A 72,089-nucleotide genomic window follows, 5' to 3' on the forward strand; every position below is an offset into this window, starting at 1 on the left:
CGGCCGCAATATAAATACCATAGGAAATAATGGGATTTATATTTCGCCCGACAGGATATCTGTCACAGTTGTGACAGAGTAACCCATCTGCCGAAATCTAAATCAGGCCCTAAATTTGTACATCATGAATACCTCGTAAGGATGCTTGCTCTGGGTAATACTAAAGCTTCTTTCCAACATAAACTCTTCAGGGAGCAGTTGGATGTTTATGCTATCGTTTATCTTGATGTCATGTCAATGTTGTCTAGAAGAACACAAAGAACATGTTAAAATAATTTCTTGGTTGGTTGTGTTTGACCAGTTACATGTTAAATTGAATCTGTGTAGTTTTAAGCTGCTACTATTCTCTTTCTAAGGGTTCACCATCACTGTTAATGGAACTATTGTGATACTGATAAAGGTAAAACAGTGTTACAGTTATAATTTCTAAATCAGATAAGAAAGTCCAGAGATACCTCTGCTTTGCCGATTCATTTTTTATCACCAGTTTACTGAATCATTTCCTTCCATTGTGTCTTCTATCATAACATTATTGAAAAAAGGCATATTCGTTTCATTAGGGACCAAATCAAACTCAGGCGTTTGCTACACTAAAGAGAAAGTTCACTTCAGTTCCCAGCCCTAAAGCTTTCTATTGTTGAGCTCCTTTTCATAGTTGAGATAGAAGTTTATTCTACAGCAATTGGTGTCGTCATGTCACAAAGGAATCCAGATGCCCAAGCTCTACACCAGTTGGCCTCCTAATCATATAGTCTGACAGAACTATGGAACACCATTACACTATCTTTATAGCTATTGACAATCAAAGACGCTTTTTCACAATGGAGACATAAGTCCACTAAATGTTCCAATCATTTAAATGCTTGTTTGATATTTTTTTTCTCTATTTAGTTTTTAGATTCCATACAGACCAGCTAACAGACACATTAAGGCCAATGCTTTATCACACTTGCTGAACTGGAATATCATACTTCACTCACTCCATATATTTTACCTAGCAAGAAAAGAGATGCTCCTTTTTTGTGACACTGCAGAATAAACTACAGCAAGTAGACCTAGCTGCTTGGATATCTCAAGAATATAAAAGTCATTGATATTCAGATGGATTCTTGATTAGAAATAACAATCCTTTTCTTACTACAGAGTTACTATGAACAACGGTGTTACAAAGGTGCCCTAATGTACCCATACCTGGTCGTCCTGGGTATAAACATACTTTTGATCTTGCTATTGCTATTTTTAGACACCACAACTATGTGCTAATGTGTAAAGGCATGTACAATTGTGTATCACTTGCTTATCACTTATTAATATTGTGCCCCTAAACGTGTACAAACATATTGCCCCACTGAAGTTCATAGTAGTAAATATGCATCCAAAGGATGGTATTTTTGCAAACAATACTGAGGATACAATGTTTATGACAGACAATATTACAATTATCATTGTCTGACATTCAACCATTTAAAAGAGTGGGTGAGTTTGTGAATAAGGTTGCAGGAAACTGAAGCTCCATTTGAGTCTTAAGAGTTACTAGAGTTGTAATAGTGTAGTGAACCTTTAAAGCAGTGAGGCAGAGGGGTCTAGAATTGTGAGACAAGTTTAAAAATCTGTATCAGTCAGGACAGCCACATAAAATGTGTCTACAATTGCGAGTAGTTTTGTTGATCTCTGAATATCTAGTTGAGTCTAGGTAGCCAGGCCGAATAAGGAAATGCTTAACAGCTTTTGAAAAGGGGAGTAGATAGATGGGATAGGAGGCTTGAATCACCACCTTTCCATTATAGATGGCATAGTGATTTCTTCTTGGGGTAAAAGGGATGCAGAAATAGTAAGCTAGATAACAATATAGAATTGTTATTACATGAGAAACATGCAAGGACTTGGAGAAGTATCCGTTCCATAGCAATGTGCTGTTAGTGTATAACAGTAGAAATGATTTCTATTTTCCAACCACTAAAATGATCTGTTCATACTGCAGTGTGTGTATTGAGTGATGAAAGTCTCTATATAAAAGCGGTGGGGAGTACAGGTCATATCCCGCACTTACCTATAACTATTAGTAAAAGCACCATAACTAGCCCACTACTTCAAATATGAGAGTGGAGTATAGCAGTATAGCTCTTGAGTGCTAATAAAGTTTGGTGAGAAACTGAAAACTCGAGCCAGGCTCGATCCTGAAGCCTGGCTCTGACTCAGCTTGAAGTTCTACTAGAACCTCAAGCCCATAACAAGCAGAGCTCTATGCGGTTTCTGCCTGCCTGCATCCTGATGTGATGTTATGGCCAGAGCTGCAGACTGAGTAATTGGGGAACCAGGTTCAAGTTTCAGCATTGGATCAACATCCCATGATTCTGGGTAAATTGCTTAATCTCCCCATGTCTATAAACAAAGCATGTGAGTTTGTGTAATGTAATTGCTGCTCATGTGAAGCGGTTCAACACCTTCATTAAGAAATGAACTAGCAGGTAAAAAAAACACAAAGCCTTACTATAAGGGAAGACACTTATATACAAATTTATTGGCTGATTTGTATAAAATGAAATCAGATAATCCGGATATATCACAGCCTACCCGTTTAAATTGTGCGCTCTTAGGCAAACATTGTATTTCACCAAAGCTCTTTTTTATTTATTACCGCCTATGAAAGTGCTTTCAAATAACTGAGTTCAGACCATGAGTTCTACAAATTATCACTTTTAATAAGTACTTCCCACTGCAGTGCTACAATGTGCCCTATTAATGTCAAAGCTTCCACATGTTAAAGAAATACACTTTTTAAATTTTGAAGAGACTTTATCCCTTTTTAGGTCGAGCCGCGACCTCGCTTGTGCTGTCGCTTAGTGACCTGTTGTATATGCTTTGTGGGGTTCAACTCTACCTATTGCTTTTTATTTGTCTATGTCAGTGTCCTTTAAAAATACTTGCTTGCTAATAGGCAATCCTTCATCTTTGCCCTCCTTTTTGACTTTTGTCTCCTCCCATTGAGCAGGGACCAAGTACTGTATCTTTACGCTTTGGTTCTTTATCTGTTTCTTGGAGGGACTATTTTATTATTTCTTTCCTGCCCGTGTTACATTGTGGGTGTGTGTTCCAGAGCAGCCACGCTCCCTCTGGGACTGGTTGAGCAAGTCCTACAACACATCTCCCTTTCCCCACTGCTCCCTCTCCTGCACCTCCCACTCTGTTGCTCGTTTTTTTATTCATTGTTTACTGCTTGTGTCTTTGGTGCATGTTTAGCATCGCTACTTGCCACGCTAAATGCCCCTGCCCTCTGTGGTGCATTCATGACGATGTGATGAGGAAGCTGGAAACTTTTTTTTAGAACTCCATTCCCAGTCTACGGTGCACAGTCACACAGCAAGATGGCACCCACAATACGTACTGCAGACAGAAAGAGATCTCGCACTTTGTTTATTATAAAAGCAGAAGCCGTGGAAAGATGGCCTTCAGATTCACAATGATGTCTCATCTCTTATTTCTTACTGCAGTGACCCCGACCAAGCATATCCGTCTCACCGGAAGTGAATACTAGTGGGATAGGCCCAGACTTAGATGCAGTGCACATGCACTGGTTCTCTCTTCTTCTCTGATCTGGCCCGGCCTCTTCAAGGTCCCATCTACTACCCCACCACCTATGCTTCTTCAAGAACCTTCACACACTCTGCTAACCGTTCTCCCTCTTACTCCAAAGGTGACCACCAGCAGCAGCCACCATGGGTCGTCACCTCACGTGATGGTGACAAGTCTTGGGATTTACCATGTGATGCTGAGGGGGAGGCTATATGAATGCCTGAGTATTGCATGTGCCTTTCTGAGCGTCGTCCAAAACGACCTCTTACGAAGGAGCTGAAAGTGTCCTCCATAGGAAGCCTGGCAGGTCTGAAGCACCTTCCATCAACAATATGAAGGATTGTTCCCACTATAACTACTAGGCTGCATTTCTTAGGGCACATCATTGTCCCACATTCTGTGTTTAAGTATCTTTACAGGCTACTGCATGGCCAGTATAGGATAGTATACTTTACTGTGAGTGCTATTGTTTGGGTTTGTAGCTCTTTGTCCTCTGACTTTGTAACATTACATGGATATTGTCCTCTGTGGTTTGCCTTTCATACAGAATGCTTAATATATGCACATTTCCCCCCTTTAAATGTGAACCGCTAACACAAATGGGTTGAAATTATATTTCTTGCCATTCCCTGTGATTCTTTGTTGCGGCATGAGAATAAGGCATGATTTTTGCAGGCACTGCACAGTTTATGACACATAACTTGACGCCAGACTGGGCAAGTGAATCAGTGTCCCTTATTGAACAAATCAGACGTCGGGTTTTGGAGACATTACCAAGTCAACAAAACATAGCAATGTCACCTAAATAGCCAGTGTACGAAAGTGTCATGGTTATCCCCCACCCACTTTTGCCTGATATCTGATGCTAACCTGACTGTGTGTGTGGTGGGATCCTGCTAACCAGGCCTCAACACCTGTGTTCTTTCCCTAAACTGTACCATTGGTTCCACAATTGGCAACCCCTGGCACACCGCTAAGTCCCTTGTAAAAGGTACCAGTGATACCAAGGGTCCTGTGATCAGGGAGGGTCCCTAAGAGCTGCAGCTTGTATTATGCCACCCAAAGTGACCCCTCACCAAACACCTGCACACTGCAATTGCAGCTTGTGTGTGCTGGTGGGGAGAAAAAAGGAAAGTCAACATGGCATCCCTCTCTGGGTGCCAGGCCCACAAACCACTGTCTGTGGCATAGATAAGTCACTACCCTAGCAGGCCTTGCAGCCCTAAAGTAGAGTGCAGTATACTACATGTGAGGGGGTAGCTGCGTGAGCAATATACCCCTACGCTGTCTAAGTCCATTCTTAGACATTGTAAGTGCAGTGAGTACATGGGCTGGGAGTTTGTCATTATGAACTCAACATCATGGTTTCACTGAAAACTGGTAGGTCAGCTATCAAACTTCTCAGCTCAATAAACCCACACTGATGCCAGTATTAGATTTATTAGAAAATGCACACAGAGTGCATCTTAGGGATGCCCCTTGTATTATACCCAACCCTGTACTGTAAGGCAGGCGGTCTGTGACAGCTAGCCACTAACAGATACGTTTCTGACCCCATGGGGTCAGAGACTTTGTCCTCTCTGGGGTCAGGAACAAAGCCTGCTCTGGGTGGAGGTGCTTCACACCTCCCCACTGCAGGAACTTCAACACTTGATGGTGAGTCTCAAAGGCTCCTTCCTCGTGTTACACTGTGCCAGGGAACTCCAGCTAGTGGAAGATGCCCATCCCCTGGACCAAGCCCCACTTTTAGCAGCAGGTCCGTCTGGAAAATTAGTAAACACCAAGATATGTGCCCACCCCAGCTATGACCACCCCCAGGGTGTCCAGAGCTGAGGTGAACCCCTCCTGGCAGAATCCCCCATCTTGCTTTGGAGGATATTAGCCAAGAGGGTTAGGAATGTGTCCCCCTCCTCAAAGTGAGTGGGCACAGGAAAGGTGTAGCCACCCTCAGGGACAGTAGCCACTGGCTAATGCCCTCTGACCCCTGAAATTACCCTAAATCTAGTATTTAGGCGCACCCCTGAACCTTGCTCTTCAGGTTCCTGGTGACCTGAAAATAAGAAGAAGGACTGAAGAGCCACACCAGCAGAGAAGACTCCAGATGACAACTGACTTTGGCCCCAGCTCTACTGTCTTGTCTGCAGCTCCGAGACTCCAGCTACAAGAAGACAACTCGTGCTGCAGGACCAGTGACCTCTACAAACACCCAGAGGATTGCCTGCCTACCCAAGGACCAAGATCTCCTGAGGACAGCGGCCCTGTCCACAAAGAATCCTCTAAGAAGGACTCCAGAACTGCACCAGATATGTGAGTCCTGCCCTCTCTCCACCTGATACCAACAGACTGTGTCCAGGTGGTCCACCGGTCCAGAGAAGGTTCCCCAGATGATCCTGACCAAAAGTCTACCCTGGGTTGACCCCTCCTCACCAACGCGATGCCACCTGTAGCACAAATCCAGAGGACCACCCTTACCGCGACTGGCTCCCGTGAATATTTCCCGATGCCTTAAGGTACCCCTGCACCCGCAGCTCTCTGTCCTTGGGGAACCCAAACGACAGCCAACAATGTCCAGTGGGCTCTCTGCTTAACTGTATAGCAGTTGTTTTTCTTCAGTCGACTCCCTGGACCACAGCTGCAGCATCTTTGTGACCCCTTGGGTTCCCCCATTGAAAAGCATTGGGCACCCAAGGCTGTGTTTGCACCCTGCAACCGGCCACCCCTGTGCTGCTGAGGGTATGTGCTTGCTGCTGACCTGTCCCCCCCGTGCCGATATAAACCCCCAGGTCTGTGCCCTGAAGTTGCAGGTACTTACCTGCAAGCTGTTTCTTTCTAAGTGCCCCCAGTCTCCAAAGGATTCCATTGGGTGCCCAACACCACTTTTGACCTCTGCACCCGGCTGGCCCCGTGTTGCTGGTAGTACATGCTTGATGTCTTCCTAAACTTTGCCCTGTGGACACCTTAACCCCCAAAGACTGGGATGGTAAGTCGAGTACTTACCTGCAAATTGTGTTGTTACTTTTCCTCTTCTAGGACCGCATTGCTTTCTAAGAGAAATTGCGCTGTGCCTACTTTTGAAACTGAAAAGTATTACTTACCTGTAAACTGTTTTGCCTGTGAATTCTAAACAAAGTGCATTTGATAATTGAAGGTAATACATTCTTGAAGCAGTACTTAGCTGCAACAAAGATCCTTTTGGTTCTAGAAAAAAAGTAACAAAGTATATTTTTGATACATAAAACATTAGCCTGAAGTTAGTCATTGAGTGTGAGCCTCATTTCTTGACTGTGTGTACAACAAATGCTTAGCGCTACCCTCGAATAAGCCTAACTGCTAGACCACACTACAGCAAAAGAGAGCATTAGTATTATCTACTTTAGCCTCGGTTAAGCCCCTGGGGATCCACTGGACTCCGTGCACACTATACCTTACTTTTGAATAGTATATACAGAGCCAGCTTCCTACAGTGGTGGATCAGCTGTGGGGTCTACAACTGTGCATTTGCAGGACTACTCAGCCAACATCTAATCACACAACTAAGTTCCAAAATTGCCTTTAGATCCAATTGATTTTTTAAATTACAATTTTTACAATTTGTTTTAAAAGTCCTGCTAGAGCCTTGGTTAAGTCCCCCTTAGCATTTCTTTGTAAGTTTAAAAAGTTATTATAGTTAGGGGTAAAGTAACTAGAAGTAGTCTTAGCTCTTAAAAGAAATCCCCAACCTTAGACACATATTGAGCAGCTCAGAGGACATGGTTGTGGAACTCAACCTGACCCCTTACCTCCATCTCAAGAGGAGAGATTTAAGGTCTCTCTGCAGTCTCAAAAAGATTAAAATAGGTTCCAACCTTACCAAGATCCAGCTCCAGGAACTATTGGCAGAGTATACAAAGGAACACCCTGCTGAGGAGGATGACATCCTCTCGGATTAGGAAGAAGTTAGGGATCTGGAGGATGTCTTCCCCCATCCTAAGCTACCTAGGGAACACAGGGCCCCATGCCCCTGATCCCAAGGATAGTACTCACAAGATCGGGGTCTCCCACAGGGGAGTCTGGTTCCTCCTGGAACACTGAGGACAGCCTCAGGGAAGAGGACCTCCTTTTAGCAAGGATGGCCAAAACACTAGCTTTGGAGAGACAGCTCGTGGCAATAGAGAGGGACAGAACAGAAGTAGGCTTAGTACCCAATAATGGTGGCAGCTACATAATACCTAGGGACAGAGAGTAATCTTATCACCTTAAAATTCCCAAAGGCATTGTCCCCAAGTATGGGGATGGTGATGACATCACCAAATGAGTCACAGCCTTTTTAGAGGGTCTGTGGAATGAGGAAAGTGAAAAAGTCTCACTAGGGAGCTCTCCTTTGGGAACTGTTCACTGGTTAAGTGTAGGGATAGGCTACTCATACTCACTGGAGCAGATGCTGAGTCCTTTGACCTTATGAAGGCTACCCTGATTGAGGGCTTTGGACTCACCACTGAGATCTATAGAATTAGGTTCAGGGGGCTCTCACAACCTTGAGGTACTCCTGGGTTCATTTCATATACTACTCAGTGAAGGCTGTATTCTGTAACCACACATGCCTTAACAATGCAGTTTGAACAACAACTGCGTTATTTCCACGCATGCCTCTACCACGCATGTATTCACAACAAATTTTCATTGTAAAATCATGCCTAGAAAAGGCATGTGTGGAAATGGCATGCAAAATGGCATGCATGGTTCTGTCATACCACCCTCCTACCTGCCCTGAGGCATAAACTAACTGACCCCCCCACCCACCCTAAAAAAACATATCTCAACACCCCCACCCTCACCCCTATAAAAAAAAGTACCCCGACCCCCACTCCTCCCCAAACCTAGAAAAAAATTATCCTGACCACCCACCCCTAAAAATAAACTACCCTGATCCCCCCACCCAGAGCCACAAAAAAAAAACTATCCCAACTAGCCCACCCTGAAAAATTAACAACCCGACTCCTCATTCGCCCTGGGCCCTAAAACAAAACTACCCCAACTCCCCCACCCCTAAAAACTAAACTACCACAACATCCACCACCCGCCCTGAGCCGTAAAATCTTCCCCCTAATAAGTAAATTACCCCGAGCCCCCACCAACCCTAAGCCATACAAAAATGAACTAATAAACTATCCTGACCCTCCACCTAGCCCCTAAAAACGAAATTACCCAAATCTCCCACTACCCTGATCCTTAAAAAAAAAATACCCTGACCCCCACCCCTGCCCCTAAAAACTAAAGTACCCAGACACCCCCCACTCTAAACCCTAAATCCACCCCTACCACTAAAATACACCCGCCAACGCTCCCCCAACCACACTTACCTCACTACGTCCTCTCCCGATAATTCATCCTCTTCTCTCCTCCATCCCTTCCTTAAACCTTCCCCACCCCTTTAAAAATAAACTACCCGCCCCCCACTGTAAATAAAAAATATACCCAAACCCCCCTACTCCTGCCCTTAAAAAAAAAACAACTCCCGCCCTAAACCCTTTAAAAATATATCCAAACCCCCACCCCGTCCCTTAAAAAAAACACCCTAGCCCCCCACCCACACCAATCCCTTGATCCACCCCCACCTCTGCCCCAGTCCTACTTACCTCACTACGTCACTCCCATCCCTAAAAATCGCCCAACCCCCACCCTAATTACTTAAAAAAATACCAAACCCCTCACCCCCACCCCTTAAAAAAAATAACCCCAATCCCTTAATCCACCACCCACCGCTTCCCCAGCCTCACTTACCTCACTGCATCCTCTCCCGAACAAAGCATGGCTGTTTCTGTGCCTTACCCACGTATATGCGTTGTTCAGCACATGCACAGTTAAGGCACAGAAACAACTATGCCTTGTTTAGGAAAGCGTGGTTACGCTTGCATGGGAAACGTCCGTGTTGTTTACAACGTGTGGTTGAGGACATTTTCCCTCAGTGAAAACACTAGATGGTTGGTTAACTGCAAGTGAAGTTCTATACTATGATGGGCTCTATAATTTGTTTATGAAGGAACACATCTTAAGTAACTGCTTCAATGAAATGTTGCATCAATATCTGCTAGACCTAGGTCCAATTTCTCCCCAAGAACTGGGAAAGAAGGCAGACCATTGGGTCAAGACTAGGGTGACCACGACTGGTGTTTCAACTGTAGAGAGAATGGACACCACACTGGAGACTTGCCTGTCCCAAATAGTATCTCCCTAGTACTGCACCACCTAGCACTGGTATAGCTAGTCTCCAGGTGGGATCTGCAGTCTGCCCAGAGCAAATCAGGGTTCACACTCAAGCTATTTTAGTCTTTGAGGGTGAGTTAGATGTTGCCATTCTTGCTGTCGGACCCCCTAATATGGATGAATACAGATAGCATCACTTGATTAATGGGACCAGAGTGGGAGCCCTGAGGGCTACAGGTGCCAGTGTCACCTTGGTGACAGAAAAACTGTTTTCCCCAGGACATTACTTGGCTGGACAAACATATCCAGTTATCAATGCTGATAATGTAACTACCACCTCGGCTGTCTCTCCCTCTCAGTTGTTTTCAATCACAATTACCCTCAGGCGAGCGCGAAGACCACGCTAGTCCATTGGAGCTTATTTATTTGGGAAAATCAAGGGTGACATCCCCTTTCACTCGGTCCAGCGCTCCTTACTGTGGGAAGTGCTGCCACTCCGCTCTGGCTTACATCAAGGTATTTTTGATTCTCATTTCGGTATTTTTATTTTTACTTCTTTTGAGCTACTAATACTCAGCTTACAATTGCTCCTTAATTGTTTTTTTAGGTGACTTTTGCACTGTGCTGGGCTGGAATTGGCTGTGTTTTACCCATATGGAAGTATGGCCCCTTTCTAGAAGTCTGACTTATACTTATTATTTACTGACTTTAGCCATTTTTTCCAGATACCCTTAACCTTCTTCAAATTGAGGTCCTGTAATCATCTACTTTGTAACAACTACCAGTATGTATATAAAAAACTTTGTTTAAATATATCCTTTTTTATTTTTCTATCATAGTATACCTTTAGTAATCCCCCCCTTCCTTTTTCAGTTCCCCGGGTCATTTTTGTCCTGATGAGACCCTGGTATACTATGCAAGGGTTGAATCATCGTCAACAGGCCAGATTGACAGACCTCCTTTATTGTGCTGTATCATGATTAATAAATCATTCTATTGCAAGATGGATTTAAAAAAAATTTAAGAGGCTGTCCATTTTGAGACACATTTAGAATCACAGAACTATTAGCAATTCTTTTATTGCCCTTTGTTGGGGTGTCACTTTTTCACTTGGGAAGCATATATTTTCACTATTTCCTTTTACATTTTATGTTTTTCCTGCATTAATAAATTTCTGTTGTTATATATATTCTAGTATTGGATTTAGTAGACCAACTTCAGATATCTGTAACAGATGATTTTCATCTATACCGAAGAACTGTGCGATTAAGCCAGTAGTAAGATATTTCTGCTACAATATAACAAATTGATAAAAATGAGTTTCATGTGAATGGGTGTCCCTTGTGATAATATTGTATTGTATTGTAATAGTATTTATATAGCACTTACTAACCCTGAAGAGGCGTTGAAGCGCTTTTAGGCGAGTAGCACGCTACTCCGGAACCCAACAAGAATTAGTGGTAGATTAGTAAAGGGAAATATGACTACAGTTTTAGTATTATTATGAGTTAATTTGAGCCGTGGATATGTGAGTTTGTTAGTTAGATTGACTGGAGTAATGGAGGGGTGGAGGAGGAAAGTATCCAGAAGTGTTAATTGGGAGTTTATGGTAATAGGATTTAGGCTTGGGATGAGTAAAGGGAGGAAGGGGGAGAGAAGAGTCTGTGGAAGGGGTTAGGGAGATTATAGTAGCAGGGTGAGATAAATGAGGGAGAATACAGTAGGGTTGTTTGGGAGATCATGGTAGTAAAGTGAGGTTTGGGTGAGTTAGATGTGGAAGCGGAGGGAAGAGCTTAGGCAGAGTTATTTAGGAGATTAAAGTAGTAGAATGGATTTGGGATGAGTCAGAGTGGGAACGGAGGATAGATTGATAGAGACATGACATATGGTGATGGGTAGATAAGTGTGATATAAAATGAGAGCAGGGATTCATAAGTATCTAGTATAACAACTTATCTAGGAGTTATGCAATGACCTATGAACATGTTAAGCATAGAATAACATACACACACATATATATATATATATATATATATATATATATATATATATATATATATATATATATATGTTGAAAAGGAGACCCAGCACATCGAGTGTCCATTGATATCCACAAATTTATCACATTTCTTCAAAAATCACATAATTCAATAGAGTTCTTATGAAAACTTTTTGTTCTTTATTTATCCACAATGACAATATCTAATCCATCATAGCCAACGAGTTTCGTCCAAACGAATTGAGAGACAATTATCTGTAATAAATTGCTATGAAAGATTGGATAATAATCCAACTGCTGGGATACAGCAGCAGATTAATGCTCAACTTGTGGAATGGCATGAATCCGGTTTACTTACAGATGACGAGTTTAAATATTTAAAGGTATATCGTCCAAAATATCCATGCATTTACATCTTACCTAAAATCCATAAACAAGGTAATTTTCTACCTGGAAGACCTATTATTTCCAGTATAGGATCTCCTACTGAACATATGTCAGAATATGTAGATGGTTTTTTACAGCCTTTTGTGAAAAATGTACCCTCCTACCTAAGGGATAGTAAGGACTTGCTGAATAAATTGGAAGATTTTATTTGGGATAACACGGATCTACCTTTTGTGACTATGGATGTAGAGAGTCTGTATACTTGTATACAAACTGACTGTGGTTTGGAAGCATTAAAGCATTTTCTCTTTAAACGTAATGCTAGTTTTCTAGAACACACATTCATGTTATTGGACATGGCCAAGATAATCCTAACCAACAATGCATTTCTTTACAATGGAACCTGGTTCTTACAGAAACAGGGGACGGCAATGGGCTCCAGATTTGCTCCATCTTACGCAAACCTATTCATGGGCTTGTTTGAGGTGGAGCATGCCTGGGGCCGTCAAGCGCTTCAATGGATTAATAACATCATTTTTTATGGGCGCTATATAGATGACATCCTGGTTATATGGAATGGGAATTTGACTGATCTTGAGGAAAATCATACATTCTTGAACAAAAATAGATTTAATGTTAAATTGACCCTTAAATATGATAAAAATAGAATTGATTTTTTAGATCTGCAATTGTATGTACATAACAATGCCATACATAGTGACATTTTTAAAAAGCCCACTTCTTGTAATAGCTTACTCCATGCCACCAGTGCTCACCCGAAAAAAAACATTGAATCAATTCCATATGGTGAGATGGTGAGAGTTAGACGCAATTGCAGCCAACAAAAAGACTTTGAGAAAAGGTTGTTGGCAATAGAACGTGACTTTCGTAAAAGAGGATACAATGAGGATGTCCTGAGAAAGGCAAAAATTAAAATCAAAAAAGTAAATAGGAAGGATACATTACAGGAAAATCGTAAAGAAAAAGAAAACACTGAAGTGAAGGATAAAAAATGGGAAGTCAGTTTTGTTACCAAATATGATCTGTACAGTAGTCATGTCTATAATGCACTAAGAAAAAATTGGCATATATTGGATTCTGTCACACTGCCAGAAGGTACCATATCTAAGAGACCGAAAATGGTCTAATACTCTAAAAAATATACTATGTCCCAGTTACGTAAAGGATAATCACAATAATTCTGAGGTAGGAACATGGTTGGATGTGAAACCAGAAGGTTTTTATGTGTGTGGGGGCTGCTCCGTATGTAAAATAGGAGTTAACAAAATAAAAAAGTTCAAATACAATACCCCAAAGGAATACACCATCAATTTGTTTATTAATTGTAACACAACATTTGTGGTTTACGTCTTGGGATGTTCGTGTGGCAAATTGTATATCGGCAGTAGTATACGGAGTCTAAAGACAAGAGTGATGGAACATATAAGAGCTATAAAAAACAGAGATATCAAATATCCTGTGGCTACACACGTACAGTCTTGCCATCCCACCAACACTCAGATTTGGTTTAATGGTTTAGACCATGTACCTCATGATGAAAGGGGAGGTGACAGGGAATTGACATTAAGAAAAGCTGAGGCAAAATGGATAAATAGATTACGAACAGTGCAAGAAGGATTAAATATTAATAGCGAATTTCATTATTTTTTGGGAACTTAATGAAATGTGTGGTTAAAAGTGCCACTTTTCAATGGCTATCACTGTTACATGATTTAAATTGTGGTTTTCTATAACTGCGTTAGGTAGAAGTGTCTAGTATGAGTATTAAAATGATGTATAAAAATACAATCGACGTCTTAGTGATATGTGGCCTGATGGCTTTTGGCAGTGGAGCACGTTATAGGTATTAACCGTGACGTATGGACTGGTGTTTCTACTTTAATAATTTGCATTATTGTTATATGTTGTAGCAGGTATATTTTATCCCGTTTTAGTAGTAGAAGACAAAACAATAATATATCTTTTAGAACTCTTTGTACATGATCAATATAAATGTGGGGAAAATAAAAAGTTTGATTCTAAAACGTCCGCCACTGTTACATATTTTAAAACGAGGTTTAAAACGTTGTTATTGTTATATGTCTTAAAATGAGGTCATTTTTCTTGTTTAAGGTAGAAGCGATCACACAAGTATTAAAACGTCTATTTTGACTTAGTAGACGATGAAAATAACAACTTACATCAAATTCGTTTATGTAGATTCTGTACCAATATAAGGTAAAAGGTGCCTTTCTAAAATGGCCGCCACCAGTATATGTTTTCAAATGAGATTTTACTGCCATACCGAGTGTATTATACATAAAAGGTGCCATTTCAAAATGGCCGCCACTTTCACATGGTTTAAAAAATGAGGTTTTCTAAGGTTTTTTAGTTTGCCCCAGATGTTAGTGATTGCACAAGTATAAAAACGCACACTTTGTTGTAATAAGATGATAAAATAACAACATATATTTAACCCGTTTATGTAGAGTTCATATAAATATATGGCAAAAGGTGCCTCTTCAAAATGACTGCCATCATCACATGCTAAAAAATTAGATTTCATTAGCATGTTGAGTGTATTATATGCTGCAAGTGCGAGGTATGGACCAGTGTTTCTGGTGTAATAATTGACATTTTTGCCATATGTTGTTGTAGGCACAGTCTATTTTGTTTTAGTGGGCGACCAAATAATAATATATATGAAATCGTCAGTGCAAAGCTTATATAAAAGTGTGGTCCAAGTGCCATTTCAAAATGGCCGCCACCGTTACATATCTCAAAAGGAATTGTTTCAGTTTGCTTCAGGTGGAAATGGTTAGTGCAAGTATAAAAACGATGTGTGAGAACACAATCGGTTTCATTGCCAGGAGATCGGATGGCGTTCTGCCGTGGAGCGAGTTACATACTTCAATTATGAGGTATGGGTTGATGTTTCTTCTGTAATAGTGTGTACCATCTTTATTTTGTCCTAGTAGATGATCAATTGACAATAAAAAATTGATATGTAGCCTTAATTCTAATGGAAATGGAATAGTGTTGGAAAGATTGAAAGATGAGAATCAGAAGAATACAAAATAAATCTTTGAAATTTGGAGTTGTTTGTAATTAAAACTAATTGATAACCAAAATTAAGTTCAATGTGGAGGATAAAGTTTGTCACTTGGTAGGAAATAACATATATGCAATTACTATATTAAGAAACAATTTTTTTTACAACATTTGATATTTTTTTTTTTAAATAAAATAAAAAAATATATATAAAAAATATAAAAATGAAGAGTTTAAAAGAAAGTAAAATACATAATAAGATGACAGGTAGTTTTGGAGGAAGTGAAGGAAATGAAGAAATAAATAAAAAAACTGACACTGTTGGAAATTATTGCAATTAGTTAAAAAATTTAAATTAAAAAAAATATTTTAGCCTTTTTCCCTCTATTTATATTTTTCTATAAGTTAAGTCATTAGTTTAATTTCTTTAATAAAATTAAAAATTACCATGATGGTGATTATTGATGATTTAAATTTTTTCACAGCATTTTATATTTAATATGGGTGGAGGATGTATATAGAATATTATATTGATTGATATTTAATGTATTTGTATATTTTTCATAGCCCTGAAGAAGTCCGTTTGGACGAAACGCGTTGGCTATGATGGATTAGATATTGTTATTGTGGATAAATAAAGAACAAAAAGTTTTCATAAGAACTCTATTGAATTATGTGATTTTTGAAGAAATGTGATAATTTTGTGGATATCAATGGACACTTCGATGTGCTGGGTCTCCTTTTCAGTGTTATGAGCCCATGGCTATTTGAGGTCTAGGGGGTTGGCCCTCATGACCCGTGCACCGAAAAGTGCCATAAATTGCATATATATAATAAAGGAAGAAGGTGCGGTTTCAATTCACCTTGATCCCCATTTTTTTAAAGAAATATATATATATATATATATATATTTACACATACACACACACATACATACACACATGAATACACAGACATATGCACAGATATATGTACATACATATACATATTTAAACCATGAGTAAATATACTTAGTTAAACAGGTTTAAAGAGTGTGTGTGTAGTTTATTGTTATGACATAGTAGCGATACATATTTTCTAAAGAACTATATATAACTAGAATATACACAATCAGAAAAAAATATTTATCAACATAGGCATATGCAGTCCATATAACTAAGGCCCATCCCATGGCTATGGTGACCTTAGAATACGGAGGGGTGACTGGCCTGACACAGGTAGTGAGTTTGTCTGCAATCCCAGTTGAATGTCTGCTAGGGAATTACCTGGAGTCCTCAACACGGATTGAGGTAGAACTCAAAACCCATGCAGCCATGCTAGGAATCCCTGAGATGGTGTATGTAAAGACTATAGCACAAAGCTGAGCACAGGGTGAAAAAGAAGTGTTGAGAGCCCAGAATAATGGCCCAACCTTCCAAGAGGAAAGGCAAGAAGACTAGGGGACCAGCTTCTGTACAGCAAAAAGCCCAATACTCCCTCTTCTCAGGAAGAAGTCTTACCAACCCCAGATAGAACGTGAACCTTGCCAGGTTGAGCTCTTGGGACCAGGGGACCCTCTAGGGGCCAGCTGTGCCAGGAACAGAGAACCTGTCCCACTCTTAAAGCCTGCAACAGGAAGCTGCGGCACAGGAAAAGGGAGATGTCAGTGGCTCCCACCGGGTCTACTGGGGGGAGGGACTCTTGTACACTGAGGCCAGAGACCCCAAACCTGGTGCCATCAGGCGAGTGGTAGTGCATCAGCAGTTCAGGGAATTCATCCTCACACTAGCCCATAAAATCCCCCTAGCTGGGCATCTGGGCCAAACTAAAACTTGGAATATGCTTGTCAGCCATTTCTACTGCCCCAACATGTCACAGGGTTTTGCAGCTCATGTGTCACCTGCCAAGCCAGTGGTAGGGGAAGTAGCCATCCAAAGCCCCCTAATTCCACTACCAGTGGTTGGGGTTCCCTTTGAAAGGGTTGGTGTGGATTTAGTGGGTCCACTTAAATCACCCAAGCCTCAGTAAACTAATATATGCTAGTAGTGGCTCATGCTACCAGGTATCCTGAAGCAATTCCCCTTAGATCTATACCAGCCCCCTGCAGTAGGGAAAGCCCTCATTGGTATCTTTACCAGGGTAGGCTTTCCAAGGGAAGTGGTTTCTGACAGAGGTGTCAACTTCATGTCAGCTTACCTGAAACACATATGGAATGAGTGTGGGGTGACCTACAAGCTCACCACACCATACCATACCATCCACAAACCAATGGACTTGTTGAAAGGTTCAACAAAACATTGAAGGGCATGATCATGGGACTCCCTGAAAAACTCAAAAGGAGATGAGATGTCCTTTTCCCATGCTTGCTTTTTGTCTATAGAGAGGTGCCTTGGAAGAGAGTAGGGTTGATCCACTTCCACAAAAGAGAGCATAATATCTTCCTTAGCCTCTGTTAAGCCTCTGGGGATCCCCTGGACTCTGTGCACACTATACCTTACTTTGGTATAGCACATACAGAGACGGTTCCTACATCCAGTATGTGCTGTTTTTCAAAAACATGTCCTCGCTCTTTTTGACTGTGTTTAAACACTAGAGATATTTAAGTATCTGTTTTGTGCTTCCCCGCTCTATATTTAATGCAAAGGCAGTATTAGTGTGCTTCTGCCCTGCTACTGCTCACTTGCCTTTAATGTATTTATACTCTTGGTGTATTAATATTACCTGCCTTGGCTTTCCAAACATCCTTTGCTGTAATTCAAATCTTTGTGGTACTTAAATGTCTATCCCTCTTTTGTTTCTTCTTGAGGTATACAAATCAGTCTTGCTTGCCTCCTCTCTCCATCCTTAACCTGAGTCATACAACTGTGGTATTTAAATGTATTTTTCATGCTCCTCTCTCCTCTTCATTGTATTTATACATGAGGTATTTAAGTCAGGCTTGCATGCCTCCTCTCTCCTTCCTTAACTGTAGTCATAACCTGTGTTATTTAAATGCCCCACATGCATTCGTAGGTGTTTTTCCTGCTAAACAATAACACAAAAAAAGGCAAAAATAGTAAACCTGCATTCACATTCAAAAGGCATGACCTATTGGCTATGCCAATGCTTGTTTGTTTAGGTGATATTTGTTGCATGATCTACATAGCAAATATTTTCAGGGCTCTAGTCGAGCACGGGACCTTAAAATCTGACCCAGATCCTTGGCTCGACTCTGGCACGGCTCTCAATGTGAATTTGTTGGCTCGCCCACCTCTGCTAATTGTTAAGTGGAAAAATTTCAAAGAGATAGCAATTAGCAATGCATATAGAAAAAGTATGCACCATTGATATTTTTATGTAGTGGAGCACACTGCATAGTTTAAAGCTAAGCAGGTATGCAGCATGTACACAAGCATGTGCAATGCAATGGGTCTAATATTTGTGAGAGTTAGAGCTATTGGTGTTGTAATTGACAATGTCTTTTACCCATGTGTTTTGGTTTGGAGTGGAGTGGATGTATGTGGTGTGGGGTGGAATTATGTAGGTTGGATTGGAATTGTTAGTTGTGGAATTGTGTATGGTAGAATTGCGTGGTGTGGAATGGATTTGTGTAATGGAATTATGCGGCATGGTATGCAGTGGAATTATGTGGATAGTAATCATGTGGTATTGACTTTACTGGAATTATGTGGAGGGGGATTTTGTGTCATGAAGTGTCATTATGTGGAATGGTATTTTGTGGTGTGGAGTGGTATGTAGTGGATTTTAATTAGGTGGTGTGCTGGTGAATTTTGTGGCATGATGTGGAATTATGTGGTGTGGTTTGGATGTATGTGGCGTGCTGTGTACTTTGTTCCGGAGTTGTATTATGTGGTTTGTATTTGAATTATGTGGTGTGCAATGGAAATGTGTAGAGTTGAATTGTGTGGTGTGGAATTGTGTGGTATTGATTGCAATTATGCTGATTATGTGCCATGGTGCGGAATGTAATTGTGTGGATTCTGTTACCAAGCCTAAAAACAAGGAAAACAGATCAGAAAAATGTGCTTTCACAGACATAGCTCTTGCATTCTGGCAAAACAGAGAAAAACGTATCCTAATTATTTACATTCACAATGCAGCAGCACAAAGAATATCTGTAAATACTCTTAAAAGGCACTAACTCAACATATGCTAGATGATCTATATATTAAAACAGTATGAGTGGCACGTGTTCTGCCTTGCCATCTTTATCAAGGCAAGAATAGTGTAACCAGTAATTATAGAACAGAACTAGCAGACTTTAACATGTTCCAAGTTTGGCACAGTAAATCGTGGGGTGGGGGGCAGATTAATTGTACTCCGCTTTGATATTTTACTTTAAAAATGGACTTATAACACCTGTAAAAGTTTAAAGGCCATGCTTATGTGGGGCTCGAGGGGCTAAATGAAGATGGTGAACACCTAACTTAAACAAACGGAGCCCGGGTACCTTCAGGAGCGATTAGTGCGCTACACAGAAGGAAACAACATAACAAACGTGCAGGCTTTGACAAGGCATTCACCAAAGGAACACGGGTAATAGACATAGCGCTGCTACCCCTAGCTCTTTAAGGTAAGTACAATTAGTGTTTATCACAATACCATGCATGCACGTAATAATGCCAGGACAAAGTTTGTGGGTATAATATGTCGCAATTTATTGATTTCACAGGTAGGGTTAGCTTACGGGCGATCCCGGTGTCGGAGATGAGTTTATTAATATTGGCCGACACCCATCCTGAGAAAGCTAGAGCTGTTACGTCTGGTGTTCTCTGCACCAACATGTTTAGCATCTTGCACCCCGAATATTCTTTAATACTAAGATGTAACATGTAGCTCAGCGTGTCGGCGCCTGTTGCCTAGGTTTTATGGTGAAACGACACGCCTGTTAATCATCAGGACCGTATAAAACATAAGAGTCTGTGAGAGGCATTTGCATCCCTGTCGGTGAGTCTCAACAGAACAGTTTAGTGTAAAGTGCACACAGCAATCACCAGCATATCCCTGGCATTCTCTGGTGGCGCTCGTCTGACACGAAGTCCGCTCTTATCACAGACAAGATCAGTAACTGCTCTCGGGCTGGGTCATAGCAGTGCATGTCGGCGCCCCTACGGTGTCAATGGGCTGTCTGGACGTGTCTCTGCGGGCGAGGAAAGCCACAGATGTTTCTGGACTACCCAGTAACAAAAAGTGACCACCAGAGGATCTGCAAAGACTTGGAAGCACTAAAGGGAGATTTCTCTGATAAGAAATCTGGGGTTAGGCTGAAGACCTTATCCCTGGGGGTTGATGTGCCAGGTATCTGTACCTAAGTACTGTTGAGTCAGTTATACTAAAATGATGTGGATCCGCTTAATTAACTCTTCACAGATTAACCAAAGCACTGTGGCCCACAAAGCACACAAAAACTGCCCTGACCATTTTACAGCCCCACACATAGCAGCCACAGAATTACAGAATGTATATAGGCAACCCCAAATCCTCCAAGTTACTAAGAATGGAATGCGAAAATAATGTTCACATCCTGTGTCTGCTCTGAACACCGGACACCTAATTCTCTACAACACCGACAGTTTTAGGGTACGCAGTATTCATCTTCTCTCCTATTTGCTTACACAAGCCCAGACCGCTGAAGTGCAAAGCTCACAAACGCATGCAAAATGCCGTCTAGACCAGTGGGCTTCAAACTTTTTGAGCACTGAGCAAACATGGAAAGGAATCTCTTTCTTGGCATATTTTAAGGACACAATGGAACAGGAATGTTGATAGACGTCAGTGCGAGCTGATTCAAAGCACCATGTCTGCCATGAGCATGAGCGCGAAGGAGAGACACAAAAGAAAAACAAAATAGTTCGCTCTCAGTAAAATATATCTGCACTTGTGCAATTATCCATGTAACTGGGTCATTCTGGAAGGCGGTATCAAACCAGCCTCAAGGCGGGACAGACTACGCATTTAACAATAACATTAAGGGATGTTTGAAAGGCAAACCCAGGAATGAATGAAAGAGATCTGCCTGAGGTGGGTGTGGTTAAAGCCCACAGATAGATAACAACACGTTGAAAAGCAGCGTTGCTAAGCTCGACCTAAAAAGAGACAACCTTTAAGAGAAGTAGTAATAGGCGATGCAGCTTCTGGTGAGTGTAAAAGGTCGAGGGCATTCCTGGTTTTACTAAGGCAAACGTTTGTCGAATGCCTGAATGTTTGACCAAATCTGTCAAGCAGTGGAAAGTAAGGGTTAAATGAATGTTTGGTTCAGTCAAAGGAAATCAATAGTGGGAGGTAGAATGACAGCATTGGAAACATTCATTAAGGCGTTGAGATGGTACCAAAGAAAGTAAAGGCTGATATTAACTGTCAATAATTCAATATGTAGATAGAGGTTCATAAACCACTAACCGAAACTTCAGCGAGTGGGGAAAAGAGCATCAAAGACAAGAAAGTCACAGAGTACATGAAATAAGTAGGGGACAGCGCATGCAAGATCTGATTTTTTACACGGACAAGTGCTGACTTGCGATAGCTTTCCCAGAACTCATGTTTTAGTGAATGCAGAGAGGTAGAATCCGGCAGGCAAGGAGCAGTGAAAGGACAGAAAATAGGGAGGCAAAAGGAGTAAATTAAGTCATATGAGTAGGAGAAATTAGGACGGACAGAAGTGACAGAGATGAAGAAAATTAATGCAGAAAAATGGAGAAAAGGACAAAAACAAGCCAGACAAACTTTTATGGGGAAATGATGGTGTGGGGAACAAAATGCAACCCGACAAAAAATGGAGATGAAACAGAAACTTGCATTGGGTAAAATGTGAGACAACACAAAATGGAGAAAATAATAGAAAATTGCAAACAACAAGGAAGTTTGAAAAATAAATAATATACAGAGGACAAGGAAGTTAGGTCAAATAAATGTTGTAGGAGGCTGGTCCTCTATGTAGTGTGCAAAATCAGGCACACTATGCAGGGGGTCCAGGAAACAACACATTGGTTTTCAGAGGTAAAAATTAGACCACCTAATGCTCTAATTTTTTAGGTAGCTGGTCGAGAGGTTATGCTAATCCAGGAGATGTGCGCAGTATTTGCTATACTCACAAATCCAATGATATACCACACACACTCAATGAATAACTTGAGACCAGAATTTATAAAACCACTTCAGACTTTTATATAAATTTTAAGACCAAGATCTTTAAGATACGTTAAGTACTTTTTGAGATATGACTTTTTCAAAGTTTTAATAAAGTTAATCTTTCTGTGCATTTTTACGCACCATCGTAATCAATAGGCAGTTGCTTTAAAAAAATGCATTAAAAAATGTACAGTTGCGTTACCAGTCTCTTCTTCTGCAGGGTGGTCAGAGTAGCCGGTGGGCACACTGTGCCAGCTGGAGAGCCTAGTGCGGCTCTCGGTTCCAGCGGGAGCAGCATTGGAAAGTCTCTTGACACAGGCATAGTGCCACCGGGAGGGGCCACTTGGAAAAGGAGCTGGTTTGCAGATTTAAATGAGGTACCTGGGGGTCCCCTTGGGCTGTTGAGGTCGCAAGGGATTGGGGAACCGGGGCACACAGCAGTTCCCGCGATGCAGGGCTCTGGGCGGCCGGATGCAGGGTGTTTTGGAGGACTTGGCTGGTGTGCGCAAAGGGACCCTTTGGAGCTGGAGGTAAGTTTTCTTCTGTGGGCTTTGGGGGATGTTGGGGGCGCTCTGGTGGGAGGTCCGGGGGTACCACTGAAGTCCCTTGACTGGGACTTCCTCCTGGTTCAGTTGCAGCTCTGGGGGAGCTGTTTTTGGTGGTGTCCGACATGCACTGACAAGTACCTGGGTTATTGGCACATCTCGGCCATGGGAGGGTGCTGTGCCACCAAACTTGGCACACTTGCAGGCCTCATCTGGGCTGTCGATGTGTCATTGAGTCTGGCTGCGACTTCTTGTTGTGGAGATATCATCCAGTCAGAGAAGTGTCCCTCACCGGTTTGTAGATTCCTTTCCTTCCTTGAGGGGAACCTCCATTCAGAAGGGAGATCTTGCACTATTTATGAAGCCTGGAGGTCCTCAGGGTCTTTTGAGGATGGTCCAGTGGTCAGCTCCTCCACAGCGGCGATTGTTGGGACTCTGATGCATCAAGCAGGGGTCTTGGAGCCTCTTCTGGTGCAGCAGGTCCTCTGTTCTCATCCTTTTGAGTTCTTTGGTGCTGTCTTCTTTCTTCCAGGTGAATTTAATTTCTTTGTCTAGGGGAGCCCACTAAATACTGAATTTAGTGGGAGTTTTAGGGGGAACCTGGTAGTGTCCAATGGGAAACTTACCCTTGGGTGGCTGCACCCACTACAGTGTGGGAAGGATCACTTTTCTAAACCCCATTGGCTATTGTCCTGTCATCCAACATGGAGGAAAATGAAATGGAGAGTCCACTTCGCCTGCAAGCCCCTAGCGGTGGTGCATGCTCAGTGAGGCCACTCCTCCTACCCTTTGTCTGGTTTTCCATCTTTGCTCCTGCCAAATGTGGAGATTTCCAAATGGGGAAGCCATCTGCTGCTTGCAGCAGGCCTAGAGGCTTAAGTTTCAGGGGCAATAGCCCTTTGAAGCTCACCGCCAGGGTGTTGCACATTCCTAAGGGAGGGGGTATTAGCTCCTCCACCCAGGAAGGGCATTGTTTTACAAACAAGAGAGTCATGGCTCTCCCCCAGGTTTGTACTTTAGCTGTCTGGAAGTGGCAGGCTGGTTGGAACCAGTCAGCAACTATGCCGGGTAGGTTAGCTTTTGCAGGGGGCACCTCTAAGGTGACCCCTGGCACTTTTGGGGTTAAATACAATACTGGTACCAGTTTGGATTTATCATCCGAGATGTTTGATACCAAACAACCCAGGGTGCAGAGTGGCCGTCATGTAGCTGGGGAACTTGTGTTTGACCAGTGTCCAGTATATGCACTTATAATGTCTGCTTTGCTCATTCACTAGGCCCTAGGTTTGGCAAGGACACAGTGGGGGCATATTGCCTATGGAATTATGCTCTCAGGTATAGTATGGTGCACCCTGCCTTGGGGCTGTAAGGCCTACCAGAGGGGTGACTTACACATATCATATGCAGTGTAGGAAAGACAGGGCACACAGGGGGTGTGCCATGTGGAGTATGCCGTTTTAGGTGTGTCCCAGTACACACAGCCTGCACTGGCAGTGCTGGGTGTATCTGGGTGCAGGGCCCTTGAGGGTGGCACAATCAGTGCTGCTGCCCTCAGGGGCCTTCTCATACTATCCCATGCACTGGGGTACCCATTTACTAGTGTCTTACAGTGATATGTAAGAGTGTATCCAATTGTGCCAAGCATCACAACAGATTTAGGGAAAGAGTTCTGGCCCAGGGAACCTGGATAGCATGGCCCTAGGCCCTACGACTTCTAGGACACATCAACATCAGGCAAAAGGTGGGGGCTAACCATGCAAAAAGAGGCCTCCTGTCACAAACGTGTAAAGAGAACAAAAGCAGGCCAAAGGTGGGTTTAAATGTATCACCAAGAGGTTTGGTAAAGGTGACAATGAAGAAAGGCCATTATTCAATTTGTTGTTCGATCAGGCCATCAGTTCTGTGATGTCAGCTGGAAGACCTCAGTGAAAATGCTAAGCTGGTGGGGCTCATTACAGGGAAATGTAGGAGTAATGCCAATATGCTTATCAGAACTTTGTAGAAGGCTTGAGTCAAAAACTTTCTGTGAGGCCCTCTAGCAGCAGCTTCCGTTTTTGAGAAGCACCATAAGCAGTGAAATCCATCGCCGAGTGGATGAGCAACAGCCGCTTGAAACTCAATTCCGACAAGACGGAAGTCCTCATCCTCGGACGCACCCCCTCGGCCTGGAACGACTCCTGGTGGCCCACCGCCCTCGGCCCGCCACCCACCCCTGCCAGCCACGCACAAAACCTGGGCTTCATCCTCGACTCCGCTCTCACCATGTCCAAACAGGTCAACGCTGTCTCCTCTTCCTGTTTCAACACCCTCTGCATGCTCCGCAGGATTTTCAAGTGGATTCCAACAGGAACCAGAAAGACGGTGACCCAAGCCCTCGTCAGTAGCAGACTCGACTACGGCAATGCACTCTACACAGGCATCCCAACGAAAGACATCAAACGCATCCAGAACGCAGCCGCCCGCCTGATCCCCGACGTACCCCACCGAGGTCACATCTCCCCCCACCTGAAGAACCTCCACTGGCTCCCCGTGGAAAAGAGGATCACCTTTAAACTCCTCACCCACGCACACAAGGCACTCCACAACACCGGACCCACCTACCTGAACTCCAGACTCAACTTCTACGTTCCATCACGTCAACTACGCTCTGCCAACCTCGCCCTCGCCATCGTCCCCCGAATCCAGCGCAAGACCTCTGGCGGCAGATCCTTCTTCTACCTCGCCGCCAAGACCTGGAACTCTCTCCCCACCTCTCTTCGCCAGACCCAGGACCTCCTCACCTTCAGGAGACTCCTCAAGACTTAGCTCTTCGAACGTTAGCAGCACCCCCCCCCCCAGCGCCTCGAAACCCTAATGGGTACATAGCGCGCTTTATAAATCTTTGATTGATTGATTGATTAAGCACCAGCATAACAGAATACCCTTCTGGGAAAGAGAAAGCACAGTCGCAGTACAGCTGGTGCCATCTCGTGATCTAAACACCTAAACTGACTTTTTATTTACACAACAGACTTGTTATCTAATAAGAATCCATAAATATTTTCACAAGTGGGTGGGCTTTAGCGCTTGTGGTGCCTGGTGCAACAGTCTCTAGATGAACTTTATAACCCTTTCTCCAAGAGCTGACTAATGGCCCAAGCTGTGGGCTACTTGGATTTCCCAAACCAGCAGAGCTTTTTGCAGAGGCCTGTGTCAACAAAAAAAACACTTAGTTAAATAAAATGAAATGTTGTACAGCCTTGAATTCACTAAAAACAAACACACAGTTGCACTTCCTCTCCCCAGTCTTCATTCAGCTCCTGCAATGAGAAGACTGCTTTTCAGTAAAATAGAATGCAGCTCTCTCTCTAACTCTGATTGGCTGTTGCCAACCAATCAGTGTGAAGGTGTGTTTCACAAAACTGAAAATGTTTGGTATGAATGTGGGATGAGGGATGAGGAGTAAGGATGATGGATGAGGTATTAGAAGTAGAATCATGTCATATCAAAGTAGGAATCATGGAAGGTGGTTGAGAAGTAGGAATGTGAAACAGGGATGAGGGATAAGAAGTAGGAATGATGGAAGAGAAGTATGGATCATGGATGAAATGTAGGGATGATGGATGAGAAGTAGAAATGATGGTTGAGAAGTAGGGATAATGGATGAGAAATAGGGATGATGGATGAGAAGCAGGGATGAGGAGTGAGGAATGAGGATATCCTAAAATGGATGCTGTACACCCATCTTACTGCTTCCATGTTTTATGTCTTTAGGTGCCCAGATGTCAACTCACACTCTGAAAAATGCTGGCAGACAAATAAATAAGACACGGGACAACCATGGGTTGTTCCGACATCACACCATTTGGACAAGCTAAGAAGCAGTGATTCGAACTAAGGGTTATATTGTTTCACGAGCAAGATAGGATGCTGCGCAGGCATGCATCCACCTACACACACCCAACCCCGAACACAACGCCTCTTCTCTCTTTACACACTCTTTTGTTCTCTTAGGCTACAGTGCATTGTTCGAGCCCTGAGTCGAAACAGGAAACTCGTAGGCACCTCCTCACTTGATCGCTACATACAGTGGCGCTGTGAAATAATGGGCCAACCCCAAAACCGCCTGTGCCTTTAAGAAGCGGCCGCCCCGCGCACAGCTGCGCCTGTTTTTCAATAAATTTCACCGAGGGAAGTCGCCTAGGGCAGGGCTGTGCAGCGGGCGGAGCCTCGTTTTCCTTTTCCTTCTCTCTGGCGTGGACCGGTTAGCTTGCAGTCATGGTAAGCGGGCTGCGACTTTCAGAAGTTATATTTTAGGTGTTTTGAGCGTCTTCTACCCACCATGTCTTTCTACGGTTGTCTGATAACGCTGCGAAAAGGTCCATTCTTTGGGCTATGAGTGAATAAATTGCTTATGAACATTTTGTTATGTCGCCGTACGGTGCAGAGTCTGCTGTTCTGGCGCGTGGCAAATCTCTCATGTGGACTCTGATTCGACGGGGCTCTCTTTGTCTTTCTGCGCATCAGCACGAACTTTGTTCTGTAGCACAAAATGGATGAAGTTTCGCTCCATTTTCCTTCCAGGAGGAGAGACCTAAAATGGAGGGAAAGTAGACCATGCGCGGCATAGCTTGCTTTTTTTTAAGTGTTATTTTACATGGTTTTCAACAAGTGCGAACTGTGTTGCTCTGGCCTCATATTCACTGTTTTATTGTAAACTCAGCTTTTTTTTTAGGGGCTCGATGCGACGTGAGAGGCATTTTGGCGGAATTAGGGAATGCATACTGTCGTGTGTGTGTGTGGGTTGTTGGGGTTTTTTTTTTTTTTCATTTTTTTTTTCATTTTGATGTAATGGTTGGTAGAATTAGTTTAAAGTAGTTATGTTTTGTTGTAGTCGTTTTATGGTGTTCTCAACATTAGTTCGGAGGACAAACTTATATCAAGGTTTAGTAACGGTCGGATTTTTTTTTTCTTCATTTTGTTGCTAATCACGCGAATGTAGTGGTGTTAAGGGGGTGGGGGGTGTACACGTCTCGAGGTCACTACGGATTATATACGAAGCGATTCTTTTAAGGGTGCTGGGATAAGTGAAGACTAATAATTAAACTTTAGTTCTGGGCGAGCTGGACCGTTTCCTGCGCCCATAAAGCGCGACGGAGCTGATCGCGAGAGGAGGGGCGCTAGATGCTTCAAACAGCTAATAGGCTGTGAACGTGGCGTTGACAGTGTGACTGCTACCATAATCCTCATCCATACTTGCAGTGTGGGGAGCCTCCCGTGGCCCCCGCGTCTCCTTGGGTGAAGCGGTGCACTTCGCAGCGCTAGTGATGGTAGGAGCTCCCGTTTACAGATCTCCTCGGGGGGTGATGGGTGGTGGGTTTTGATTGAGGTAGGCGTGGTATGCGCAACTGTTTGTGAGGGGGTAAATAAGTATTTTTGGCTTGCTACGAATTCACTTCTGGCGCTTAAATTACAGCGGCGGCATCGCCTCTACGTCTGTCTCGATCAGTAATAGATCGAACTTAATCAGCTTGAAGTCCGGAGGCAAGAGGTTGATAACTATTAAATTGCTGAGCAAATTTAAATCTGTCAATCACTGACGACTTCAGCCAGCCTTGACAATATTAGGCAGCGGTGCTGTGCATTCTGGGACTTGAAGTTCCACTCTAAACTTTCATGTTTGTGCTTAAGCATCCCAACTTAGAAAATAATGTTGGGTAAAGATCAGGGGTGGCCAAAGAAGTAGAGCCTCGTGAAGGGTCTAAAATGTGGCTGGTCGCCTCATCCTGGCTCCGCGCTGAGGAAAGAAGTTGGGCGTTGTGCATGACTTTACGAGTTTCTGTGCTCCAAAGGCACAAAGATAAAACCGAATTTATAAACCAGCCCACTGAGCGCCACAGGTGACAAACCGTGCATCCATGCTCAGAAATCAAAATCAAGCGATGGTGCAGTCGCCTCTAACCCTCCTTGGAAATCTGTATGCTCCGTTTAATTCCTGAGTCACTAAAAAAGACCTATTCAAGCACGAGGTTGCCACCCCCGCAGGTCAGGGGTGCATGGGCCAACCCCGTAGTCTTTCATAGCCTTCAAAGCAACTGCTGCATTCCCTGCTATGGCCATGTGTGTAACCCCGGTGTATTCTGCATCCAGCGTCTCCAGCTGTGGACGTAAATGTTGCATTTTTTACTTATGTAACCGTTAATCCATTAGCACAAAACATCAAACAAGCCACTGCTGGTTCAGCGACCAGTTGGTTCACTGATTAAATACAGGTGTCTCTTCTTTCGTCCCTCTACCTGACACAAGCTGTAAGATTAGGATATATTGGGGTAAGATTACTATAGGGGCTACTCCTGAAAAATGCCCCTGACCTTTTGAGAAGATTAATAGTGAGCAAAATGTTGACACTAGGGGAGGTTGCACTGCATGACTTTTGAAGTACAGTGCTTAAGTCCTGGTTGCAACAGACCCATTGTGGGCTCACTAAGAGCGTAAAGCCACCCATCCCTTACCATTAGTTGGATTTGTCACTCCATTTTCTTGCTTATTAATAAGTGGCTTTTGTCCCAGTTTCTCTATCTTTTATGTGTCTGCCCTTGAGAATAGCAAATTTACCATCTCTCTAATTGGTGGGCTGCTAACTTTCCACTGAATACTCTCAGAACTCTTCCCTTTTTGGTTAAACACTCAAAGTGCATATTTTTTCATCTTTCTCTCTGCTGTGTTTTTATTTCTCTTGTACTCCCCGTCCCTTGTGCTTCGTGGTGTTCTCCTTGTGCACTTCTATGCTCTGTTGCTCTCACTTCAGTGTGCTTGTTCTCACCAGCGCTGTGGATTCTAGCCTGAATTCCCGAATGTATGCTTCTCCCTCGTACAATGTTGTCTCCTTGTTCTGTTATCCCATCGCCTCTGGGTTGCGGGGTTGTGTGTTTTTTTTTTTTTTTTGCACCAACTTTGTTTTTAACAGACTGATATATGTGGCTTCTGTTATCTTGTATCATCAGTAGAAAAAACACAGGCACTACTGAGCATCCCAAAAGGCACTGGCAAAGCCTCCGGGACCCATAGGCAAGACCCTTTGACTTTGCCAATGTTATTACCTATGTGAATAGGGGAGGAGAAAATAGAATACGATTTCACCTTGTATGCACTTTTAACTTTGCAGGTACCATGTTAATCTAAAAAAAATCCACGTAATTGGTGACCATCACTGCTGACTTTTCTACCCCAGTTATGTAGTCACTATCTCAACTCTGTTCACATGTGATTAAGGCTCACTGTGTTCCATGTTTTAAAGTTGGCTATAGCCAGAAAAACATTGCTCTGTCTGAATGTGAATAAAAACGAAAATGCTGTCAGTCAGGAGTGCCAGGGTAACAGCTGTGGGTACTGATAGGTGAAAGGTGGGCGGAGGGGTGCTTTTTTTTAATTGGGGTTAAAGAGCAGCATATATGCAGAAGGTTGGTTCGGAAACTTGCATATTTTCACCCAAGTATTGACTGAATTATGTGGGTGTTCCTATCATTGGAACCAGTCAGGCATACAAGTTTGCGCTTTTATTAGCTAAACATAAAAATACTCGTTTCAGCTTTATATTTAGTCATAAATTATGACTAAACGGCTAATATTAGCGAGAAACTAATCTGGATAAATATAGACAAATGTTAGAAAAAAAAATTAAACTCTGAGCCCTAGTTGAGATATACTGATTCGAGCTAAGCTCCCCATGGGCCCCCTACATATCCACAAGATGGTCGTTGCCAGGCGGTATCTCATGGTGAGGCACGCCACTAGAAGTTAGTAAGCTAACTCCACCTCCCAACAGACTCCAATTACTTTAATTGATCCCCAAAACGGGGGGTACTAAGACTGATCAAGGGCACTCAGTTCGTTCCAGCCCCTCCCTGTGCCTCGGAAATCTTACTGTCCTAGGAGGCTCTCTTCCTAGACCTCCCTTCATGCTGTTCCACAGCCACCCCAGCTGCATTGGAGGCAGGGGCCGGATTTAGTGCTGGTGGCGCCCAGTGCTCCCCCCCCCCCCCGCAAAAACCACCACCTCCTCAGATTCCCTAACTACCACCGAACAAAAGTGCCTTCATCTCTCCATAGGCCCCTTCTGAGACATTTCATTTGTTTTAAAGCCCTGGTAAAGACTGAATTTACTAATAAGTGTGTATCTACCCAAGGAACCATTCTAAGCAGTATTAGGAAAAGCTAATGAAAGCTTGGGGATAAAAACAGAATTTCATAACGTGTTGTTCAGGGTGCTTGCAGTGCCTCGATAACAGTTCCCCTCCTATTTAAAGGTTTCGCCTTGTGAACTGCGATAACAAAAGAATCTTTGACAAAAACAGTAATCCACTCAGATATGCACATAAAATGCAGTCCTGTGATCTGCACGGGTACGAGTTACGTGTAGCAGATAAATTAACCCTCTGACAATAGTTTTTTTTTTTAATCGTCAACTTTTGCTAAACACAGGGCCCCTCCCTAGATCAGCGCGGATGCTCCAGTCGCACGGCCCTGAGTGGAGGTTGATCCGATAACCAATGCTTCTTTGACTCCCCAACGGAGGCTGGCCTTCTCTCTGATCCAAACCAAGATATATTAAGACCACAACTTGGATCTGTGCTTAATTTGTGTGGTGTATTATTTATTTATTTATTTTTTTTAAAGTACCAGAGCCCTTGCCAGAAGGCCCCTGCGACATTCACCACCTATTGCCATCGCTACCACTGACAAAATCAAAACGACTACTAACCATCAGATTACTAAAGTTTTGCCAGTTCATTCTATTTCAGCCCAAAGCGATAGGAATGGATAAGGTGGCAGGTATTAGACACTTTAAATGTATATCCAACTAATAGACAACCATTGTTGTACTCCTATCCAAACTCGACAAGCATCACCACCATGATGGCACTGTCATACGAGCCGGTGTTGACAAGTGCCAGTCCCGAGCAGCAGAAACCACCGGTTCAAATTAAGCACTGACTTAGATACAGGGACTTATACATAATGCTCACTTCATTAGATGTAGCCTGCCTCCTTCATCCCATGTTTATTTCAATGCTTTGAAAATGCCAGTTTGCGAGTTTACTCGCAATAAAGGACTGATCTTGAACCCATATACATCATAAAACTGCAGACCAATGAGTATGGCTAAAGTGTGTGTGTGATTGGGGCTGTTCTTTACTTGGGTGATATGAATGACATAGACAATTCAGCCTTAATTCTGATCAGTCAGAGAATTCTCCTCTGCAGAACACCCCTGTGATTCACAGCCACCCAGCTATAATTGGGGGGGGGGGGGGGTGTGTGTGTGTGTGTGTGTGTGTGTCAGATAGCACTGGGCAGGAACCACTAGTTTTCGCTCATTTCTTCGCTCTGTAAGAGGGGCGGTTATATTCGGATCTCCTTGAAACGGAGCCACACATGCACTTAAAATTGCATCTTTCTTCGCTGCTGTTTACCGCGCATTTTAGACGGAAGTGGCTTTTTGTTAACGGATCCTGCCTCGAGCAGCTTTGCACTGACACGTTTCTTCTAATCTTATGCAACTTCAGTTTGTTCTCCGGCTGAAGACGGTTCAACGCGCGGGGGGAGGTTTGCACAAACTAAATGGGATGGCTGCCGACAGGGGCGTCGCCTCCGCTGGTGCAGCGGGTGCACAGGCTATGAATATTGATGCATTTCAGTTCAAACAGCGGGGGCACGCTTCCTTCCCTGCACTACTAAGGCCCATGACACGCCTACGCAAGTTTGAAGTACAGCCTGTACCCATCTCCACGTGATCAACTCAAACACCCCTTTCCTCGCATCAAGGCATCTTGCGCAGCTTTGTGTGTTTGTCTTAATTGTGAGACTTTATTTGCAAGTGTTAACGTGGTCTTGTGCAGATTGTGCACCCATCGTGTTTGTGTCCTGACTGGGGTGAATGCCTGGACTTGGTTGACTAAAAGTTGGGTTAAAACCTGCTTTAGAAAGCAGCTGGTATAGGTGATTAGTTGATAAATGCAACCCCCGTAATAATCATAGCCTATGCTTGAGGGCCCTGGATTTCTAGTAGAGAATATTTTCCTACTTTAAAATCTAGGACAACAATTTCTAGGGACGCAGATGCTTACATAAGAATAGTGGCATGCATTAGGCAATTTTGAGAACCCGAACTCCATCTGGACAGATTGTAGACATGAACATAACCTAGGCTTTAATATATATATATATATATATATATTTTATTTGGGGGGGGGGGGGATGCTAAGCTTGCCCATCACTTCACCTAGCCATTGAGTAGCAAACTGGGCTTTGAAAGAGTACATATGTAATTTTTAGAATTACATAAAGTTTAAACCTGGAATTGTATCCTACACAAGATCATACTTTCTAGCTGTATCTAATGCTGCATGTGACGAACTGTTTAGTTCACACTTATGATATCCTAAGGGGTGTGTACCTTGTTGAGCAACTTCTCATGCTTCTTATTGGAAACTACCTGAAAGCCAAGGGGCTTTTTGTTGATGTCAATCTACTGTGCTTCTCTGCAGAGGGAGTGTATATCTGTTCATGTTGGCCAAGCTGGAGTCCAGATGGGCAATGCCTGCTGGGAGCTGTACTGCCTGGAGCACGGGCTAATGCCAGATGGCATTATCTGCGAGGTGAAGTCTCTAGGGCAAGCAGACTCCTCCTTTGGTACCTTCTTCAGTGAGACTGGATCCGGCAAGCACGTGCCCAGGGCTGTGTTCATTGATCTTGAACCAACAGTTATAGGTGAGATGGTTCCCATAACTAACCTAGTAACTAGGGTTGGATTACTAGAAGGTGGTCTTTTGTGTTGCAGGGGTTAGTAGCAACATGGGAAGTGTGGTGATTCACTGGCAGTGTGTGGTACAGCTTGGGCGGAAAGTGGGTTGAAGAGTGAACTAATCAGATGCAACAGTGGGCAAACATGTAGGCACCGGTTGTTATAGTTTGAATAAAAGCAGCAGGAATCCTTTGTCGGTACCTGTGAAGTACCTCAGGGTTTCTCTATTTGATTGACCTTATGCTCTAATGTATTGCAGGTTATTGGGCTGGGCACATATGACCCAAGTAATTAGCCTGGTTAATGCAGAAATGTTGAATAAGATCTTTTTTGGGAGGGCTGGTGGCCTCCTGGGATGTGGGTCCAGGTTTCAATGACGAGGCTGTATTTTGTGTCCATGTTAACTTGACTGTGTGTTCTTCCCAGATGAGATCAGAACGGGGACGTACCGCACCCTGTTCCACCCTGAGCAGCTGATCACAGGAAAGGAAGATGCGGCAAACAACTACGCCCGCGGCCACTACACCATTGGCAAAGAGATTGTGGATTCAGTGTTGGACAGGGTCCGCAAGATGGTGAGATGATTAAGGATTCTGCATTTTGGTTTCAGTGGGTGTACTCCTTTGTATTGAAGTATTTCCTGACTGTTGCATATCCACAGAGGGCCTGACACGTTTGTCTCCGAAAGGTCCGTGCCTTTGTACTTAAGTGTAATGAATCCAGGTGGGGTAGGCACTACGATGAGCAAGTCTACTCACTATTTTCACACCTTTCTCAATCTGATTGCACAGTTGTTATACATGAGTCAATTTTCCAAGGTGTTAGAATGTGGGCAGGGGCTCTTGCTAGACATTCGTGCGATGTTTAAGGGCTGTACAAATGTAGCACATACCTTACCGCTGCAAAGCCCCCATTGCCCAGGTTACTCGCCTTTCTTCTTACTGTGTGTTTTTTAGCTAGTGTAAATGTGCCTGGCGCGTGGCGGCTGGAAGTGTTCCATAGCCCTTCAGATGCTGTGAACTGGTCCAGGTTCTCTACAGGACCATCAGTGGGGAATCTGTGTTGGGTGATGGTGACGTAGGAACCAGTCACAAGTGGCAGCTGAAAACACTTCAGCATTCTTTAACAGGCAGCCACAGGTTGTCCTGGGCAAGTCTTAATTTTATGGCAGCTGCTAAAGTAACGTACTTCTACCTATGCACCCTTATTGTAGGGTGAGGTTACCGTGGAAGAAATGCTAGATAATGTGTTGTGGACAAAAAGCTTGGACTTTAATTGGGCAGTTACTTACTTTTCAGCCCACTCTGATGTCTTGCAAACTAAAGTCTTCAATTAATAATCGACTTGCTGTGTTAGTAGTGAGTATAGTTGGACTGTTTTCCCCACCAATTTTCAGTAACAAACATCTTTCTAATTTTGCGTTGGTTTTGGGGGTGGAGGGAATAGAGCAAAAGGTTTTTCAGAAACCTACTGTACAGGAATACAATTTTAAAAGCGATTGAGCTTCAGCTTAATGTTACATAATCCAAGCATTTGCTTTGCATTCCCATCAGCAAAGCTGCTTTCTTTATGAGAACTCCAGAACCTATTGCAAAAATTGCTTACAAAGTGAAACTCTGGAAATTGATCCTTCACAGAGGAACCCTTCTGGTTTGTAGTTGCTGTACAAGGGATGGATTAATTTGTATGAAATCTGAGCAGGGTGTGGCAATTACCAGACTCTTATACACCACAGCATGAACAATTTGCTCTTTAGTTTTGAGGGCAAGCATGCCAATGGGCAAAATGTTAAAGCGCCCTCCAATCCGGTGCCTTGCACTGCTGTAAGTAATCCTTCCGCTCTCGTATTGGTTTCATCTGCTGCGCTGTTCTTTTGTCTTAGCAGGCCATGCACTCTCCCACAGCGTCTCTTAATGCAATGTGAGACTCTTATGCATTGCATTCCTTGTCCCTTCCCACAATTCTGTACTTGATTGAAGGTTTCATCCAACCCTGACCTGATTCATGACCCACAAGCGGGAGCGGCCACTATTGGTTTGCCGCAGGGGGTAGGCGCTGTGCCTTATTTGCCAATGGCGAAGTCTTTCAGCTGTTCATTTCCAGTCAGCTGTCTTCACACCAGCTGAAAATTCCAGCACTTCAGTCACCTTGTCTTCAGCTGAAATGCTTCCAACTGGGTTCACTGTCTGTTGGTTGTGTTTGGCTATTTTCCGGGTCATGCTGGGTGTTTTTTTGCTAGTGTGAGGCAAGAACTTGCCTGCTGCTGTACTACTATTTGTAACCATAATATACATGAGTTTTTTTTTTTTTCCATATCTTTTTCTCCTTGAGTACAAGATGCCCTAACTGACTTGGCTGTGTATTGTCGTTAGACATGCAGCTCTATTAGCCATCACTGCTCTTATTAATGGACTGTAGCATCCCCTCTGTGCGGGTATGGGCCCAGCACTCACAATGTGTTTTTTTTAATTTTTATTTAAAAAGGGTCTGAGTGTTGGATTACATGGGCTGCTTGTTGTTTGTGATGTCAGTAATAGATTTTGGGGAAAGTGGTCATGAATATTTGCTTCTGCGCAAGAAACCTATTGACTGGCTCCTATCGTTTCCTGTACTATCCCAAGGTAGCTGGATCAGTTCATTCTCCTGTCGGAAGTAGAGTAGATCATGCCCTCAAGGTCTCCCTCTTTAACCCTAATTTCCTAATCTCTCTTCCCCCTCCCCCCCCCTTTCTTCACGAAGCTCTTTCCCTCATAATTTCTCTTGTCTTCTCAATTATACCAGCTATCTCATGATCCATCGTGGCTTTTTCCACGAAACCTTGGGATAGTTAGGCCTCTAAGTACACCTGAAAGTTTTGTCCCCTTCTCGCCTCTATTGAGCCTCTTTCTGCAGTGCACATGCAGTATTTTATTTCCAAGTTGTATGACTTGTGAACTCGCGATTGGCTTCATGAAGCAGTGCAAGCACCACACGTGTCGCTTAGGGTAAGACATACCTTGATGAAGGTAGTCTTCTTAAAGACCTTTCAAACCTCTCCCATGGTGTGATTTTAATCTAGAGTATTTTTTTTAATTCCCATAATCGAATATGCTCTCTTGGGAATGCTCTGTGAGCAAGGCACTTGAAACTGTATCTACATCTTTCAGGGAGCACCATAATATCTGAAAATGTATTGACCAACATGTTGCGCTTCCAGCTGCCTTGTTCCCACTTCTGTTTAATTCTCTGAAAATTGCATCAGACCGTGTATACTGAATAACAAACTTGTTCTAATCTGTCCCAAATCAACCTTCAAGGGCATCTTAATGTAAGAGTTCCATTAATACCGCAGCACCGTATATTGTAATTCTGGAGTACCTTTTGTGAGGTGAGCTTCAGAAAATTGATAAGATTACAGAATGGAATTCTATTGATATCAGAGTAATGCTAATAATGTAATGCATGGGATTGATTCTGCAATTCTTGTATAAAGACCAGCCTCCAATTTTTTTTTAAATTGGTTACTTGTGACAAAACCAGTCAGTTTGTTCTGCAGCTGGGGGTAAAATTGAAGTGGCTGTTTTATAGCGCAAAACGAACTGTGGCTTCTGGGTGCGCCCCCCGCCCCTCTTATACTGGCTGTATAGTGGCAACCAGAAAGGAGATTCATGGCATGTTTATTTTTGCACTCCTAGTAAAGTTAGAATCTTTCTGCAAGTTTCTACATAGTCCCAGCTACTGCATTTCTTTTTTTTTAAACTGATTCTAGTATCTTGAAACGGACATCTCGCAGCATTTTGATATCATTTTGCACTACAGATTTTGCTCGTTTGCAAACATGCTACCTTTTATACAAAAGGGCTACATACTAAAAAATTCAGTCGTTTGTGGTAACGATGATGGTGTGATCATGTATTATAATGAATACATTACCCTCGGCTGTAGAAAAGGATTTTGCAAGCCACCTTGGAGTTCTATAATCTTTTTAAAGGAACTCTGATTTATACCATGTTCCTCTATCCCGGGTAACCACAAATTTTCCCAGGGGCCAACATTTTGGTCTTGATGTGCCTGAGGGCCACATTGATGCCCACAGGATGGCAGATGGGGAAGCAATGGCATTCAGGGGTTTGTTGGAGGTAAGATGGATTTAGGGGAAGCAAAGCATATAAATCTAATGTCTGAATTACAAAATATGATCGCATATAACCTAGGATTAATCCCAGCTTTCCCACTTTACCAAATTGGGTGATCCTAGGCAATTGTTGTATTCCACGTTCCATCCTTTGTATGGGCGAGCACAAACTGCTCCGTCTATTCTGTAATCTCTTTGGGCAACGCTAATAGCTCTAACTCAAACAAATGCGAGACCCGTTGCATTGAAAATGCTGGTTCTTCATTATCACATATGAGGACCTCTAAATACAAGCCTTCAGGATGTGCGGTGTACAAAATTTTAACGTGATGTCTTTAAAATGAAGGTGTTCCTAGTGTTTGTCGTGCAGGACAACTGTTACATCCTTTAACTCCAGTTAACCTGTAAATAAATGCTAACCTGTTAAACTTTTTTTTTATTATTATTTTTTTATATTGGTGCTGAGGTGAGTAAGCAGCAGCCCAGTGCTGCTCTTGACCAAGGGGCTGCATGTAAAGGTCAGGAGGGCCGCCCTTTGAGTTTCACTGCTCTTTATGGTTATAGAACTCCTTGGTAACTTGCAATATCCTTTTAGTGTACTGCAGAGGGTACTTTATTGCATATGTAGTGTTGGACTTAAACAAATTTACCATTTCTTGACATTCATTAACTTACTGACTGCCCTGTTACTATTTGTAGATAAGGAACAGAATGACTAAATATGTCCAAGTTAATTCTTTTTACACCTGGGGCAGGCCCTCTGACTGTAGAGGGGATAGGGTGTAGCTGGCTATGTGCAAATGTATGTTTCACATTGTGGAGACTATTTGAAAGGTTGGGTATATTTTTGCAAACTTTATCAGTGTATGAAAACTGTCTGAACACTTCATACGTTTTTCAATAGGGTATGAGATGCCATTTTAATTTTTAAAATAAGTTGGTGTTGTATTACAACCTTAACTACGACAGCTGGCAGCTTTTGTTTAAAGACTTCTACCAATCTGACCAGTATTGGCCCCTTCAAAAAGCAACACTTGATTTGATCGGAGTACTTGGGTTTATTGTACGGCTAACCCCACTGCTGTTTTAGTATTCACTACCTTGTGGTTGATTGTGTTGCCAGATTTTTACTGTTTTTGTTTGCATTGCAGGCGGATCAATGCAGTGGGCTTCAAGGATTCTTGATCTTCCACAGCTTTGGAGGTGGGACTGGCTCAGGTTTCACTTCCCTGTTGATGGAGCGTCTTTCAGTAGACTACGGCAAGAAGTCGAAGCTGGAGTTTTCGGTCTATCCTGCCCCAAGGATCTCCACTGCCGTAGTGGAGCCATACAACTCCATTCTGACCACCCACACAACTCTAGAGCATTCAGACTGTGCTTTCATGGTGGACAATGAGGCCATTTATGACATTTGCAATCGGAACCTTGACATTGAACGCCCTACTTACACCAACCTTAATAGGCTAATAGGACAGATTGTCTCTTCTATTACAGCTTCCCTCAGGTTTGACGGTGCCCTAAATGTTGACCTTACAGAGTTTCAAACTAATTTAGTACCTTATCCCAGAATCCACTTCCCTTTGGTCACCTACTCCCCAATTATATCTGCAGAAAAGGCCTACCACGAGCAGCTGTCTGTGCCAGAGATCACCAATGCCTGCTTCGAATATGCGAACCAGATGGTGAAATGTGATCCTAGGCGTGGCAAGTATATGGCCTGCTGCTTGCTCTATCGTGGCGATGTAGTGCCCAAAGATGTCAATGCAGCCATAGCTGCAATCAAGACAAGGAGGTCCATCCAGTTTGTGGACTGGTGTCCCACTGGGTTCAAGGTGGGCATCAACTACCAACCCCCTACTGTGGTCCCCGGAGGAGACCTGGCTAAAGTCCAGCGGGCAGTCTGCATGTTGAGTAACACAACTGCGATTGCTGAAGCATGGGCCCGGCTTGACCACAAGTTTGACTTGATGTATTCCAAAAGGGCCTTTGTGCACTGGTATGTTGGGGAGGGCATGGAGGAGGGAGAGTTTTCTGAAGCACGGGAGGATTTGGCTGCACTTGAGAAAGATTATGAAGAAGTGGGGACAGATTCGGCTGACGGGGTGGAGGAGGATGAAGATGAGTTTTAAGTAATGCACATTGGCCTTGTATGCTTAATGGGAAGACCTGCTTGGGAAAAAGATGAGGCCGAATGTTAGATTGAACCTATAATCCCTTTAAAGGGTCCAATCAGTCCAGTTAATATGGCCTAACTTAAAGCTATGAACCTGCCCAGAAGATAGCACTTGTCAAGCTGGCATTTCCGTAATGCTAGCTCAACGTAAGCTCCATCATTGACTGCCTAGTTTATTTAAGGGAAGACTAATACCTTTTTGTAAAAAAATAAACTATGAAGATGCAATTTTTTTGTTTCTCTTTCATTTACCCATTTGATTTGTGTGGTGTTAAACTAGTTAATGATCTCCTGAGATGCACTATCTAGATAGCCCTCTTCCACTAGTGCGGTGACATTTGTGAGCAGGTTTAAGTCTGAAGTCGCTCCTGTTGATGCTATCCATTATTTTTAACGACCTATTTACACTTTTTGCTGCATTCAAGTGAAGAGTTGGACATTTTCACAATGTCTCAATGTAGGCATCCTGTTGTCCCTCATGTCAACACAACCTCTAGGAGGCACTGGAGAAGATGGGAGCAGGGGTTAAGGAGGGACTAGGGTGGGATAATGACTATCTAGTGGAGTTTTCTATGGTCTTTCTTTCACTTTTTTTTTAACCAAATATTTCATAAAGCCTTAACCATGATGGACCAAAACATACATCAATAGTTTCTGTAGTACATATGTATCAATGAATTTTCAGGCCACAAATGATTACATCTCAACACGGAAGCGAAGAGTATAACGTGGTTTGGGTAGCACTGTTTTAAATAAAAAAATTAAAAAAATAAAAATATACCTTGTGGATTTTGTGGATACGGAGTTGATATGTTTTGTACCAACTACTGTGTATCTGGCTTTTTACTTTTTTGGGAGGTGGGGGATGGATGTTACTAGTAGTCGTGACAATTTGGTCCTGGAGTTTTCCCATAGATAATTTTTATATAGTGTTAAACAGCTGAAGACTTCCTGGGTGGGGCTTGGCTGATAAGACACATGGCGTATGGCTGATTCTTCTCCAGAATCCAAGAACGTTAGGTTTATGGTTTAAGTGGGTGTTTGTTGCAAATATTCTTTATTTGCATGGTTTTCATCCCCCCTCTTCCAGTGGTTGGGATTAAGACTGCTTTTGATGTGTAAAGAGGTGGGATATAGGGGTTGAAATATGTTTCTTTTTAGGTAGTTGGGAAAGGTGACTCGGCCTTGCTGTAACGTAATATAGTTTTTGGTTTTTTTGTAATGTCCTCCAGACGTATGAGTAAATTTTAGTCTGGTTCAAAATAATTCAAAACATAAAATCACAATAATCCATTCTGATCTATTGGTTCTGCAGCACTACATTACCCCTGCCGACCTACTTTAAGAACTGTAAATTACTAAAGTGTTAATTTTTTTTTTTAAATAAATCATTCATAAAACATCAACCCTTATATCCTGCTGACTGGTACTGACCAATCGCATTCAGCTTATCAGTATTATGGCTTTTATATAGTGCTCCATACCTCTGAGGCTTATAAGCACTTTGCGTTGCGTCAAGATTTTGCATTTGGGTGAGCACATGGTTGAGGTGTTGGTTTTAGTTGGGCCACTCATGGTATGTGTTATGTGGTGATTGGAGCCATGCTTTGAACATTGTGCAGTGAACTAGGGGCTGTGCTTAATGTGTGTCGAAGTCAGATTTGCTCAACAGATTTCCAGGAGGCTGCTACCCTAGATGCAATTGAGGTCCATATCGTATCCGTCTACCTGCAATGAGAGCTTGCTGTGGGCTCAGGTTGGGGGGTGGGGGGACGGAGCTAAGGATCTAGATTTTTCTGGTGGTAAAGGAGTTTTCACAGCTTTGTTGCATTCGCTCTAGTCTGTGAACGTAGAGAGGACCTTCAAAGTATATACCATGCCTATAGTGTCGACAGTAAAGTACTAGGTCATTGGCAACTTGCCTCTCTTGTGAAAAGGAAATGTAAAAATTGACATTATGTAGAAGTATCCCTTGATAACCAAAGTGTGCCACAAGTGATGAACTAGAATCCATGACTTACAAATTAATTAATTACGTGGTTAAATGGGTTCATAGGTAGGGGCCAGATGGTAATTGATCCACTTCCTGGAAGCTAATATTGCCCCCACTTTTTTGATACTTTAATACAGGTGTGAGACATGTACAATCCAATTACAATATGGCAAGGGCAGCCACCTAGAAACTGATCGAAAGAAAATTAGTACAGTTATATGCAACACATGTCGCATCATCATAACTCATGATCCATGTGTTCATCTTTCCCACCCCCACCTTCGGTCTACCCCCAACCGCAGAAGGGTAAACAGTCATTTGTCTGCCAGGACAAACTGTCAGCCAGAGCATTTCATAACTGACCATACCTGAACTTCCCTGCCTCTGTGTGATGGTAGACTCTGTGTCAACATATCAGTGAAAAAGGCCCAGGGTTCTCCCATTGCGGGGGGTAGGGATATTGAACTAGGTGGCTCACCACTTAATTGCATAAGCAGCTGTTTCCTTTTGCATAAAACAGTAGGTGGGTCCTTTGCATATTGCTTGCCAACCTTTCCACAGCAAGTATAGGCCCTTGTTCTAGGGCCTTGTTTTCAGTCTTGGAAAATCCAACTTTCAAGGGTCTCGTTTCCTCCCTCTGTACTTGCTTGGGTACCAAACAATAATAAAATCCCCCAGGCCAAGAAAAATTCTCCATGGACTATCTCTTCGGGGAGGTTTACCAGGAATGTATCCTGAGCAGAGTTGGGCGCATATATTGCGGCTATGCTGGAAGGTCATCCTTCAAGTGCACCAACAAAGATGAGATATCTAACCTCCCTTTTGGTTAGAACTTGTGAGACTCCCATATGGCGGTTGAATCAGATTGCCACTCTACTTTTATTTAGTGCTGGCTGAGATTTAATAACCAGATGGGTATGCCATACAGCAAGCACAGCCAGGGGTGATATCTGTCGTTCTCTAAGGACCAGCGGGTGAGGGCTTTAACTGCCCCAAAAGTAACCAGGTGTTATAAAGAGGCCCCCTCCAGCTATTCTGGCACCTGCCCCTACGGGCCAGAGCATTTCTGCCTGGTTAGAGCCGGTCCGCCAGTGAGAATTCACTCTCTCCTGCTTCTGTCAGGCCAATAGGCATCACAAAAACCCAACATGGGGGTCTGCCCCAAGTTCAGACCTCAGATCCCCAGCGACCTTTCATCTCCCTGGCAATTCCCATATGGGGATAGTCCCTACGTCTCCTATGTAAACCCCCTGGATTATACATTGTGGGCTCATTGATTTCAGCTGTGTTCTGTGCTTTCTAGTCTACAGAAACAGTTACACGTTATGTCTAGACCTGCTACAGCGATCTAAGCGGTTTCTCCCTAAGGAATCCCGGCTAGGTGGAAACATGTCTAGGGCTGCTTGGGTTCCGAGAGGGCATACACTTGCACTCAGGGCATATCCCTTTCAATGTGGAGGTTAATCCACACATGTAATGACACGTGCCCAAAACAGTGGACTGCATCAAGAGTAATTGCCAGTGGTTGAGAATAATTAATTCTGATCATCTGTCATTTTGCTTTTGTTCTGAAACGTTTGCGCTGCTCTTCTTTGGGGGAGACCTCTGCTGTGATATTCTTGAGATGGGATCATGAAAGATCTGCAGAGCAGTGTCCTGGCTTTTTCCGCATGTTCAAAAATGTACTGTGAGGACACCTCTTCAAGGATAAAAGCCTTGTCCGGAATGTCTTCTCAAAGCGAGCCCTTTGAATGGGTTGTCTTTCGGCATTCTTCTGCATTTTAGGGTAAATCTCACCACCCTGCGCTTGAACCTACATAAATCCACCTGCCCATCAAGGCTGTGATGGAAAGGCTGAATACGCCTGTCACTGCAGTATGGCAGCAGGTTCCAGTTGGTGTGGCTTTGGTAGCGTGCAAGTACCACGGAGTTGAGAGCAGCAACTGGAAGGTAGCATGGGTCCTCTTGTGAGTAGTTGTATGGGGAGATGTATTGTTTCTAGGTAAGGTTTCCCCTCCGTCCATATCGCCCACTGAGGTATACCTCCATCTCTTGCTCATCCTCTGCTGTTCCATCCATGACTGCCTGATGACTAAGACCTTTTGCCAACCCCCCACTATTTCGACATACAATGTGATGCGTGTGTTTTGTTGCAGACCATTCCATCCTAAATCCTTCCTTGTAGCTTGTCTCCTTACTTCCATTTCTCTTGCTCGCCTGAGTGCTCCCAGGCGAAAAAACAGACCAAGCTTTTCAGACCAACATGAATTTGTGTGACCCCTTGGAAGATAGTTTGTTTCTCATCGGAGTCCGTCTAATGCCCGGCACCCAGGGCCCTTGCTTTAGTGGAAGACATTCGCGTTTCGGGGAACCACTTTTTTCATAATCGACAGACCAAAAAAAAAAAGTAGTTTGAACTGAGATGTGCAGGAGCCAACCCAGACTGCAAACATGTATCCGATCAGTGCTTGTGAATGGACGTAGCTGTTGAAAACCTGTCTCGTCTTCACAAAGCAGTGTATGAACCTACGCCCTCCCCCCTCCACTTTCTGCAGTGTGCTCCGGAAGTGATAGCGCTTCTGTGCCAGGTTGTAAAACATGGTTCAACTTGGAGGCGTCGAAGGGAAGTTGCTGCAAAGCGGGTTTACCGCGGTTTTGCAATAGCATATTTTTTCAACTTTCGTGAAAAAGGCTAACCACAAAACTTTAATGCAACAGTATGCTGAAACGTGAGGCTCTGTTTCTTGTTCCTCTCGCCCCTAACGCAATTCTTTCCTTGAATGACTCGCCAACCCATGTATTTCTGATCCACCGAGTGCAGGATGACTGCATTATTTTGTAAACATGGCCACTTACTTTTGAATGAGCCGTTACCAATATTTTTTTTCTAGTGCAGTGTTAATCACAATCTTCAAACAATCCCCACATTTATTCGTCCTGGGATTATACATTTAATTCCTATAATTGTGTGCATTTGCTGTTGTTGAACTATGTGCTAGTTAAGTGACAAAAAAGAACATCTCAACCGTACCACGTTGGTTCTGCAGCATAACCCTCCCACTTTCTGGCATTGCAGCTGATTTACGAACAGTGTCTAGCCTTCAGTTTTTGTGGACTCTATACTTGGTGACTAATAATTGCTCTTTTAAATACAGTGCCACTAGATGAATTGTGTAATGTACTGCGAACCCTTACAGTTTTTTTGGGTGAAGCCACATGTCTCGCCCCTCCCATACCATTATAGGGCAGGGTCCCTTGATTTGGAGCTCACCTTCTGGGGTATGCCATTTACTAGCACCATTTAACCTCTCCTCCCAGGGCATCGGGTCAAAGAGTTTAAGGGCACCTTCCCTATCTGGATCTAGAAGTCCTGGAGGGGTTTAGTGCTTAGACCCCTTTTGACCGCCAACATCCCTTCCTGATCATTAAAGCTTTTCTGCAATTGAAATACATTCCTGCCACAGAAAAGTTACACCTTTAGTGTTTCTGTGTATATACACCATTGCGAGATGTCTGTGGGTTTCATTGGGTTGCACTATCTTCCTTTCTTGGGTGGACCCCAGAGCATGGGTGTTGGCATTGCATGTCCAAGAGTGCTGAATCCATGCCATATTTTCAGGATATCCTCCAGATAAATCTACACCTGGACTTGTAATGGACACCCTTAACATACAACATTCTATAGTGTTTACTGATTCCACAAGGCTGCACTATGACTGCTTTTTGGGATCTAATTCACCCATCTACTAACAGTGTCTGAGGATTTATTTGGGTTGTGACTGTCCCACTTTGCTGGAGGGCCTGACCGAGCCACAAGCTGTGGTGCTAATTTACTTCCTCTAATCACAGACTTAAAAGCCACCACACAACCACCATGCTACTGTGGCTCAATCTGGTACTTCTAACACATGCTGTATGAAACACACCCTAATTGTCTTACATACCTCTTTAAACAGTTGCACACATCAGCGGCATAATGTTTCCTGTGAGCCAACTAGACAAGGAGTCTTGGCCTTATGTACCTCACCTATATTCGCTCTGCATAGTGAGTGCTATGACTTCTTGCAAGTGGCACTTTCATACTTTACTAATGGTAGATAACTGCACATATAGAAATTATTGTAACCTACTCGGTGATAAGTCTACTGCCTTGTGATGCAGATTAGCTGAGTTAGTATAGGTTTTTTTTTTTGGGAAGGGGAATAAAAAGTCTGTGTAATGATAGCCATGGTGCCCACTGTAAAAGTTGTGTATCTTGGTACTTTGAAGTAAAATTGGGGGAAGGAGAGGGGGCCTAAAAGAAGGTGGTGGTCTCAGTATTTCATCTTGCTGTGGGACAGTAAGAGAAGGGAATACTCACGTTCAGAAATCTCATTAAAGGAAGCCTTACTTGAGATCTTAAGGGTATTCAACCTCAAATGCAGACCTATTAACGTCTTCATGTACTTTAGTATGTACATTCTGGTTGTTATAGCTTTGTAACCTGTGCAAGAATTCAGCGTCTTGGCAAAATAGCAACAATTTTAGCTCACTGCCTTACTTAGAAATAAGGCCAGTTTTGAAGCATTGTGTTGCAGCAATATGATGCCCTCATGTGGTTTCTTGTGGTAGTGCTCTAAGGCAGCTATCTACAATTGCAAAACAGATGATGGACGGCATGCAGAACAAATCAAACATTCGCCCTCAGTCAGAGATCTGGGTTTAATCCATCATATTTCATTTTTTGGCTTTCCATGCCATTCCAGTTTGGAACCAGCCATATGTAAATCAGCTTTGACTTGAACTCACCCCCCATGGGAACAGTCCAGCCTGAACTGCCAGGCCAGGTCCTCTGTGTACCAGAAACCAGCATCCTGGGACCTGTTTCAGGGTATCACCCTTCATCAGCTAGGCTATCTTGAATTTGGTGGCATAGCAAACACTGGCCCCCACATCTGGGCATACCCTTCGCACTTGGGGCAACAATGCAAAAACAGATGATGGACAGAATGCAGAACAAATCATTCACCCCCCAGTCGGAGATCTGGGTTTAAGCAATCAGTTTTTTTTTTTTTTGCCTGCCATTCCAATTTGAACCCAGCCATATGCAAATCAATCAGCTGTCTGCAATGGCATCTGCTTGATGCCAAGTCATCCTGTTGAGTTTTGGACACATTAGCAATAGTGTTTAATCCAAATCAGAACCACTTCCATTTCGAATCAAAGTGGATCTTTTTCTTGTATTTCATATACTTTCACCCCTTTAAAAGACCCAGTTCTCCATTGGCTTTGGGGAGTTTGCGGGTTCTCTGGATTTCAGCTGTTTATTATCATGCTTGACAATATTTCTCTGCCATTGTGGGAGCAAAACTACACTCCAAAATTTAGACACTCCAAATGTAGATGCAAAGTTATGTGGAGTATGGAAAATTACTTTCAGTCCCAAATGGACAGCAAAACTAGAAGAAAATTGAACTGCATTCCTAGCGGAATAGGAAAGCTCAGGAAAATCTGTCACTCCAAGATCGAGGGAGTCTTCTACACATTTCTTGCATAATAAATTAGATAAACTGCGAAATCTTTGTAGTGAGTAAAAGTATAATTTCTTTAGCAAATCAGAGCACAAGAATAATCATGTTATCACCTTAACACATAAGCACCATCCCAGTTTTCAGATAATTATACAAGACCCACTGCAAATTCTATCCAGATACGTTCTAACTAATATAAAACATTGAACAATAAAAGCTTTCAGTGAATTAATTGATTAGTGATCACACATGAAGGGATCATAACAAATGGTTCAAATTGGAGGAAAAAGGAAAAGTTCATCTAAAATAATGTAATCATAACAGTGGGAATAAACTACTACATATCAGCATGATTGTGCTCTGCAGAGCCTGTGGGGGGAGAAGATGTGTGCATGAGGGTTAGCAGAAGGAGTGACTAAGATGACATTCGTCTTGTCTAAAATGGCATTATGCATGAAAATGTGGCCTTCTTAAAACACATCAATAAACCTACACATCGGATTAAATTTGTCAGTTTTGTTTATATATACACTTGTTTGAAACTAAATATTAGTCATTATTAATACACAAAATAGAAACTCCAAAAAAGTATCCATCATCTAAACCCCTGCAGTACCTATCGCAGGGATCTCATTCTCATCAAAGGTAGCTAAGAAGGATGGGCAACATCGCCTGGGCATAGTTTTACAGTTCCTAATCTTTGCCCAAGCAAACACTTTTTTTTTTTTTTCCTCTCTCCCTCCAAAATTTGAAGTCTTCTAGAACTCTCAAAGAGAAGGTTTTATGGGCACCCAAAAGTTCAATGTGGCAATTTCAACAGTCATCCGTTTTTATATTTTTGCCAAAAAAGGGATCAACTGCGCATTTTAGGAAAACAAAAAACATACAGTGACTCCTATTCAGGAAAATATATAAGTAGTGAGATGTTTGTTACAATAATAATAAAAAAATGGTGCCAAACAGTCTTCAACATCAAGTGGCAGAATAGGCGAAAGTGTTCAAAGTTTATTATCGAGGTATAGATGAATTTTGTTCTAGTGTTGCAGCCAGTGGAGTGAGATTCCACCCAAGAACGGCCGGGCCTCGGCTTCCGGTCTCATGTCTGTCTTGGGCTTCAACTGTGGTCCGCGTCACCTCTTTCTACTCTTTCCGTAAGTGGAAGGTTCTTAGCCCTTTCCGTTCTGCAAAGGGGTTAATGGTCACCTCCTTGCAACGAGTTTATTTGTTTTATTACACATTTTAACACATTTGTAGCTCTCTCGCCAAATGATTGGTCACTATTGTATGTTAGTCCTGCTATGTTGAATCACAATATTAGATAATAAAATAACGACGGGTATACTTATTTTTTATGAAATCATCGCAAATTCCAGCCAACTAAATTACGTTCTTTGCATCTTTCTCTACGAAGTTTCTGAACTATATTTTGAATTCCTGAAACGTACGCATTTGTCTTGATTGGATGGCGCATCAGTCGCATTCCCAGGTGTGATTCACCCCGGGTTCTTTCGGAAAATAGTCTCGCGCTCTGAAGGTAATGGAGAAAGTGTATGGGGTAAGACATTTACAGTGTTGTTCACGTTACTATCCCAGACAGCTAGAGCGTCAGGATTGTTTTACTGTTACTTTGTTTCTGTATATTGCATTTCTGTCGGTACGGCCTTCTAGCTCTGTGGTGTAACCCGTTCTGCGCTCCCAGATTAAAAGGTGCCACAAAGTAACAGCATGAGCCCTTTGTTACAAGACTTTCTCCCCCCCCCACACACGGCTGAAGGGGCTGACACATTGTAGGTGACCGGTGGCCGCCAGCACTGCCCTTTGCTGCCGTGGGTGGGTCTCTGTGCTCGGCTTCTTTCTATATATGGCCCTTTTCGGCTGCGCGCTCTCAGGCGGAGGTCGGCGTAGCTGAGCATCACACGCACATTTTCAAACACGTCTCGCGTGATCCTTTTATTTCCCATCTGGTCAATGTTCCAGACCAGCTTGGACGCTGTGCACGTGGGAGGGAGTGGAAGCCGGGCCTGGATAGGCTGACCAGAGTTTGGAAAGAAAAAACCGTGACAGTTGAACATAAAAGTAGGAGTAAAGCCTTTAGTCTCACTTTTATATCTGGCCGGCCCAGACTGAGTTTTCGGTTCATCTGAATTATAAACAAAAAATACATACAAATCTATAGACAGAATAACAAGTAGATTTAACACAAATATTTGTGCCACCTCAGTGCTAAGTTTTAAATAATGAATTCGTATTCACTGATTGCACGTATGTTGCACAAATTCCAGCACTAAGCTTAGCAGTCTGCGTAGTTATACATCTACAGGGATTCACTAATAGACTCCCATCTATCTCGGCAATGGGGATTTGTGTTGCAGGCCACAGGGGAGTCTTGCCCTGGTTTTTCAGGAAGGTAGTGTGGTCGAACGACTACGTTAATTGGCCAAGAGACGGGACCAGCAATGCTAAATGTCAGTGAGCAAGGATGATAGTCCTCTGTTTAGGGTCGAGCCTGTGACAGCAAGCGCTAGCGCATACGTCTCGCTAGCAAGACACTTTTGTGAACAGGAAAGGGCTTGGAGCCTGCCTGATTCTTACCATTTGTTGGCTTCTTGACAGTCTGGTAATGGTCACTGCAGGCCAAACATAATTTCTGCTCCTGTCTGTGGAGCAGGGACCAAGCACTGATTGATTCAACTTAATCTCTGTCCTTCTACTGCTCCTGATGTGATTGAGGTACTATTTTGTTCTTTTTAACTTCAGTACCCTGCAACCAGAAGGCAGGTGACTGGCAAAAACGTGTCCAGCAAGACAACATTGTAAAGTTTTATTTTCTATAGCTAACTCTTTTCTTTTAGTTTACCAAGTCTTCTCTTCTCACTTTACACTGTTTTTTTTTTTTTTTGTGTTTGCTCATGGGTGCTGATCTCAAAAGATGACGAATGCTTTAAATATTGCAGACATTTTCAAAATTATGCTTCAACACATAACCGTGCAGTATACCCCAATCCACCCCACTTCAATCCAAATCGCCCCACTCCACCTTATCTCACCCCACACCAATTCACCCACTCAATCGAAACAACCCCACGCAACCCATTTCACCCCAGACTAATCCAATCTACCTTACTCAAGTCCAAACCACCCCAATCTAAACTACTCACTCCTATCCAGTGCACCACACTCCAATCCTCCTGCCTGGTGCAGTGCCTTTAGAAGGTAGGACATGTGCTGGTGTGTTTTACATGTCCTGATGGTGAAATACTGGCAAATTCATTTTTTCACTAATGCAAGGCCTATCTCTCTTTTAAAAACTATTAACAGGTTGATAAAGTGCATATAAATAAAGTATCTAAACGTAAAAGTGAAACTTGTAAAACATACGGTAAATGTAAAGGAATTAGAAATTTTAGGCTAAAAATTAAATTAGTGATTTGTGGGAGCTGGACAGGTGCATCAAACAGAATATAGTATGGACGATGTGCAGCTTCAATTGAATTTAGAAAAGCTCTAACCTTCCTATTAAAATTGTTTTTTATTTATATCTGTTCTCAAATTAAATATGATGTGTTATCTTTTGTGTATATGTTTGATGAATGCTTGTTTCTGTATTTTATGTGTATTGTTTTGAGTTTCAAATCATTGACAATGTTTAGCCAGGGTCTCTGGCTTCCAGTAATAACTCAGTGGGTGGTCCACAGGTTCCAGTAATGATTCATTTGGGGGTCCTTGGGTTCCAGTAATGACAAAGTGGGGTCCACAGAAGTCAAAAGGTTGGGAATCACTGCCCTAGACAACACAGATGCAGGGTTCAATGCATTTAAAAGGCAGGACATGAAATTTAACATTTTATATGTTCTAATAATGAAAACTCTCAATCTGTTTTCACTACAGCAAGGCCTATCTCTAACATTGGGATTACTCTATTACATCTTATAAGTGTAATCCCCATCTGGCAGAGATACGCTTTTCGTGTTTGGAGTCTCTGGAATCATAATTTAAAATCACAACTTATGATGGTATGAGATTTTAAATTGCAATTCTGAAAATGCCACTTTTTGAAAGTTGGCATTTTCTGACTTTAGTCACTTGATGCCTGTCTCTGACAGCCACATTAAATGGGACTTAAGATGTGACTTTTTGGGCCATCCTGGGAGAACGGAGGGAGGAGCTGAGCACAGCCCCACTTACAGCTGAATAGGCTGTGTCCTGTCACCACACAAAGGGCTGAATTAAACTCCTGTAGTGATTCTAGAGCCAGGGCTCTTTGCACTTAAAAAGGCCTGTCTTTGAAGTCTCACCCACTTCAAAGGCCCCACTGGATATAAGTACTGGACCTTTGATACCAAAAACTCAATACATTTCTGCACCTGTGAATAATCTGCCAGGAAGAAGGACTTCTGTACTGCTGAATGACTGACTGCCACTCTGCTGCTTTGCTGGACTCCTGCCTTGCTGTTCCCTTTCTTGGGTGAGAAGGACTGGACCGGCATCACTTGAACCAAGAGTGTTAAAGGCTAACTGGCTGGTCTCCTGATCCAAAGTCGTGGACAAATAAAACTTTCAAGCACCTTGCACCTGGACTCTGCCACTTGTAAGTTCATCCTACGGAGTGGTGCCACCCCAGTCCTGGACTCTTGTAAGTGGGCCTAAGGTATTTGCTTCAGCAGAACCAACACATCCTCTGATGCAGGAACAGAATCAACCCATCACAGCTGTTGCGAGGATCTGAACAGGTGCATCTCCTTTGAAACCACCCTGTGACACTTTTCCCAGAGCAAGGTTCTCACATTCCCATGGACAGCAGCCTGACTGCCAAAACTGTGCATCATGGCCTCTCTGCTCATTGGGTGTAAAACACACAAAACTTCCTCCCGTTTTTTCCTTCAATACATTTGATAGTACAATTCAAAACAATATATCAAATTTCAATGTTTTATTTCACCAAAATAGAAAAAACAATGTAACAGAATTTTTAAAGAAAGATTAACAAATGCATAACAATTCCCCCTTGTATAACACATCCCACACAAGATATCCTCAAATAACATATAAGAAAGACAACACCCGAGAGGCTAGGACAAAACATAACATCAAAACATTGACACCACAATGACCTATATATATGCTAAAAGTGGTCGAATAACCAACTCTTAGTTATAAATCATACTTTAAAAAAAGGAATGAGGTCAAAGTAATCCAAAATCTCTAAAACCTTCCAAAAACAGTCTATATGTATTAAGCCCGGTTCTTTCTTAAAGTTGAAGTCCATATATCTTTACTTGTCCTGACAATAATTCACCGTTGTCATTGCCATATTTGCTGTTGCCCATAAATAGCTCTCGACGTTGCCTTTGCTATTAACGAGATTCACTCTTGCCATTGCCTTTACTATTGCTGCTGGTGCCTTGACTACTGCCCTGCTATTGCCTTTACTGTTGCTGCCGTTGCCTTAACTATTGCCTACGCGTGTTTCGGTGGACTTACACCATCTGATTCAATCACCACTGTACATGCCACCTTCATCAGGGCAATATATGGAAAACAGGCCCTGCATCCTTCTTTCTATAATCTAAATATGGATAGGAACATGTAATTATTTCTAATAATGTTGTCTACCTACGGGGAAACTATATGTGCTCATTGGAACTGACGCAGCGCCTCATCTGCACAATGCATCCTTGACACTGGTCTTCATATCGCAAGCCCCTGAGCCTGAATCCTTGACGTCGACACAGCAGGAACTTGCACCGCAACGTCACCGCATTTCAGACCTGATGCATTCCGACTGTTCCATGGAGCAGAACCAACACATCACCTCTACAGTGTGGTTCGGAACTGACGCAGCACTCCACAACCAGGACTGGGCCACTCTAGCTGGCTCATGCTCCACCACAGTTTGCCTGAACCTCTGACTTTGTCCTCGTCCAGTGCAACCTATCATCCCTGGTTGGCGATTCTTGCTTTTAAGCACTATTTTACAATTTATTCTTTATTAATGCACAACTCAAGTTCTACTTATTGGATTAGTGTTGTTTTGCATTTGTTTTATTTATTAAATCTTACTATGGTTTTCTAAACTGGTCTGGATTAATTTTGTGTGGTGTTTTCACTGTTTTACTGTTTGAAGTGCTGCACAAATACTTTTCACACTGTCTCTGACTGCTCTGTGGCAAGCTACCAGAGGTGAGCAAAAGTTAATTTAGGGTTTGCTTGATACTTACCCTGACTAGGATTGTGGTTGCTGTTTGATTAAGGTTTACACCCAAGTCAACCAGCAACTCAATTTTTAACGATTGCCATTCCCTAGACATGGCAGGTGTATGTGTAATTCTCCGAGACTCACACTGCCAGTGTTGCCACGCTACCGTTCTAACCCATCGGGCATCCTTTTTCACTGTATAGTCTTGGATATCCTGCATAGGTAAATATTCCCATCAACCACCTGCACACTTCTTCCTTCACTCCTCCCAGCACCTACTTAATGGTAGCCGCAGGGAGGAGGCGCTGCTGGTGTGCCCATTGTAAGGGTACTTTTCCTCCCTTTGCCCACTGCTACCCTGCCATGCTCCTCTGCCCTGTCATCCCCGGCCATGACTAGCCACACTGCTGCCCTACCTCAGTGCACAAACGGAGCCAGTGCTGGACTGGGAACCCAAAGCAGCCCTGGCACATTTTGTCAGACTAGCCACCATAGGATGCATAACGAGTGATCCTGACCACTACAATGGGGATTGTGGGTTCTTCCCCCAGCCCTTCCCCCCCCCCCCCCCCAAGAAAATGTGGGTAAAACAATTGGCAAACATAGTACATTCTACAACATATTTTCCATTATATATTCAATTGTATTCATTTTTAAAGCATAATATATGATGACCTTACAGTGCACCAGGATATGGCAATCTTTATTGGGGCTCTTCAATGATTCTCACCTCTGATCTCTCTAGAGCCTGTCCCTCACATGTGTTTCTTTTGTTTTATAGCTCCTCTCTTACCAGAGCAGGTTGTTGGAGCATTTTACATCACACACATGCACAGAGACAATAAATCATACGATAAATCAGTGTGTAGAAAATAGTAAACAAGTCAAAGGGACTACAGGATGTAGGATTCACATGTCATCCACATTGGTAGGCATTTCTTAAGGGAGCTTGGTCTGGGGAAGTGATGGAAATGGCCCTTTTTCCAGGGTTATCCCCAAACTTTTCACCTTCTTCCTCCTATTTTTTCTGATTGGTTTTTGCTCGTTTTTTGTCTCTGCACACTTTACCATTGCTGATCAGTGCTAAAGTGCAAATGCTCCCTGTGTAAATTGTATTGGTGATTGGTTTATCCATGATTGGCATAGTTGATTTACTACCAAGTCCTTAGTAAAGTGCACTATGTGTGCTCAGGGTCTGTAAATCAACTGCTACTAGTGGGCTTGCAGCACTGATTGTGCCACCCACATGGGTAGCCCTGTAAATATGTCTCAGACCTGCCACTGCAGTATCTGTGTGTGCAGTTTTAAACTGCCAATCCAACCTGGCAATTGTATCCACTTGCCAGGCCAAACCTTCTGTGACGGGCTGGAACATGTTCGCCCGCACTCGGACTTCGCTTGTGCTGACGCTGCCACTGGTGGCCCCAGGCAGCCCTGCTTCCCTTCCCGTGATTGGCTGGACGATCGGGATTGGCGGGATGTCAGGAAGTCAAAACCACTGCTACCCGAACGTACGGCGTTCAGTGGTTGTGAGGAAGGAGTTGAAGGCGAGAGAGGAACCGTGAACCATTCCTCGAAGGAGGAGTCTGGAGGGAGCAAGGCGAACGACGAAGGCAGAGAACGGAGCCCAAGTAGTAGCCGGAGACAGCGGGAACATTCGGATACTGGAGGAGACGGCTGGAGACGATTGCCGAAAGCCCCAATACCCAGCAACTGGGAGGACGAGCCGCTGCATCCCGCCATGCTTCCGGAGAAGCGTGGTAGCACAGGTGCGTGGGACCACGACCCTGAACCCGAGTGAAAGATTGGAGTGAAGGGGGGGGGAGAGATAAGAGAGAGAGAGAGCGCGCGACAGACAAGGGCACGAGCACAACACAAAAAGGGAGAGGGGGGAGAAAAGGATCGGAATCGAACTGGGGATGACATAGAACTTACCACTGAACACCGTAGAGCACAATAGCCAGAATAGGCCACCGAAGGCACCACGCACAGGATAATGAGCACTGTAGTGGAATAACAAGACAGGAAGCACATATGGTAAAAGTAAGAACCACCCAGAGAAATGTACCCGTGAACAGAATAGTGAGATAGGAAAGAAATCAAAGGAAGACTTAAAAGTAATGTGCAAAAAGACAAGAGTACCTAGTCCACTTACCGATATTGTTCTCTTCTCTCCACATGTGCCTCCCGGGGAGCACCCTATGGAAAGGGAACAGAAAAGAGAAGAGTGAAGACCAGACCACGGAAAACACCCCACCACCCTATACCCAGCATTTAAAGACTAACAAATACGTACCTGCTCATTTTCACATCAATTACTCCGAATAAAACTTCTTTGTTGTCACAACTGGAACTCTGTCAGAGTGTTTCATCCACTACCATCCGGTCACACCTTCCCTTTTACTACATGTAAGGCACCCCTAAGGTAGGCCCTAGGTAGCCCCATGGCCTGGTGCAGTGCATTTAGAAGGTAGGACATGTGCTGGTGTGTTTTACATGTCCTGATGGTGAAATACTGGCAAATTCATTTTTTCACTAATGCAAGGCCTATCTCTCTTTTAGGTTAACATGGGGACTGCCTTTAAATATCTTTTAAGTGCACTTTTCCCTTGGGAGCAGATAGAGATGTGGAGTCTGGGGTCTCTGAACTCACAATTTAAAAATACATCTTTTAGTGAAGTTGGTTTTAGATTGTTAGTTTGAAAATGCCACTTTTAGAAAGTGGGCATTTTCTTGGTTAAACTATTTTGTGCATCTGCCTCATTGTGTATTCCACACCTGGATCAGACTGTCAGAGGGGCTGTTTGTGACTCTCCACTAGAAAGTGATACAAAGGGAGCTGAGGTGTAGCCTGCATACCCTTATGGGCCTTCTGGGCTAGGGTGGAGGGAGGAGTGGTCACCCACACCTAAAAGGGCTGTGCCTGCCCTCACACAATGTAGTCTTTGACTCCCAAGGTGTGTGTGTGTCTGGGGCCAGGCCAGGCCAGAGCAGGCCAAGGCAGGATCTTGTTAACAACAGAGCCTTTCCTTTGAAGTCTGCTTACTTCCAAAACAGAAAGGGGGTATAAGTAGTGGACCCAAAACCCCAGACTTTTAGAACATTTCTGGATCAAGAGGAACCTCTGACGAGAAGAGCTGGAGGAGGAGTACTGCCCCTTTGCCCTGTGTGCTTTGCTGGGTTGGCCTGCAATTGCTGCTTCTGCCTTAAAGATAGCAAAGACAAGACTTTGCTATAAATCCTGCTTGTGAAGTTTCTCCAAGTACTTAGAGTAGAGCTTGCCTCCTGTTGGAAATCTCAGGAATATCAAAAACTTCAGCTTCATCTGCCTACAGCACTGGGAACTGCGTGTTTTGTGCTGCAACAGAAAAACAACAACATTGCGACACCATCAACGATGCGGCTGCCTGCACTGTGACCTCACGATGCCACAGAGAGCCGTGCCCCAGGTCCCACTGCAACCCTGGTCTCACCAACGCACCCCCTGGCACGATCACCCAGCAGCTGTTTGCACTGTGACTTGTGGGCCCTCCACTCTGTATTGCCGTGCTCGCACCGCAGCCTTGGCATCCCCGACGATGCCGCTCCACGCTGACACTGACGCCGCTGCCTGCACCGTGGCCTGAGGACACCGCTTGTGATGTACACAACGCACCTGCCCGGCCTGCACTGTAGCCCCAGTCCGCCAGCAGCATTGACTCCAGTGTGATCAACAGACGCCCCTGTCTGCACCACAACCCATAGGTGCCGCATCATAGCCTTGGGCCTACTGACGACAGTGCTTCAGCAACAACGACTCTGCTGCTTGCACCATGCCTTGGAGACACCGCACATCACACCGCCCCACTTCACACCACAGCCCTGGTCTCACCGATGCCACAGAATGCCGTGACCGAGCAGCTGCCTGCGCCGTGACCTGTGGACACTGCACATCACATCGTCCTGCTTCGCACCAGAGCCCCAACGCTATTCACGCCAATGCTCCTAACTACGTCATCAGCCTGGAGTTCAATCTGCAACGCGTGTGATTTCAGGGGCCCGACGACACCCACACTGACCTCCAGAACCAATGCCAGCAACACTGCACTCCAGATCTAATTGCGAGGATCACAATGCCCTGCATTTCCAAGGTACTGTTTATGGGTCTTTGCGACACTGTAGCTGGCTTGTGATGCCTTGGCTGGACTGAACTGTTGGATTTGTTGTGCACTACGCTGTGATAGCCCCAGATAGAGCTATTGACTTCAAGGAACTGTATTTTTAAGTTAATTCTTGTAAAATGAATATCTTTATTACTGCATGTTGGATTGTTCTCATTTTGATCTTGTTTTACATAGATAAATAGCGGCTATTTTTCTAAAACAGGTGTGGTGTCCTTTTGTAGTGTTGTCAGTGTATTACTGTGTGTTATGTGCAAATGCTTTCCACATTGCTTTTGAGATAAGCCTGACTGCTTGTGCCAAGCTACCAAGGGGTTGAGCAGGGGTTATCGGAGCTGGGTATCTCCCTTATCTTCACTAGAGTGAGGGTCCCTACTTGGACAGGGTGCAAACCGACTGCCAATTGGGGACCCCATTTCTAAAAGGAAGCAAACTCAGGATTCAGAACGTAGCACAGTGGTTAGGGTTTACTTTAAAAATAACAATTTATTTGTACCCAACCAAACCCTTTGTAGCAAAATTATGTTAATAAAAGAATGGGAAAAAAACCTAACTTTCTAACCTGTACCATGCAGAGTCAGTGCAGCTCTTTGATGGCAGTTCATAGCCCTCTGTGCTAGATTATGATCATAACCTATGGACTGCACAGTAACAAAAGGATCTCTGTGACAAAAGCATTATTCCACTGAACACTGCACATCAAATATTGTTCTGTGAGCTGCATAGTACAAGTTCTTTGTAGCAGGCATATTAACAATCTTCGCTTCCCTTGATGAGTCAAAACTGCCACTAGACAAAACTTGATCTCTCTCAATCATGTACAATTATCATCAGCTTTATCTTGGCTCTTTTATTGCTGCTTGAAAACTGTTGGATACACAAGGAACTCTACATCACTTTTAAAACTTCTGCACTGCTACAAAACAGGTCCACCAGTAACAAAAGTGGCTTCCCACCCTTCCAACCTCCCAGGGAAATGCCTGCTATGGTCAGTTCAGCCTTGGAGGGAGCATTGACATGTGTCTCCTGCAAGCTCGCATGCACTCTCCCACATCCTACACATACCACTCCTGCATCAATGGCACCCCACTCACTCCCATTTACACAATCTAGCCATTCGTTCGTACAGATGAACCAATACCCACGGAACGCGCCACACTCAAATGCATGCCCCTTAACACCTGCTTGCTCACCAAACACCCTATGAAGATATGGTGCACGACCGCTCCCCGGACTTGCTCCTCCTCAGGAAAACATGGCTAAACCCAGCCTCTGCAGCAGACATCACTACATCTATCCCTGCCAGCTACAAGATCGCTAGGCAAGACCATCAGCACAAGCATGGAGCATAGGCACTGGAAGTAGACGTGCTGGGGGTGTTGCAGCGCCCCCCAAAAAACTATGCTGGAGTCTAAAGGTGAATGAGCATTAAAGATGGCTTTAAATGTAATTTTTATCTTGTCATATTTGCCATGCGTTCCATGACATAGGTCAAATGTCAGGTTATGTCTTCTGACAACTTGCTGCTTATCCTTTTAACAATGAGGTTGGTGTTTACATTTCTTTCTCTCACCGCAAAGTGTGTATTTTGTAAGAGAACTATGTGATAAACTTGCTGGGTGGAAAGAAATGCTTAAGATTGTAATTTTTTTTCACACAAAAAATTCAATTTCCACACATTAGCATTTGTGCGCTACACATTATCAGTAAAACAGCAAGTGGAAAGATATTCAATGGACAATTTTACTATAGTATATTTGTGACTGTGTGCTCCAAAATGCAACACTATCTACATACTACTACCACCTTACTACTCTCTTACTGAATGGGCATAGCTCATCTGCAACACTTGTTCTTTGTGTAATGCTTGGATTTTTCACAATCCCTATACATTTAGTGAAGTAACATTGATGGCAGTACCCTTATTCTGAAAATTGTTCCAGCACCACTGCCCTGGAGATGGAGTCCCCATCATATTCAATAACACCAGCAGTTGCACTCCATACATGGACACCCCACCAGTTACATATAACACTTCACATTTAAGATACACGTCACAACCAACATCTCCCTGGGTGAAACCGGTGTAAAATAGACCACCAGGACCCGGCACCAATTTTGACAGTGACAGCACAGACTTTGTTGTTCTCCTCATTACCAGCACCATCATCCTCTACACAGACCTTAACTTTCACTTGGAAGATCACTCCGACCCAAACTATTCTAGACAACCTCACCCAGCACGTTACTGAACCCATCCCCACTGCTATGCACTATTAGACCTCATTTTGTCCTCAGTGAGTAACATCACAGTCAACATGCCCACAACTATTACCAGGACAGAACATACCCATGTCGGTTTGAGCATACCCATCTTGCATCACCACAGGCCTACCACCACCGGCCCCGCCCACTGCAGCTGAACAAGCATCATAGAAGATGTTACAAATTGGGACTCTAGTTGGCAGAGGTATGCCTCCTATCCTAGAAGGGACCACAATCCTAGTCAGGGTACAACCTAAATTAATCTGTGCTCACTCTCTGGTAGTAGAGCAGGCAGGCTTAACTTAGAAGGCAATGTGTAAAGTATTTGTGCAACACACACACAGCAATCACAATGTAAACACCACAAAAAGACTCTACACAGGTTTATGAAAAATATAGGTTATTTATCTATGTAAATTAAGAATAAAACAACAAAAATTCAATAACTACATCAAGAGAAATTCACTTTAGAACTTGTCAAAACAAGAGCGCTTTATACAGTGCTCGATTTAGGATATTTAAGGTACCTTTAGAAACATGCTTATTCTATTGCAAGAAGAGTTGTGTTGGGGCCGTTTGGATCTGGCCCGCGTGTTGAGGTACAAAAAGTACAACTCTACTGTAATCTGGCCAAGACCACTCAGGTTTAATCTGTTTGTAAATGCATCACTGCAGCCGTGAATACGAGAATACCTGGGTCTGGCATGCAGCACAGTTATGCGGAGGTGCGGCCTGCTGGCTAAGGAAGTGTGGATGCGAACAGCTCATCCCTGCTGCCTAAGGAACCAGTCGGGGCACCACGGAGATATATATATATATATACACATATATATATATATATATATATATATATATATATACATACATATATATATATACATACATATATATATATATATATACATACATACACACATACATGTACATGAGAGAAAGAGACACAGACATGCAGCGCTCTTTGGGGAATCCTCTTCGTGGGATGCATAAATCAGGTGGGTGCCACGCTCTGGCTGGGTACACACAAAGGCGCTCTTTCGGTCAAGAGCAGATCCTGGCTGATATGACGAGTGTCAGTGGGCCTGCACGCAGAGCCGCTGGAAAGCGGTGTGGCTGGTTATGGTGAAATTGCTCACTGGGTTTTGTTGATCGAGGCGCAGGTGAAGACAAAGCTGCTCTCGGGATTCTTGTTGAATGGGGGCAGCAGGGGCAGATGAAGACTCTCCTGGGATGGTTGCAAATGGTGCTGTAGTTCCATGGATTCTTTCATGAGGACTTTGACATCCCTGAGACCTCGGGAGAAAAGAGGGGGCAAGCCAGCATGCCCTTGGAGTCACTCTGGGTGCAGTCTGTAGCCACTCTTGGCAGGGTAGAGGTCAGGAGGCATCAGGGCAGTGCAGCAAAGCATGGCAGCAGTTCCTGGGAGAAGCCAGTCACAGCAAAGGGGCAATCCTTTCAGCGCAGCAGTCTATTCCAGCAGAGGTTCTTCCAGATCCCTGAGTGATCTGGTTTTGGGGTGGGAGGCAAAGACCCAGTACTTATACCAGAAAGTGCCTCTGCTGTGTGACTTCAAAATGTTTCTCTGAACATCCCAGGTCCCCCTTCCAGCCCAACCCCTGCCCCATACTATCAGTAGGAGGCCCCTTTGTGTGGTATCTGGCCACTACCCTTTGAAATGTAAGTGGGAGGCCTTCTCAAACTCCTTCCTAGGAATACCATCAGTATGCAGATGCATGCAGAGGCAGTGAAGTATCATTTGTTGTGGATGTCTTAAGGGAATCTACAAGTGTAGTTCTCACCTAGCCCAGGCCAGACGTGCATTGGGTACAGTCTGTAGGCACACACGGGTGTAAGGGCAGAGAAATGCCCACTTTCTAGAATTAACATTTCTAAGATAGTAATAATAAATCCAACCTTACCAGTAAAGAGAATTTATCATTACCATTCTAATTATACTAAACATGATGTAGCTATTCACCTCTAATCAGGAATTACAGCTTGAGTATTTTAAGGAATTCTCAATGCTGGCATCTGAGAGGAGCAGGCCTCACAGTAATGAAAAATGACTTTAGGAGACTTTCATTACCAGGACAGGCGGTGAAGAGAGACTCTGCAGAAGTCTTGCTTAGCAGCAGGAGACGGAAGGGGCTGTTGCTGCCGCCGCCGGAACTTTGGAGCATCAAACGGAAAGGTCCAGAAAGGGGTGAGCATGCGCAGCATGGTGCAGCAGGAGCAGCATTTAAGGACTCCTGCGGGCCGCCAACTCGGGCAGCAGCTAGCCAGCTTACCTGTTCCTGCTACCGGGCTCATCCTGATTTGCCTGACTTGCCTACCTGCCTGCCCGGGGGACGCCACCTGCTGGAGAAGCGGTTCAAGCCTGAAGGTCATTTCAACAAGTATTCACACCGCAGCCTCTGCCTGCCACCACTGCCACATGCCACCCTGCAACATGTTAGGACTCGCACTCACACAAGCGCGCTTCTTGCTGCTCCCTCACACAATAAATCAGCATGTATGAAAAAAGATGAAAGATGTCTTGAATGTGTTTACAGCACTTCCCTGTAACTTGTGAGGAAAATAATCTTCCATCTGAAGACCGAATATTATATTGTATGTTTGTTTATATTGATAAAAGCAAGTGTTTTCCCATTGTGACCTGTGTGCCAAGCGGTTGATGGAGACATCGAATTTCTTCATATGAATCATCAGAAGTGTTTAATGACTCATCACCAGCATGTGTCTGATGACTCATCACCAGCACAGCATCCACACCCATCATGATTGATGACTCATCACCAGCATACCAGTCTATAAATAGAACTGCCAAGGTGTTTCCTGTGCTTGGCCTCGAGTCTTCCTTTGCTCGCAGGTGTTCCCGGTTCAGCTGGAGTTCTGTGATTCTTTCAGGAGTCATCTTTTCAGTGCGAGGCTTCATCTGAGCTTCCCTCTCTGGAGCGGATTACTTTCGCAGCGACTGGAGAATTTACGAGCAGTATTCCATCTTCCTCAAATAATCAAAACATTCCAGGAGAAGTCGGTTTGTGAGTAATTCCCCTTCGTCTCCCTGTTTTCAACCTTCTTGCGGTCAGTGACCTTTTGGTGCATTAGGAAAGACATTCGTCGATGCTGGGAAACCCGTGATACAAGACTATTTTCCAAAGACAGCTTGAGAAATAGTTTTAAAAGCATCATTGAAGTTAAGTGTTGTGAACTCCTGAAAACATCACTCGATATCTACGCGAACTTAAACATTTATTCTGATTGTTTTAGAGTGAATCTATTGAGTGAAAATGAATAACAAAAGACACATTCATAAGTTTGATTTTATAATGATTTTGTTGTGAGTTATAAAAAAACATCCTTAATATTTGAGCAATCGAGCGCTAATAATTATTGTGACTTTGCTGAAAGACTCTGTGATTGCCCAGTCGAATGACAATAATTATTGTTATTTTGCTGAAAGACTGTGATATTTGTAGTTCTTTTGTTTTTGATTTGTTTTTGGTCTTAGAATTCTTGCACCAAGCCCTGAGGCAACTTTCTTAGAACAACAATGATGCACGCTTGTGCACCAGTGTTTTGTTTATCTTCCCTTCCCAAATCCCTATCCCTTACCCCCGGAGGCTGTTCGCTCGTTCCCTGTTCATTTCAGATACGAGAGAATAGTGTTTAGGTGTGAGGGTTTTATTCTCTTCGCTCCCGCAGAACCTGGAATTCAGGTGAGTGGACATGGTCTTGTCACAACAGTCTCAACAACATCAATATCATCTTAAATATCAACAATATCATAAATTTTATAAAGATTAAAATTAAATAAACTACAATAAAGTACATTAACATACAATAACAAACAAGCATGTGTGTGCTCATGCCCCCCTATCTAACGTCCTTGCTGAAGGGTGAGGAGGTGAACATTCGGGGCAATTCAGGCCCTCAGGGTGACCCCGTAAATGCGACCTGCAATCGTGACCTCAAGCACGGGAAGAGAAAACCTAGGAAGGCCCAGAGAAGCAATTTTTCCTGTAAAACCCTCTTTTTGGCAGTATACCAGTTAGAGGGCTCAGTCAAGGGGGCACCCCAGAGCAGTAGGAGGCGGTCAAGCTTGGTCTTGGTGTGGCTTGCCGACTCTGCATTCCCCAGGACCACTTGCAGAAGAAAAGTACGTCGAGGGTTCACCAGGAATAAGTGAACCCACAGCCAAACAACATTTTAGAGTGTGCACCTCCATGCTCCCCTACATATTGCCCTGCTCTCGGCTGCAGCAGAGCCTGCTGCTTGTCAACAGAAGGAGACCTTAAAGCAATCAGTTGAGGAGTGGAGAGAGCATTTAGTGGTGCGCGTGCATGCTCGTGGTCCTTGGGATAATCCAGAGCAGGCACAAGGGGTGTGGTGGCAGCCCAAGAGGCAAAGCTTAGCCCTGTCTTGCTGCTTACCAACAAAAGGTGATCTCAAAGCAATCCAGAAACCCAGCTCTCCTGAGAGACGAACATGAGATCAGGCAAGGAAAGAGAGCCAGTCCCCGTAGCAGTTAGTATGAAAGAAAGTAGGTTGACAGAGGGCCAACACCACCAACAGGCCAAGGGCAGGGAGGGGTGAGGAGCCTTCAGTGGAGCTGGAACAGAACCTGGCAACAGACCTGGGACAAGATGTGGCAGTCCCAACAGTAACAACAGGCCCAGGAACAGCCAGCTCGGGGGGGGGGGGAGGGGGGCCAGGGGACTGATAATGGCGAATTCCTGCATCCTTCAACCAAAAATCTATACAAAATTCACCTTTCTAAAGGACGCTGGATCAGTGATATTCTCTAACAATGATGAAGCTATGGGGCTCCCATCTCCCCTGCAACCTGAGGTGATAATATCAACGTCAGGTGATAACTCTGGCATGGGATTGCCCCCGCTACAAACTTATAGAGATCAGTGGCTCAGAGGATACAAAAGACACAAAAGAGGATGAGGAAGGGACTGATTGTCTCTTACCCCACCCATTCCAGAACACTGCAGGCGTCACCTGTTCGCCCTGGGCTGCAGAGGCTCCCACTGCCCAGGACTCTCCAATCATACAGAAGGGTACTGAGGGGCAGGTCAAATCATCACAAGCCAGGACATCATCAGCCCAGGCTTTAGTCAAGTCAACTCACCAACTAGCAAGTGTGCGCAAAGAAGAAGCAACTCAGCAAAAAGGGAAGAGTTTGACGACAAAGGCTGCGATATTTTTATCTAATGACCTAAATGTGGGAAGAAGTAGCTGCATCATACATACAAATTACCCCCAGTAAATGTCTGAGGTTCCTGCCTAGAGCAGGTGAATAAACCATCTTGAATAGCAACCAAAAAAGAGAAAAGAAGGACAAGCATCTGGCCACCCCTTCTAAACACCATGCAGCTCTCAGTGAATGCCCTCCAATATCAGGCGGACAAGATGAATCAATCCTCAACTCCTTAGCTACTCTAGTAGCAGGTATAGATGGCAAGCTTGTGGAATTAAATTGCAGGATTCAGGGAGCTCAAACCAACTCCCAACTAGCGCAAGCAGGCTGCTCATGCGTCTGTGGCCCGGTCTTGGACAAACTAACCACACTGCCAACAATGATGGGTGACCTACTAACCAAATTCAAACAGACCACTGGAAACAGAAGGGCCATCATCTCTCCGGAACCGAGCACATCTTAGAGCCAGTCACAGGCAGGTCCATCTACAGACTGTCTGGAGGCCCAAAGGATGCACTGCAGCTCCCCTGCACCTCAAGCTACAGGAGGAAGGAATGAGCACCTCAATAAAAGCACCCAGAATCAACTGAAGGCCACTGTAGGAGACCCCTGCATGTGATCAGAAAGCAATCAAACCCTCAACTAGGGATGCAGATTAAGGGAAAATGAGCAAAAGATCAATGTTAGGTTTAGCCAGAAACAGAAAAGGAAGGGCAGAAATGGCAAAAAAGTAATCACCAAGTACTTTCAATCGGACTCCACAAGCTACCAGGTTGCTAGAGAGCCACCAGAGAATAACAATCTAGCTACTTCCTCCAAGCAGGTTGAGAAGCAGAGGATGGGCCAAAGAAAAATAATCTGCTAGAGGGTGAGGGATCTGCCCGCTCCACAAGGAAGACTATTGTGGCACGAGAACCGGGCTTCCCACATGAAAATGGGATGGTTGCTGCATTGCCAGAGCCAGGAGCCCCACAAGCTGACATTCCAACCCGGGCAGGAGCAGGAGAAGCCCCAGGGATGGGGTGGACATTCCAACTGCTCATCTAAAAGCAGGAAGGGTTGTGGAGGCATTCCAGTCAGCAGGGACAGCTTTGGGCTTGTTGCACACACCTCTCCCCAACTTCATGAGCATTGAATTCAGCATGAGCGTTGGCGAATTTGTACAACAGGAACAACACAACACTGCATCTCCCTCAAGCGCCTTCCTTGACACTAGTACTCTGCTCTTCCTACAGGCATACAAATCACTAGGAAATCATGATGTATTGAATAGAGGGACATCCTATGCCTCCTAGCAATCACTAGGGATCTGAACTACTTGAAATATCCAGACCTGTTGGCAATGGAATTGGTGCAAACTGGAAGCCCATAGGAAATGAAACAACAAAGCCTACAATGACTACTGCTGAAATAGTCTGGAAAAACTTAGAAAAATAAGTTTTGTTAAAATACTGGGGCATAACAGTGACCCCATATCATGCCCCGGGCTACCCAAGACCTCCTACTTGCCACAAAACACCCCAGCCAAGGCTTAAACACTTACAAAACCACATATTCAGTTCTCAAGGGGGCGCAGAGTTCCTCGCTGGTTGGAGGAACAAGGTACAACTCTTAACCAGGTACAAATACAATCAGAGCGAACACACAAGACTGGCAGTGGATATCCCGCACAATAAATGACATGACTGCATGACAAGGCTTACCTGCAGCAATGGGACCACAGATCAAGAATAGCTCTCCAGCTTTGGGAGAATGGGCAGACAAGCAAAGCCCCTTATGCATGTGCTCCTGGAACATTAGTAGGCTAGGGAACAAAATGACAGAAATATAAGTCCTACTCTTTCTTCAATCTTTTGATATCATTCTTCTCCAGGAAACATGGCTGAAACAGCCATTTCATATGGATGGTTTTCCAAAACATCACGTCCCGGCCCGCAAAGTCACCAGATTTGGGCATCGAAGGGTTGCATGTCGATTTATACTTCCATAACAAGCATTAGTGAAGCAAAGGAACTAGAAGTGAAGTCTGTGGAAGATATCTGGATGAAAGCAGTCAGAATAATGATCCAGAGCCATGACAAAGATTCATGGATCGTTATTGTAAATGTCTACCTGCACCCCAAAGGCAGAGGAAAGGGTTCCAAACTGGTGATCAGCGAAATCAAACAGCTGTTGAGTGAAGAACAAGACCCCAAACGTATCCTCTCGGGGGACTTTAACTTACATCTGTTGGGAACAACGGACGACGACGACTTCATATCAGTTCAGTCATCACAATGGGGAGTTCCACCAAAAAGGGAAGAATACAACGAGTAAAATAACTAAAACAGGCAAGCACATGCTTCTCGGCCTCCAGGCCCTAAATGGGCTCTTTCGAAATGACGACCTTCCTGCAACAACGTTCCACTCCCAAAGAGCATCTTTACCTTAGATTATACCTTTATAAGCCTAGCATTATTCGATAAAATCATCTCATATCAACTGGCAGCGGAGGAGTCCAGAGACCATCTTCCTCCGATGTTCACGCTCAACATAAGGTCTGCAGCTTCCTGCACCTCGGGCGAACCTCAGTATACAGCATACACCATTAATAACAAAAGAACCAAATATAAGGCCTTGTCCATATACACCCTCCTGGCATCTGACAATCCGCTAACTGCTTGGGAGGCCTTCACAGAAGAAATGGGGGAAACATTTGCTACAACTGTAAAAGGGCCCGCATGCAACAACAGGAAAAGAGTCATTTCTCTATCTCGCAAAACAAAAACAAGTAAAATCTTATAAAAAATTGAAAAAACAAGCCATCAGGAAACTGCGCTGGCAATCAAGTAACCTCCACCTGCAACAGGATCTTCTGCAAAAAAAGGCTGCCCTGAAAAAGCTAATTTGGACATACAAAAGGAAAGTATATGAATAATTTTGGGCACAGCTCCTCTGCGTCATCAAAGGGAATGTTCACTAATGATTCTGGGGGAACGTAAACTCGTTACAATGCCCATTTCATCTAGGGGTGAATTCATATCTGTCCGAGGCTACATGGGTGATTTTTTTGCAGGAGCATTTTAACTCCAATGAGGAGGGCAACATTCTTTGTAGGCGGAAGGGGCCAGACAATCAGACCCCACCCCTACTGCACTCCGCCGCGAGTTCAGGAAAGGCCAGCCGCGGACTATGGGCTGGTGTAACTCACTCTACAGCCACAGCATTAATATCAAGTCAACTAATTCATAAGCAAATATGTAAGGAGAGAAGGGAGGGGACCCGGCCTCTAATGGGATACCTCTGGCACTCTACAAGATGCATTTAACTGGTCAGAGCACCTGGAGCTACTATTCCTGCAGATTGTGGAACACACCAACATCCCAGCTTCATGGAGAGGTTCCATCATCTCCCCAGTTTATAGGGATGGTGATAAGAGCTGGGAAAAAAATGATTGGCTTGTGGCACTAATCAACAATGAGGCTAAATAATTCGCTGGCACTATTCTGGAGGAGCTAACAACCTGGGCCATGGAGACAAATATCATCCCTATAAACCAGATCAGTTTAGCAACAACTTGGGAACCATAACAAATATAATGGCTTTGACCCTGTTTATCGATGGAGCTGTTGGCACCAAGTTCCCCCTCCACCTCTGCTTCATCGACTTCTGGGCCGCCTTCGTCTGTTATGGAGGAAACTGGCAGCACGGAAAATACTGCCTACTCTCCTGAGACTCCTAATCATACTACATTGGACACCTGGGTGCAAATTAAGCTGGGGACGGGGATGCATTTCTCAAGGTGTATACCAATTAACAAAGGATTGAAGAAGGGTTGCATTCTCGCCCCCACAATATACAATCGTTTTCTTGCTGACCTAACAGAAACTTTGGAAAAATGTAATTCTCACGCTCCTAAGATAGGCATCCTAGCAAGTTCAAATCTTATCTATGCAGATGACCTGGTGCTAGTAAGCTGGACCCCTGTTGTGCTTCAACATCTTCTCAATGCCACCCATGCTTATTCAGCTGCAAACAGCTTAAAAATTTATTTTGATAAAACCAAAGCAATGTCTGTAAATAGCCGGAAAAAGAAGATTTCAAGCTGGTGTATTGCCACCCAACCCTTTGAGACTGTGTTCTCCTATAGATATCTGGGTGTCATTGTTGACAAGGGAACCTTTAAACTATAATGTGATGTTCTGGAGAGAAAGGGCACTGAACAGAAGAACTCTGGCTGATTGCATTATCCATAAAGAATCTAAAGAGGAAAGTGTCTGACTCGAACTTAGCCCCATTATTGCGAGGATTCCAGGCAAAATGTATTCCGCTATTAACCTACAGCAGTGAGGGACTATGAATGAGGGAGGGATGCTCAAACGCTTGACCGGGTGGTCGCAGAACGATCTTCTGCCTTCCTAAATATTCCTCTCCCACACAAATAAGGTTAGAGTTTGGTCTCCAAAGACAGGCTCTCGCCAAAAGAGGTGCACATATCAACTGCTGGTTTAAAATAAAGAACACCTGCTTTAATACACTAAATTCTCTCCTGTGCCAGCCGGCAGCCAGAAGTAGCTCCCTCACCCCACATATCTTAATGACTCAAATGACTCAAACACAAATTGGAATTCAGGATCGCTGGACAATTTGGCCTCGCTTACCAGCTTTAAAACCGCAGTAAAGAAAACTATCAATCAAGTATCTTTGATAAAGGATAAAGCAGCTATTGCCAAAAGAACCCATGGCTGGGCTGTACAGCAAGGCTCCCACAAAGTTGAACCACAGCTTTATCTCTGCACTGCTTTTCTAATGTGCTCAATGTCTGCACAGGCTTTCCCAATGCAATCGAAGGGAAGTTCTTGAGATATCAGCTGGGCATCCTACCCTCACATCTACATCTACCCCATAGGGAGTGTAAATCATCCAGAACAGTCTGGCAAGGAAGGTCTATTCCATCTGATATGTATTTGAAAGGAGTTAGTAGCGGAGAAAAAAGCAATGCTACGGCCACTCATGAGGTCTCCGTACCTGCAGACAAGCGGTTATGTCTTGTTTCTCACTCATGGACATACAATTGATCTGCAGTTTTGTAAAATATCTCGCCAAGGTAAAAGAAATGCAAGCTTCTCTTGCCTAGATTGTGCACAGCAGCCTCTACACTCAGCATTGAATTGCATGAAATCCACATACTGGGCACTGCACTTTTAACCCTAAAGCTGAGCATTTGGGTAGGGTGCCACTTTAGTTTTAATATGTTGATTTTGAGTCTACTGAGCAGTTTTATTAGGAGTCCAACCAATTAATGTTACCCATATCAATAACTAATATGTTAGACATTTGCAAGGGATTGACTTTGACTCCAGAAATGCGATCTGCCTCCTTGGGCCGGAATAGCCAAGCTTCAGGATTGGCAAGGCTGCTATTTTACGCCCGCCTGCCTAAATATGTATTGTGCACCTCATAGTATGAAGTCTATCAGACTAAACGCACTGTGCACTTTCATCAATAAATTAATTTTGGCAGTTTTTATTCTACTTAATTTGAAGAATTTTAATCAATGTATTATAGATATTTATTTAATTCTTTGTTTCTTCTACTGTTTTTTTAAAAAATGCTGTAAATTCATGCATGGTTTTAATTAACTAATAATATGATATATTACTTATATGGCACCTTGCCCTATGGGCTACATGGGCCTTCCTTAGGATTGACATATGTAAGAAAAGGGGAGTTAAAGGCTTGGCAAGAGGTTTTAAATACCATGTCGAAGTGGCAGTGAAATTGCACCCACAGGCTCTGCATTGGGAGGCCTGAGACATGTTTGCAGGGCTACTTAAGTGGGTCACACAACAAGTGCTCCAGGCCCACTAGTAGCATTTAATTTACAGGCCATAGATATATGGTATACCACCTTACAAGGGACTTGCATATAAATTACATTTGCCAGTTGTGGATACACCAATGTTATTGTGTTTAGGGGAGAAGCACATGCACTTTAGCATTGGTTAGCAGTGGTAAAGTGCTTAGAGTCCCAAGGCCAACATAATGTTACAGCAACAAAACATGAGGTAAATGCAAAACGTCTGGGGTAAGACCACCCTAAGGATGTCAAGTCTGACAGAAGAGGACTGATCTTCCACCCTCTCTGCAATATCAGCCCGAGCACAACAGCAACCTGGTGAAAGTGATCAAGAACCTTGACAGCTGGATCGCAGCATGCACCAATATCCTTGCTCTCTTCAACTGCAACTCAGTGGCAAAAGTCTGAACACAGGCCAACTGATGATCAGAGGGACTCAGGCTGATGAAACATTACTGCAAACAACTGAAACACAAATGGAGAACAAGTCAAGACATTATGCATAAAGACATGTTCAAATCCGCCCTACAGATGCTACCATCAACAGATATGGAAAACCAAGCGCACAGCTGCTGCATACCACATTGATGTTGGAACAAATAGCATTAAGAAAATTGTCACCATCATCAAAAGTTTCACTGCCTCTCCTGCAGCCTCTAACAACATCACCACCTCGCATGACCTTTGGCAACAAGCTCTTTGAATTCTTCTGTAAGAAAATCAACTCTTTGTATACAGCAACTTCGATCCTCAACCAGGCTCTGTCACTGTTGCAATTCAATTTCCTATCATGGCTGACGAATGAACCCCAACTTCTTGGACCGCATCATCACCATCAAAACCACTGTTGCAATGAAGAACATCCACTCAGGGGCCCATCTGAGCTTTCACCAAAGGACTCTTACTCATCAGTGAAGCACTAACACCAATGCGCATTGAATCTGCCACACTCCTTGACAACTGGAAAGGTGCCACTGTCATGCCTGTGCTCAAGAAACCATCCGC

General features: G+C 43.7%; 1 protein-coding gene across 1 annotated transcript; it reads left to right on the forward strand.

Moving 5' to 3' along the window:
- The first annotated feature begins 26,836 nt into the window (after positions 1 to 26,836).
- On the forward strand, positions 26,837 to 40,143 carry LOC138288078 (tubulin alpha-1 chain-like). The gene is made up of 4 exons (XM_069229306.1): positions 26,837 to 27,105; positions 33,372 to 33,594; positions 34,055 to 34,203; positions 38,894 to 40,143. Exons 1-4 carry the CDS (start codon positions 27,103 to 27,105, stop codon positions 39,869 to 39,871), a joined length of 1,353 nt encoding a protein of 450 aa, XP_069085407.1. The 5' UTR covers positions 26,837 to 27,102; the 3' UTR covers positions 39,872 to 40,143.
- The last annotated feature ends 31,946 nt before the right edge of the window (positions 40,144 to 72,089 follow it).

The sequence above is a fragment of the Pleurodeles waltl genome, chromosome 4_1 (genome assembly GCF_031143425.1).
Source record: "Pleurodeles waltl isolate 20211129_DDA chromosome 4_1, aPleWal1.hap1.20221129, whole genome shotgun sequence".
In the NCBI taxonomy this organism is placed as follows: Eukaryota; Metazoa; Chordata; class Amphibia; order Caudata; family Salamandridae; genus Pleurodeles; species Pleurodeles waltl.

Bases quoted from the DNA above. Each gene is read 5' to 3' on its own strand.
- LOC138288078 (XM_069229306.1), top strand. The intron at 33,595-34,054 runs GTGAGATGGTTC...TGTTCTTCCCAG, and splicing joins TCTTGAACCAACAGTTATAG to ATGAGATCAGAACGGGGACG. The intron at 34,204-38,893 runs GTGAGATGATTA...TTTGCATTGCAG, and splicing joins TGGACAGGGTCCGCAAGATG to GCGGATCAATGCAGTGGGCT.